A 72,089-nucleotide genomic window follows, 5' to 3' on the forward strand; every position below is an offset into this window, starting at 1 on the left:
GAATGTTTAAACTATTCATTTTTAGATTTTTTTTTTAGTTTTTAGGGCTTCCTCTGTTTTGGGGGTTAACAGTTTTAACTTTGGGAGATATGCTAAGTGATTGTTAATCAGGAAATGAATGTTAGCTTCAATGTAGAGGTCAGCTCAGGCTCGAGGCACAAAATGTTCTGCAACATTTTCAAGGGAAAAAAAATAGTTATTAAAAGGAAAACATTTTATCAGCTCTAGAATGTAATTTGAACGTATCAAAGCAATACTGAACACTGTGTTGTTGTTTGTATCTTTGTTTCAAATCAATACTCCTTTAATTGATTATATATATAGCAATTACAAAAGAACATTCAATAGGTAAACATGGGCAGAATTGAGTGGTTATTCACATAACACATTTAAACAAAGCATTTGGAAATGATGCAGAATTTTACCAGGACTGCTGGTAGACACACAGCCCATTGTCTCACCTCCCAAATGTGCATGTTCCAGCATGTTCCAGCATGTTCAACTCAAGGGACTGCTTTGGATCAGGTAAAAGTACCATGGTGGTTCTAGAAGCATAAATGAGTGACACCAAGGAGGTGAGCTCAGGGCATTTTCCAAGACACTTTTGGTTAGTTTTGGTACATAATAATTTTGCAGTGCTATAGGTAGTGAGATGAATATAATTATAATTTGTTTCTGATGTTGGGAGTAATGGGTGATATAAAGCATATTAATAGGCTATCTTCCACAGGTTATCAACTGATGAGAATGTTCCCCCTATCATATCCCATTGTCATTCACTAGTATTGCTTACTTCTGGGAATTCTGATTTACCCAATAGCCAGGTGGACCCTTCTTTCTTTCCTGGTAAGACACAAGCACAATCTATTTTATGAAGAATACAAAGTGACACTAGAGGGTACTAAGCAATATTTTTATGCAGTTTGCACTTTTTTTGCACACCTTCATAATCTTGCACGAAGTCTCTAGACTGTAACAAAACAGACAGACAACAGTATTCTGGAATTATGATTACTTTAAAATGCATGGTAAAATGTAATGCATTTATGCTGCTCTTTCATGTTTTCCTTTAAAACCTATGTCACGTATATATTCAATGTGCAATCCTCCATGACTGTATCAATATATTGCACCTATTTAAAAGTACATAAATACATACATATGTACAGACATACAAACATACATAAACTATATTTTTCACTGAGACAACAATACACCGGTAATGTCCAATATGTAAAATTTGGATTGCATAGCATTCTATACCTATTCCTTGCAAACAAACAGCAAACTCCAATAAAAGCAATATTTGAACAAAGCCAGATAGCAAATGTTGAACAATACCGTTAGTTTGTTTAGGCAGTGGCAATATTGGCTATCCCAGTCCTGACTACAATGATCAGCACTTGCAGGACAACAAAAAAAGGGGTCCCCTCCTTGGTAATCTTGAGGTAAATGAAAATCAATTGTAGCCCATTATTACTAATGTAAGTATGACTGACGCTTGACTATTTTATGTATATTGAAATAAAATGAAGTACATCAAATAATGATATAATAAACATTCTACTGTGAAAAACTGTTTCTCGGCACTGCTATATTCAATTCGCAACCAAATAAATAAAACATTCTAGACTGCCTTAGGCTGACTAGTTTAAACAGTGGAATTTTATAACTTATCATGCATCTGTTGTAATTCAACACAAATTGGAATTAGGAATCAGTATGTGCTTTCCTGGCCTCCTAATAATTACCTTAGTATAAACCATGTGTGTGCAATGACAAATGACTACATAACGCTCTAAAGACTATATTGTGCTGTTTTTTATAATAAGGCATTTCTTCCTGATGAATGACCTGTAGTGGCCCCAATCTGCCTCTAATAGCGGAGGCTTACATTGATTACAGAGGTATTCTTTAGAGCTCTGAAAGACTTGTACTACTTGCATGTATTTCTTCAATAAAAATTGATTTGTAGTAGAGGAAAGAGAGGCCATTCAGGCCAGATACTGGTAGCTGATTGATTGATCTCAGAACTAGTCAAATCTTAGAAGATCCCAATGATTCGGCAACGACTGCGTGGCTTGGTGACCCATTCTATACACAAGTCACTGTCTAAAAAAGTGTCCTAACTGGTGTACAGTTAAATGTTTAAAAGCATAAAACACTCCCAGGATTAACATTGACAACAGTTTAGAGCAGATCCCATCACATACACATCATCATATGTAGATTAGAAGTTAATACAGGAGGGAGTGTACTGTGACCAGGTGTAACTTATGCCTTAAACACTGAATAAATAACAACAGATGAACTACAAAAAAGGTCTACCTCTATGGATCCCAGCATGGATATCGAGCAGCATTCCTGTCACCTCTCAGTTTACTGTACCACTATGCTATGTTCTGACATAGCGCTTTACAATTTGAAACTTCAGTTGAGAAGGGGGCTTGATGAATTACTTATCCCAGTAGAAGGTGGGCCCCATGTATTAAGGATGGTTCCCTGGAAATTGTATGTCAGCCGACTACTGTATGCTTGTCTATTGGCGGATAAAGGTTACACCCTTCAAGGGCTGTCAACACTTTAGTGCTAAATAAACAAATGGACCATGGAGGTCTGTACATTTAGTCTTCCTGGAATCTATTATTAATTCAGGGATAAATAAAGCACAGCAAGTCATTTTGGAAGGGAAACAGTACTCTCATCTTTCCATTTTGAAACACTCGCAAAGATTAATTATAATCAAGGAAACACAGTCTTTAAACAATATGACTACTGTAGTCATACTTTTTTGGAAGTATTTTATATTTAGTGGACAGTCAAAAGTTAGAGCATTTAATAAATGCAATTTAGATTTTTTTTTTTAAATCATGAGCCTCCATGAAGGATTAGTGTAGTTCGTAAGATTAAACATGGGTAATAAATGCTTACATACACAATGATTCATTATTCAGTTTCCAGTCATTTAAAAGAAGAAAAAAAACAGAGTGATACCAAATATTACACATGAGCTCTCCCATGATCCATCTTACCGTATGTACCATAATGTAACAATTACCTTAAAAGAATAAACATGACATACTTCTATAAAGACTCTGACCTGAACAGAAAGTGATAACACTCAAACTTCAATTTAGGCATCAAACAATAAATAACAAATATAGAGCAGCCCGATAATTGGTTCAAATAAAATATGCCGGAGGAATACTTCCAAGAGCTTTTCTTCGCATTTGATTTTCATGACCTCTGTCTGTCATATAACTGCTTGCATTTTAAGATATTTGACAGAGCCAATGATTTATCCTTCAATGTTAAATCTGGAACACATGTTTTCCTATTATAAACTTGTTGATAGTGTGTAGATGATTATGTAATCTTTTCTTCTTTTTCAGGCATTGAAGTTGGCATTACACTTCCAAACTGAATCTTTGTAAAAGATAACAAAAGGATAACACTTTATTTCAATTTCCATTATTACGAATGTAATTATGACTGACATCTGATTAGTTTATGCATATTGAAGTCATAATAAGTACATTAAATAATTATATAATACCGTAGAACGGGACATTTTGGCTGGTATTAAATTCGGCAGATTTGCTACCTTGGTAGATTTTGACGGTTTTTGAATTGGCGTGTTTCACTTAGCACGTTCACAAAGAAAAAAAAAGACTAATCTCCTCTTAATGTAGTATTCCATGTCTATAATTCTTCCAAATGACTTTAAATTGCTTGACCTCCAGTTAACACACATTCTCTGCCCATTACAGATTCTCTATGTTGTAATTATTTCTTCACCACAGGCATGTGTTATGTGTTTAAAGTTACAAGTAGCTAGAGAATATTAAAATAGACAGTACAGTATAACTGTATCATTGTTTCTTAATTAAAGCTTCGAAAATATCACCAGTCAGTAGCTTCAGTCAAGAAAAATAGCTGTAATCCCCTTTGGTAAACTGTATACATTAAATGTATTTCTAGAATTCAAAGCTCCATGACACATTTAAGAATTTTCTTTCAAGCAATGTTTTAAGATTTTTTTTATATCTGACCACTCTAATATAATATAATTTTGTATGTGTAATCAATGGGTTTTCGATACATTTCTTGACTTTGTAGACCTCTGTCATTTTTTTTTTGCTGGCATATTTCATTAGAATGTTTAAACTACTTGGAGTTAGTGATCACATCATAAATTCCAGATTTTCTAACTCCATTGATGTTGTCATGAATGAATCTAAAACCTGTCTTCCCTTGTACAAAGTGCGGTCACCTTTTTTGAGTGAAAGGTGTATGCGGCAGAGATAGATGTCTCTTTGATAGAAACAGTTTAATTTATGTGAAGTCTTCCCACTGATGATGGGAATGGGAATGTAGAGACAGAAGCTCTGCTAACAAAATTGAAGTTTTTGCAGGTATCAGGCTTTGACAGACTCACTGAGAGCAGAAAATTACCCAGGACTGTGACATCTACTGGAAGCAGGCTGATCTTTGGGATGCAAATTGAACATTTGTGAAACTGCATGTGTGTTAAAATGTTGTAATAACTGTACTGTGTTTTAAAGAATATAAAGCCACCAGAAATACTAAACAAATTGTTAAAAAAACACTGTTCATACAAGAAGTTACAATATGCTCTGTATTAACCTATAGTTATGTGAGAGCATTCTATATTCCTGTTTATTCTGTTATAACACTGACAAATATTATTGTATCTTTGTAAGTCTGAGTAAAAAGGGAGCTAGGTTGGGGTCATGCTGACCAAAAAAGACCTTTGAAATGAGCTAAGCTTGTCTTTGTCTGAGCTACTGGTGCCAAGGTTTATAACCTTGAAGAGAAAAGCAGAAACGAGCTGAGAATCTCATTTAATTAACTCAAATGTTCACAGTCAAGTCTCTTATTTAAAGAAGTAAGCTTAATCTGAAAGTAGTCTTTAAGCTAAACACTTGTATTCTAGAATAATTCAAACAGAATATAAGTGTAAATGTTTTTTTTTTTTAACTGAAGAACTGTTAAGTTTGAAACTAAGAAAATATAGAAATTATCTTAAAGTAAAAACTTCAGTCAAAACATAACGACACCAGTCTGTGTCAAGCATATAACAGGCTTGCCAAAGAGAAGGTAATTAATCTTGGCAACCTTTGCTTGCTTGCAGTACCAGGCGGGGGGTAATTAAAGGAAATAACTTTTTGGCAACTAATGCAAGTTTTAATGTTGGGGGGGTTGAAATCCAAGGTTTCTAAATGAGTGATCTTTTACATCCAAGAAATACCTCCTGGTACAGGAAAGGGGAGTCAGTGGTGAACTATATATGGCTTCATTAAATCATAGAAATTAATGAAGACCTGGTAAAAACAAGTGAGGGAGAGCCATAGCATACAACCATGTTATGCCATACATCTGAGAAAATGCTTACAGAAAAGTCTTCTATTAATGATGGATGACCTGGACAGAAAAGCAGGTGATCTGAAACTTGCCTGAAGAGGATTTTTGTAAAACAAAAAAAACAAAACAGGTCAAGTTTATTTTAAAGCATTGAATAGCTAAAATGGGACTTATATATTTTGACTATGTTCTTGATAGACTGGATTTGAGTGAGAATAATTGGATATATAGTTGCAGGCTTAGAAGTTTGCTACGGACCTACCAGCCCCAATCCAATATGATTTAGTTAATTGTTAAACCACATCTATACATGTAATAAAGCCAACCTACTAAGAAGGATGTATTTTGATGTTTATAGGGAAATATATTTTTAACCCAGGATCGGAATAATTAAACCAAAGTAGGTGTTATATATTAAACACATCTTTCTATGTATTCTTCATATACTGGCACTGTATTCACATGCATGCTGTATTCAGGAACTCCCTGGTACCAAAAAAGAATAACAGCAGTTCAAAAGTTCACCTTACATATTCTGGAGATGTAGGAGAGGTGGACTAGGGGATGATGGCCAATTAATCTTATAGAAGGAGTTACCGGGTGTTTTGAAAATGTTATTCACTTGAAGGACATGAGCTGTCAAGGCATATTAATGTTTAAAATTTATTTATGACTTCTGACGTAAAAAGCGAAGCAAAAACTCCTATAAAAACCAAGGTAAAATCTTAGTCAAGTGTCACTCAACTTGCTAACTACAAGCTGATGTGATCCATGCTATGAAGATCTCTGATCGAGCTGATTGCTGTTGGTGTCGTATTTAGAAGTTTTTGCCTTTGAAGACAGTTTCTGTCCTTACATTATATTCTACACTTCCATATATATTTTGGAAGGTAAGAAATATTTTTTATATTGATGCATTGCTATAAGGTATATGATTTATGTTTTAGACTAAGAGAGCCTGTTAAGGCACTGGACTTCCCAGATTGCCTGTCAGCTGGGATTCGACGTAGTCTGTAACTACTCAATCCATTTTTAAGCTTTTAATAAACTGAAGGAGTACTGATACTATGATTCATTAAAACTTCAAATCGAATGAGTCTGTGTCATCTTCTTGATTATTAAAAGTCATCTGGATACATTGCAAGTCCAGTGCATGAACGATCCACTTACAGGAGTCCGAAACATCTTTATGTCCTCCTGAACGTCTCCCCTGAGTTTAAGAGTGTGCTTAGAGTATATATATAAATAAAAAGAGTATGTACGAATCTGACAATGTGAATGTCCGGTCTGCTTTTAATTTTTTTCAAGCAAATTGGCTTCATCACACTGCCATTCTCATATTCTCATATTCACTTTGACATCCGAACACATTCTTTGCCTTGCCCAGTGTTTCTTTAACCTGTGCTGCATACCAGTCTGTCAGAGGCTGGGATCACTCACTGTATGCCACAATCTGATTGGTGGAAGAATTATTGACGATCCAATCAAAACCTCCAATAAAGCCAAAATAAATTCCCCGCCAAAATTTCCTGTTATACGGTATATATATTTTTTACAATTATCGACCTTGTACCTGTTCTTAATAACTCTCTTCCTATTTGCTATGAATCATGATGGGTTTGGGGTTGTGGAATACATTCACTTTGAGCATGATTTCAGTTTATGTGTTGGAGTTGATCACCACAATTCTTCTTATTTTTGATGCTTAATCTATTTAGATTTCTGATCAAATATATAATATGCCATCTGGATCTCAGTTCTAGTTCTGTTGCCATGCAAAGTATATTGAAAGCATAGACAGCCCGTGGGTAGCAAGCAAAAGGGCAAACAGAATACTTGGCTATATAACCAAAAGAGTAGAATGCAAATCCAAGCAGGTTATGATGAGGTTGTACAATGCACTGGTGAGACCAATTCTGGTCACCGCAATACCAAAGGGACACGTGGCTCTGGACAGAGTCCAATGAAGAACAGCCAGACTAATCTCAGGGCTTAAAGGAATGAGCTGCTGTATGAAGATAGGCTGAAAGAACTGAATCTATTTAGCCCAGAACAAAGAAGAAATAGGGGGGGCATGATTAAATATAACATTTTAAAGAGACACTTCTCCACATAGAGGGTGATGAGCTCTATCAGCTACTAGGAACTAAATGTCCTCCTCTCATTTGTAGATGTTCTTGTTCTTATGTTCATAGTGAAAACACAGTAAAGCAAAGTATTGTAAATTGCAGATAAGTATGGTAACACATGATAAACAACATGGTGAACTATGATAAGGAATTGTAAATGCATGGTATTAGCTTGGAAAAAATGCGAAATTACTATGCAAATTACCAAAATTACCACTTTTAAATGGGTTTAACCACAATCTCAAGTGTGGGAAACCTGTAGTTGCTCATGGTAAGGCTGTTGCAGCAAATTAAGGTGTTTGCTACTACCACATTTTTTCTCAAGGTATTGATAGGTTGACAGATGCTTCTTCTTTGATGTGAATTTACTCCATATATGATGTGTTTTTGTAGCTTTTAATGTTAAGGACACAGTAACAGTGGTGAGAGCTGTGTGTGTATTCGCTGCTTGATAGACAAGAGATCGAGACGGAGGTTGAGGTGGCCCCCGCAGGCACGCAGGTTTTATTTACAATCAGAGATGGAAGCCCACGGAGGGCATACGGCCAGCATACAAAAGGCAAAAATAAAACACTACAAATAACTATCAACAAAAGTTGCAGTGAACACAGCTAGCGCTACTCTGCTAATAAATGGAGGTACTGTGGCCAGTTGGCCATAAGTGACCAGTTGTCTATATAAAGTACTGGATATGACAGAGCCTTCTGACTTTTGTTAATTTTTGTTAATAGAATTTATGTAGGTTATTATAATTGTTTTGTTTGTATTTGCAATTCGGTAGCACTTTAAAATATTGGCCACAAATGCATATGAATTTCAATAAAATGGTATAGGATTTCATAGGAGTAGTATCTTAATAACTCATATTTTGTAGACATTTTGTAATTATTTTTTTAGTTTTGAAGAGAACTTTAAAAATAGCCACAGATTCATAAATAATTCAAGTGAAACACCACAACAACTAATCCTTTGAAGTTCATTTGAATTTACAGCCGTTATTTTAAGGTGTAACCAACAGTTTGGATTTTCTTAAAAGCTAAATCACAAAGAGCATATTGAAAAATTCCTTTATGATGATAACTTCAGTTCAAGGCTGATGGCTTCGCTCTTCCAACACTCAGTGGATTTGATTGGGCCAGTGCAAACGCTGTGAGTATCTTACTTCAACTGTAACCGATTCTAGCTGACCTAATTGGGGAATTACTTTCCAATCCAGATGTTTAGTCAATTAGGGAATAGAAGTATAGAAAAATCCTAATGATTACCAGAACTCATGTACTCCAATACAGCTGGTAACAAGTTTTATCCTGAATTTGCATTCATACTCAGTTTATTACCATACATTTGGTATCTGTCAACACCTGTTTTTGTTTTACACACTGGCTTCACAATACATTTTCATGCTTCTTATCTAATTTTTTCTAAAATGTGTGACACACATTCTAGTGTCAGCAGTTGTTATGAATAAGTAGAAGTGGGCTGCTCTTTTGTGTTGTTCTTTCAGAAATGTTTCAAAGTGAAGAACAAGTATTAGATTAAAAGTTGAACAGTGAAAAGTGTAATAAGGGGCCCTTATTCATAGCACACAGAATATCAATGCATTTTATTTAAAATATACAGTAATTTAAACCATGCCATGAAGAATGTGTGACAAACACATTGTAAAACACACTGCTCAGTTACATTCTCCACAATAATAATTGCTGTGGATGCCCCCTGTGATTACATTTCAATATATGCACAAACTGACAGTTGAACCCACACAGACCCTTTATAGGAAATCTCAGTGACATCATACCTTATCACTCCATTTCCTCCAAGCTGCAAAAAAGTCCCCTGTTGCCAACAGTGAAAACATGTGTTTCAATTCAATTCTTAAAGCAAATAAACTATAATGCTGATGGTTATTTGACCATCATCATGAGTGTAAATCACTACAGTTCTCAATACATGTTTGTAGAGTAACACTATTTATAACAGTTACAGTAGAAAGCTGATATGTTGTTGCGAGTCAGACTCTACCAGACTAGATTTTAATTCACAGCAAAGTCAACTGAGGCTCCATTGAATGTTTGTTAGTGTTATAATATCTTCTAAGTCATCATATATAAATATCATTGCTGTTGTTTATTCAAAACACCCATACTGCAGCCAAAATCTGCATTTTGCACGCGCAAAACTGCGTTTAGCGGCCGTAAAGTTGGACTTTAGTGGCCACAAAAAATGCAGTGTATGAAAACAATGGCTTTCACTTGCCGTTCTCCACCTGCTATCAAATTGGCACTTTACCACCATTAATCCATTTAAATGATATTGGAATGATGGATTGTCCTCTCCGCTTGTCTCGGTGTGAGCTGTGATGTGGATAACAGCCCTCCTCCTGCTCCATATGGCCTCTTTGGTAGCATAACTGATGTTGGCTGAGGATTTGCCAAATAACTACATTTCATGCTGAGTGACCTCAGCCGTAAAATCTCCTCAGAAAACATTTATTTTCTTTTCCATGCGCCAGAGGACTTTACTGCCCTTCCTTTGACATATTTTTTGTTTGGTTTGATTTTCATGCTCCACAAATTGTCATACAGTGCCTACTGCTCTCTGAACTCTTAACTCACCTCACCTCTGGGCTATAAGTGCGGCCACTAAATTATCATGATTGCAGATCATTATTTGTGCGTGTTGAATAATTTGCATTGCACTTAAGCTTACACAGGCTGCAATGTAAAATAATTGCCTGGCCGCTAGGCAATTTGGATTTTGCAGCCGCAATTGTTTGCACTGCGCCTATCCTTAAATCAGTCCCTTAACGTGTTCCTACCCCATCAAAGGTGCAGGATCATCGAAACATTGGTTTGTCTGCAACAAACTGTATTGGTTTATTTTGTTATATGATTGGGGATCATCTACATTTTGCTGTTTTAACCACCAGTCTGTTGCTTTATGGAGATTTATGGTAATAAGCAGTTTTTAGTTATTTTGTCATTTTAATACAGCTCTAGTTCACTAAATGTGTGCTCTGGCTTAGCTTAAATTCAGTGCTTAAATTAAGGTTGAATGCAGGGGGACACTACTGGTCTTGTGAAGCAAAACAGAGCTGCTGATTCCCTTTGTTTTGCTTCACTTTGATTCTTTGTAGTAAAATTCCAAACTTATGACACTACGTCTTCTTTTTCATATTTTTTTTATTTACATATAATAGAAACCTGCAATCCAGTACATTGTAAAAACTTGACTATATTTTCTTTTGCAGTTATACGTGAAACATCTTATATAGTAAATATTTATTACTTACAGTATAAAGTGATTATATGGTAAATACTGTGTAATCAATGTAGTCATGGGTAACTATTTTAGCATGACATAGAAACCAACTTAATAATTGATGTTAACATGTAGCCAAGGTTAAAGTTAGCTTTCAGTCACAGGGCACATACTTACACTTACATATACCTTATAATTAGGGCTTCTGATTTTTAACTTTAACTGATAAAAAACGATTAAACACCCCTGATACCAAAAAATTTAAATCGGTGGTTAGCCAATAAACACCAGAAAAACATGGTCACTGAATTCACGTTGACTTAAAAAGAAAATAAAAATACTACAAAAAACCATAAACAAACTACCTTTACCAGTGCAGTTGGTCATTGTCCCTCCTTCCTGACTTGTATCTATCATTGATTCGTTCTGAATACTTTAAACCCACCCCAACTACTGGCAGCACATTCCTACATTTCTACTGGAGACTCCGCTTGCGAGATTTAAAACGAGATTACAATTAGAAGGCTTTTTTTGTGGGATTTAACGGTATATTAGTTAGTGAGAATTTAAAACAGAATTGCAAATTGTGGCGAAATATAAAAAAAAAATGCCTAGACACACAAAAACCCCAGAATAATGTGCCCATGACCATAATAATTTCGTTATGGAAGACAGCAAAGGAAAGAAGATACAACTTAAGTGTGCAAGTACTGTCCAGTTACTATACATATTGTGACAGAAAAAAAACGGCCAAGCATTTTGGAAAATAACTGAAAACAATAATTTCATACAGTATATAAAAAGCAAAAGCCCTGAAAAAAAATAAAATGAAATTAATAAAAAAAGTTTAACAGGTATTAAAAATAAAAAAAATCCTAAAATATAAATACAGGATCATCACTGTCAGCCTTATTTCTTAGAGTGACCAACCTGACAGCCAATCAGAAGAAGAGGGAATAGTAAGTAAACTAATTACAGCAGGAGTAAGGAGAGCAAGTATAATTCACTGTGATTGGCCCATATAGTACAGTATATCGAATAACAACCTCACGGATGATGTCAATCATCCTGGTTTTAAATAGAGTGGCCATTACCTTATGGTAAATGGCTGGGTGGTACAGGTCCAAATGAAGGTGGAGCCTGGGTCTGCTTGTTTCTGCACATAAATAATAAAGCACAGCACAGCTGAATTGAATAAAAACCATGAAGAAACCAATACACTATTCACACTGCCTAAAACATTTGCTATCAACAAATGCTGAAACCATGTGATTGGCATTCTCAATACATTTGACAAATAACACCTTACCTCAGCTAAAAGGGGGGTTTCAAAAGGCTGTTATCAGGGTTACAAAAATGGTTATATGTAGAGCCCTGTGTTTTTTACAAATATGAAATAGCACAAAATAAAACTAAATGCAACATATAAAACAAAATAAAACTAATCGTTTGGGAATTAAAATTGTGATGGAAGAGAAGAGACGTTTGTTTCTAAAATGCCTAAACTGTGCATAACAATTAAACAACGCTACAAAGAATTTGAGGATGAGGGGATGTATGCAGCCGACGGTGACAAAATAATGATTTTGCAACTGTCGGCTGGAATAGGAGTCGAAAGATACCGTCGTTAAGCATTAGCTGTTTATTCCTTTTGGGGAAAATATGGCTTGTTTGTGCTTGTATCTTGTATTAGTATGCTAATCTTTGTTTTATTTCAAGTGGTGCAAACTTTGCACTGGAGCAAATGCTGTTTTGGTTTTGAATGAATTTGAATGAATGAATCTGCTTTGCTTAGTGTTTAAATACTGAGAAACCCCATGTTTGTTTTGTATACTGGAGCCCTGCTTCAGTGCAATGGGATTGAAAAACAGCTATTGTTTTTTTTCTGATGGGTGGATTGCTGTATGTGCAGTTATTATGACAGCCCCACAGTAGAAGGGCAGTATAAATATATATATATATATATATATATATATATATATATATATTTTATTTTATTGTATTTTTATAGAGGTCATGGGCAGTATTCACTGTAAATAGGCAGTTAATTAAAAAGAGTTGGGGACTGTATGTTACCGTTACTGTCGCTAATGAGAAATTATGGTAACTAAATTATTTTTCTGTGCGAGGTTTGTTTATGTCAAAATGTTAAACTAAAAGTTGATAATGTTTAATAAAAAGTATCTATGTAGTTAAAACATGATGTATACAATACTATTATTGATATACATCTATTTGAGTTGTTTTATTAATGTGTATCTGGAATAAAACAAAATAAAACTAAATTTGTGAGAAATAAAAATAATTTCACGGAACTCTAGTCAAGTGGCATTGATAGTTTAATGATTATATTGTTCTAGTTTATAGTATAGTTTACATGTTTTCAGTTCAGTCACGAATGTAAACTCATGGCTCTAATAAACCAATTATTACATGAATCCCCTGAAACAGCCATTGCAATTTAGTGTTGTTTTTTCTTCAGTCCATCAACACATGCCTCTCAAGTGCTATTTATTTATTTGAATGTATTGCATCAGGAGTATTCTCTTCAGTTGAAACAGCTGGTTCCTAGAGATTCCTATGGGACAACTAGAATAAAATGGAAATTGTATTACGAATCTCACGTACATAAGGTGACCATATGACTTTATGATCAGCGGGACTATTTGGGTCAGTTCAGGCTTTTCAATTCAAAAACCCAATGCATTCTGGTACATTTTACCTGTCTCGGATACCATTTTTTCCTTTAAGAGAAGCAGGACTACGCTTACCAGAATGCATTGGGTTGTGAGTTGAAAAGCCTCAACTGTCCCGCTGCACACAGAGCCATATGGTCACCTTACAAATACGGAACCCTGATACCAACAACTACACTTAATTGTAAAAAATATGAACTGCTAAAAAAAATGGTTTTGTCCTGCAACAAGACAGAAGGAATCTGAACTGCAAATCTACCTGCCGACCTGGAAGGGCGCTAAGTAAAGGTTTGCCTTTTCAGGGTTGGGCTGACTCGATGGTAGAATGGAACTGGAAGTCAGCCATCTTGGTGAAGGGGCAAAGCTGTAAGACTGCTGAACAGCAGCTCTATTGTGATCAGCTATGTTGTGCACAGCGATTGGATACAGCATGACGACATACTGATCAAGGGGGAGAGTTTAGCAGTACAAAAGGGACACAGCTACGTGAGTACGCCCCCTTACGCTGATACAGTAACAAGCGCTGTTATTGTTGTTTTTGTTGGCAGACGAGTAGCAGATCAGGAGCTGTAGCAGTCAACCCAGCACCAGCACCCGGAGCACCTGCACTGCCACACTACCACACTGCCTCTTACAGCACGGAGCACTCTGAACTGTAATTGTTTGTATGTTATAATTTTGAACCTTTTTGTTTAGGACTACAATCTCACCGTTTCGACCCCTACTATCATTGCTGTTAGAGGAGTATACTTGTAAATAAAAACTGACAGTTTATTGGAAATATACCATCATTGTGGACCTTCGCTCTTTCCAACACCACTCACGTACTGACAAATGCGCATAGCTCATCTGGTTGTATTGGCTGAAAAACAAATACATACACAAAGATAATTGTATATAACATATATTTAGGTCACATGCCAATGCTGATATGAACTCAGATTGCCCAGTCAAGCAAAGTCAAGCCTTATGGAACAAACATATGTTTTTAATATATGGTAGAAAAGTATGATCCTTATATTTTTCATATATAGAATTGGCCCCTTTTTATATTTAAAATAAATGGGATTAGTCTGTAATCCATATATTTATTTTATATGGATTACAGACTAAAATATATTTAAAATATATCCCATATATTTTAAATATATATAAAAGGGGCCAATTTCTATATATGAAAAATATAAGGATCATACTTTTCTACCATATATTAAAAATATATGTTTTTCCATAAGGGAAATAACAACATAATGCAATATTTGGTTCTGTTTAGGTTAAAAAAAAAAAAAAAAAATCATACACTGTACTCTTGCCTATTTTTTTGTATTTTGAATCCCACTGTGTGTTACTGTCATGCCACCTCCTCCATCACAAGGACTGGGCTGGAGTGAATTATTTCAGTTTATATTTTAAACTCCTACTACCCCAGTTCAAATCGTGCTGATTTGGCACTGCATAGATTAATTTCAAATTCCTATCTAATGAACAGTGAACAGTGCTGCTCCCAGAACCCGAGTAAATGATTTGCTGCATCGCAGGGGGTTTGATGCTGGTGAAATCTTTTAAAAATGAAAACATAATAAAAAGGAAAAAACTTTTTACTTTAAACATTACAAAAACTTCTGTGTAGTAATAATAATAATAATACAAAAATAGTATTCATATTAGTTTATCTTAGTCGTTGTCATCTGGATGGGTATTGCTAAACTCAGTGACCCGATCTTTAGGGGTGATTTTTATCGTTTTCGACATCTTTAATTAAACAGTTTGTTCATTAGTAACAACACACTAGATACTGAAGTAAAAACAATTATTTTATAGGCATATAAAGCAAAATTGCCTTTGTTGATGATTATATATGATTTGGTTATCAAACAAATAAAAAAAAAGATTTGCATGTTTTTTGCCCCACCCCAAGTGTAAAACTAAAAATTCTCTGGAAGCTCAGACAATCCATGTTTTTCCACATTATTCCACAGCAAACGGATTCCTAGGATCTCTTATGATAACTACATAGACACCGATCATATTTTGCTAGTCCTGTAATCTACTTGACTTGTGCTACATTCCATAGTTAAAGTAGTTAAAGTACAGTATGTATTAGGATTGACTGTGAGCTTTAATTTTAAAATAATTATGTACAGAAGATTATCTAAGAAGTGTGACTGCTTTGAGAAATGGAGTCAGGCAGTCAAGGTGTCAAAGACAAACATATCAAAGCACCCACACGGTATGAGTAGATTTTAACTGCTGCCGGTGCAGGAGTGAAGGATTGGCACAAGATTATTCTTAGATCTATTTCCAAATGCAGACCCTTTGTTTTTCATTTTCAGAGATTAAAGGGGAAGCATCTGCAGTGAAAATTGAGTCTTTTGAACACCATCTTTGAGAGACCTGCAGAATCCAAAACATCCCTTTAGACATCGAAGAACGTATTTAGACCTATTTTTGACAAAACTGTTAGGAGATGTATTGGAGAGTGAAATGGTTTTAACATCTTCAAGTCTTTTTTCCTGTCACTAACCGCTAGCTGCCTCCCTTATTGACTGAATGCTTTGCAGCCAGTAACATGCTTTGACCCCAAATACACTGCTGAGTTGAAATGCCCTAGTATGTGAAACAGTGCAGTTTCAGATCAAGTTTTTGGTTATTAACAGGAGAAAAAAAGCTTGTGAAAGAAAGAAAAATTACAGTGACTGACATATGTATCCTGTTCATGGACAGCTGCAACAAAAATAACCTCCCTCCAAAGATCTATTACAAGCCATTCATGTGAATCATCAAAAAAAACACGATTACAGTATGAGTTACTACAGGCAATGAAAAAAAGAGTGGATGGAGGAGGGACACCTGCAAATAACAGTGAATTAATAGGGAATATTTAAAAAAAAACAGACATTGCTTTACTGTTAAAATTTGGACTTGGTCCCAGTTGCATGTGAAGTTAGTCCAATTTAATTTTCAAGTGAGCAAAGTCAGCTGCAGTATAGGAATCTCATAGGATTTGAATAACAGATCTACATTAGGCCTTTGTGTGTCACTGTGTAACATATTCTGTCAGATACATCTCAGAAGATACCTAATTTAAACTAGTTCAGACAGTTTTATAAACATTTGAATTAAACCAGACTAATCACAGGGCTTAAAGAAATGAGTTAAGAAGATACATTGAGAGAGCTAAATCTATTTGGCCTAGGACTGAGAAAGAATAGGAAAAACTTGTTTGAAGTTTCTAAAATCTAAAAGGAGTTGATAAAGTTACCCCTTGACAATTTTTAAAACTTAGCACAGAAATCAGAGGACACAGTCAGACATTAAGTGGAAACAGACTTAGGACAGACTCAGGATAGATATTTGTTACACAGAAAGCGGTGTATGCATGGAATGGGTTATCAAGTTGTTGCTGCTGAATCAATGGGATGAATCAGCTACTAGGAACTGGACAAGCATTGATGGACCAAATGGGCTGCTTTCATTTGTTCTTATGTGCTGATTCCTTTATATTATGATATGGTGGGCCAAAAAACAAACAAAACAAAAACTGTTGATGTTACCACAAAGCCTCAAAAAATAAATTTAAGAGCACCTACATGTATCTCAGCTGTTTCATTTAGCAAAGTGGTGGTTCAGGCAGGGAATTCAAACCGTAAACATCAAACATACTGTAATAGACTCCCTCATTGTCAGAACGTTCGGCAGTCAAATGGCAAGTATCTCATTGGTCATTTGATAAACAACTCGCCCAATGATCTGCTAGAAAGGGCATTATATCTCAACTCAATCCATTTGTCTCTGCTGTACGTCCAAAGTTCACCTCCTCCTCCCCAGCCTCCACCTGTTTTTTGGCTATTTCTGAAAGGGAGGGCAGCTTCCCCCCTGCCCATGGCTTCCCTACAGTCAGCCTCTCCGCTATCAGCAAACTAAATTAAGGGCAGGAGTACCTCGAAGGGCGAGGCCAAAGGTGTAATGAAAATATGTATAACATAGTATTTGTTGTCTAAGCTTTAATAAATATTATTTTCTATTGCATGAGTTTTCCTGACTGAATGGCTAATTCTTAAGCTTAACACTTGGGGTAAATTATTATGTTTTGATATTTTGAAGGTTTTTGTTTTTAATAGTGAAATTCAGATGCTATATGTTGATCCCAGAGGGGTGCACAGTGTTACAGTAGGGTCATTCTGAGGCTCAGGATCCCACTGTCTGCTAAAAAGATTTTTTAAAAACAGATCTGCTGAATAACCCAGCAGACTGTCTTCAGACATGACAACCTCAGAGGGTTTCTACTGAAAGTTGGGAGTACTCGTCAGGTATATATTATGACCAAAGCTTGTATGTCAAAACAGAGAGAGTAGGTGGGGCTGATAGAGTTGAAAGGTTACTTTGTCACATAATTTGAATGGAATGAGAAGTGCTATTAGTCCAAGCATTTAGGACTCTCCAGATCAGCTTAAAGGTAGATACTGAGAAAAAAATGTATACCTCAATATTAGAGCAAATGAAGAACCACTTAGAATAATAGAAACACCATAAAATATACTCTTCAAAAAAAGAAACACATAGGTGTTTTGACTGTACTTTTTATAGCATTAGTATGGCAGTTTGCATAGTAAAATTGATAGTTCTAAAGAACCTTAACCTGTACAGAAATCATTAAGATATTCAATAAAGTCATTTTCAAAGATCAAACAAAGTTCAAGGTCAATTGAAATCAGTAATGGGTATGCCCACCATTGGCATCGCCCATGGATCAAATCAGAGCCTGGATAACATGCTGGGGAATGGCAACCTACTCTTGCCTGTGGCTTGGGGTGACATCATCACACATGTCGATCAAGCTCGTCCCAGAAATGCTCAACGGTGTGCAGATCTGGTGATCGAGACGGCCAGGGAAGCACTTGAACATTGTTCTGAGTGAGGAAAGCTGTGGTGACCCAGGCTGTGTGCGGTCATGCATTGTCATGCTGGAAAATGACATTACAATGGTTCATGAATGGGATCACATGAGCTCGTATGATCTCACGACAATAGCGCTGAGCTGTCAGGTTGCCTTGAACATGAACAAGATTGGTTCTGCCACTGTCTGAGATTGCCGCCCACACCATGACACTCCCACCACCAAATCTGTCAACCTGTCGCACACAGTTGGCCGCAAAACGTTCATGACGTCGCCTGTATGCCTGGGCTCTTCCATCTGCACGTCGAAGTAGAAATCTGGATTCATCACTGAACACCATGTTTCTCCATCTTTGTATGGGCCATACTCTGTGATTATGACACCACTGAAGTCGTAGTTGACAATGTTGCGGCATAAGAATCACTCCTCCAACTTGCTCGGATACCTGCCTCCCGTAGGCGGTTTCTGACAGTCTGGTTGGAAATTCTATGCATTCCTGGTACTGCAGATGTTGTAGAGGTTGCAGTGGTGAACCTGTCACGTAAATGACGTAGGCATATAAATCTGTCCTGGGCTGCCCTCGTCACACGTGGTCTACCGGATCTTGGGCGGTCAAGTGTTGTTCCATGTTGCTGGTATCGGTGCCATAGTCGTCCTATAGTGTTCTGGGAAACATTCAGATGCTGTGCCACGGTGGACTGAGATTCGCCGGCTTCCAAATGTCCAATAAATAGCATTATACCGTTAAGCCTTGGTAAGTCTAGGCATAACATCAAATGTGTCTACAGTGAACACCAATAAGACATGCAAGATGAGAATCCTCCACTTTTATACCACATCTCGGCATGTTGCATGTGCAGTGAATGCACATGAATATTGCAAGTCTTAAACAAATGGTATTCATTTGGGGAATATTCATTTTGGTGTAGGTCATGCGTTTTCGATTCTGATAATGTGACACTGTGGGAGGGTATGGGAATTCACTGGACACAAGACAGAACTTTAGTTGAGGACGCCGCTTGGCGCACAGATTTATTTCCGCCACAAGGTGGCACTGTATCACTATCTTCAGAGCACAACCCAATACCAGCAATGGTAAAAGGTTGGCCATTCACTCGTGGTGCACACACAGGTGCTCAAAATAATATTACAAACAAAAGGGCGAAAGTAAAACGTTAAATAAAACACAATAACAAAACTATTAATAAAAGGTGCTGCTCTTGCAGCGTTCCCCCACTGTCGCTACCCGCACGGCTCGAGTCTTCAGCCTGCGCTTTGCTATTCCCCTGCTATACTTTATGGGGTTGCCCAGGGTTTCCCTGCTAAATACACGTGTCTGATTCAGGTACGTAAATATAGTTATTCTTTTTTTTCTTCTCCGGTTTGGCTGTCTTCCTCTGCCTTGTTTGCCTTGGTCTCTTTTTGGTTTCTCCAGTCTTTCACAACCAGGGTTGTCACTGTTGTTCTTCCTAGATGGGCGGGGCTGAGGAATAACAAAGCACAGTTTTTATAGGTCAGGCAGCCCCCAAGGCCTGCCTCCCGACCACTCAGAGAAAGGGAGAGAACACACCCTTACCCAACCTCTCTGTGTCATCGCCATGATTGACAGGTGGATCCTACAGAGCTCCCGACCCCTCTGCGACAGGATCATGCATACATCAGATAGCCAGCACAGATCTTGCCCTGTTACAGACACTGTCAGCAAAACGTGTTTAAATAAAATACAATTCTTTTGATCAAGTTTTGTTGCAAATTTTAAGAGACTGAAGAAAAAATATCTGCTATGTATTTCTTTTTGTGAAGGGTATAGTATTGGGACATATAAAAAATAATTAAAATTACATTTGAAGCAACGTACTCTGTAACAGTAGCATTGCTAATCTGTACTGAGTTACTTCTTTGCATCTGCATTGTAAATTTAATATCAAATTACCATCTGTTTCAAATTTTTTGTTTGATTCGGTACTTGGCAGCTAAGTTTTAACATTCCTAATAATTTAATACAAAAACCACTGCCAGAAGAAGTTAATTTAAACAACTGAAATGACACCTTCTGCTTTAAAAAGAAAAAAAAAACATATTTTAAGTAAATTGTTTTTATTTATTTTAAAAAAATCGTATTATTCTAGAAATAATAAATGAAAATATAGCAAAAGCTCAGATATCACCAAGCTACTTGGAGATATTCTTTATTACAATATCGTATTTTACCCTTATAAACATAGCTATACATTAAAGTCTTTTAAAGACAAATAATTTAAAAAAAAATAAAAAACAGAAAACCAGAACATCAAATGTGGCTATTTAAAAGCAAAAGAAAAATCCTATACAGAGTCTGTGTTGTGTTTGTATAACGTTCCTAATTATCACCTCTTGTAATGCACAAAAAAAAAAAAAACCTATGGTTACCATTTTAAAAAAACTGACACATGATCACCATTGCCAGTATTTTAGTAAGATTAGGGTTAGTAAACACATCATTATAATATCTATATTATGAATGGAAGTCCATTGTTTTATAAGCAAATGGTTTAGCCCCTTTTTGTGTTGATTCAAATATCTATTTGAAACATTTTGTGGCTTAATGACATTAAATATTGATGACATATACATTTATATTTGAATGTGGTCTTTACACTTATATTCAAATACTTATATTGCATGTTTTTTTTACAGAGAGAGTACCCTTCACTGATGCCTTTGTGTGTGTATGTTTTTAACTTACATACTTTACAGTACTATTGTCATAAGCATGGTACATGTTGTACTATCCACTTTCAACCAAACCAATTAGTCTGTAGTCATATCTTTATTAACAGTATTTTTTGCACTTGACTTGGGCAGTTCCTTGGGCATACATAAAAAAAAAAAAATCACTGAAAAATTAAAATACATGAACATATGTTGCTTTTGAATCACTTCCTATTAGATTTTTAGCAGTGCATTTGTAAAAACCTGTGTCCATCTGGGATGGCTTCTGGATAATTAGTGAACCTTGAGGGTGAAGGTACTTGTTGCCGAAAAGCCGTGCATGAGATGTCACTGTTAGACGTGTTTTGTCTGGCAGCTCCCATGTTATATCTGCCTTAGGAATTCCTATGGCCATGCAGTTTAACTGGATTGCAGGTCCGGGTCTGGCATACGTCACAGGCGCTGGCCCATTTGTAATCCGCGGTGGGTACGCTATGACTATCACTGGAACACTCATGAGAGAGGTTCCATATTCATTGACTGACTTGCAAGAATAGGTCCCTCTGTCATAGACGGATGCTTGTTGAACAGTAAGAGATCCATTTTGCAGAACTGCATAGCGGCCCACTGTTTGAGGACGGCTAAGAATCATCCCGTTGGGTAATGTCCAGAAAAGTTTAGGTGGAGGATTTCCACCAGCACTACAGTGGAGCAGTAGGTTTTCCCCGTTAATGATGCTTACCAAACCAGTGTATGGGTTATTAATCTCAGTTTTTTTACCAATTTCTAATGAGACCGTTCTTTCTGTCTGCCCTACTTCATTCTTTGCCAAGCAGTGATAAGTGCCTGCTTCTGTGACAGAGGGACTGCTGATGTGCAAGGTACCATCCTGTCCGTGGTACACTCGGTATAACTGACTGCCACTAGTAAGCTTTGATCCATTAGGAAGGATCCAGACAATTTCTGGTGTTGGTCTACCCTCTGCAGAGCAATTCATTCTTACAGAGGTACCAACAGTTAATGTCAAAGTCTCATTTAGTGGGTTCTTAAGTACAGGTTTCTCCAAGTTTTCTGTAACATCTAGGTCTATAATAAGCCTGGCCTCCCCTCCTTCATTGCGTGCGATGCAGACTAACTGCACCGCATCAGTTTTTCTTATGGATTTAATGTCAAGGGTTCCATTACGATGCACTGTGATCCTGCTTCCATAGTACGGTGCAGGAAGAACAACATTTTCTGGCAAAAGCCACATTACACGGGGGAGCGGCATCCCTTCAGCTTTACAGTCCAATAGTTTGCGTTGCTCCTTGATTGCTGTTTGCTTGACTGTGTTCACTGCATTTCTATGGCCATTAATAGATGGCGGAGCAACCTGAACATCCACTCTGATTACTTTTTTATCCTCCCCTGCTGAGTTTTTAGCAAGGCAAGTGTAGTTTCCATTATCAAACCTTTGGGCCTTCTGTATCAGAAGCATACCATCACTGTGTACCTGATACTTATCAGATGAAGTTGGGATGATTCGGTTGGTTGGAGAAAGCCAAATTATCCTGGGGGCAGGTTCTCCTTTTGCATTGCATTTCAATGAAATAGGCTCTCCGTATGGCACGTTTATAACAGAGTATGTTTTATTTTTGATTGTTGGGGAATCAGCCACCACCTTGACATGGACCTTCATTTCATCTTTTCCCATCCGGTTTTCTGCATAGCAGGTATAGTTCCCTTCCTCTCTCATTCCAACTTCATTGAAGTAAAGGGTGCCATTGTTGAAAACCACATATCTTTTGGTGCGTATTCCACTGTCATCTGATTGCATTACACTGTTGATCATAGTACCATCAGGAAGACCCCAAGTGATGTCAGGGTCAGGCAGCCCTGAAGCTATACAGTCAACTTTCAAATCTCCTCCGTACGTCACCTTCTTGTTGGTTTGTTGTTTGTATTCGATCTTTGCAGGCTTCATCATCACATTTACTTTCAGTAGCACATAATCATCGCCCATTTTGTTTCTGGCAACACACAAGTAGTCTCCTTCATCTTTTTCAGTAACCATCTGAACCACTAACGTTCCATTAATATACACTTTTATTCTGGGATCAAAACTGAAAATAAACCAAAAATAAAAATAATTATAATTAATACAGCATGTGATTAATGACATGAGTGTGTGTGCTGATCCTATGAACACTAACCTTTTTAAAGGTTCAAATCCATACTGAAGAACACTGAATGCACTTTAGCCCAACAGACTATGGGCCAGAATGGGGTTGTAATCATTTCCAGATGGTTTTATTAGTAATTACAATCCCTTAAGGATGAACACACATTATCTTTATCAGTGTAGGTTTTCATTTGATTGTTATTTATTTAAAAACATTCCTTAGACAATTAAACCCTTATAAAATGTTACTGTGGCATACCATGATAAAGGCACAGTAAATGCATTGCATAAGCAAGGGAAACTGCCCAATTACCTTGCAAATAAACTAAGGAAAACTTTTATAAGTGCAATTACTTCATTTTAGCCAGTAATGTCACATACGGTAATGTCATTTTAAAAAGATATGTTTTCTGCATTATGTTACTGTACACTCAGTTCAATGAAGAGTATAAACATACTGATAATTGATTTGTCCATTCCATAACATACTTTTCTTATTCTGCATAAAAACTGAGTTAAGATGTCTAAAGCTATATCATTATTATTTTTTTTTGCTTTGAAATGTGTCTGAAGGCACAACGCTATAGAGAAGAGTTCAACGTTGTGTTGGTAAGCACTTATTAGATAAGAATCATGCTATGCCAGTGTGAAACTGTGGGACAGATGAATGATAAAATATGAATGATTACATATTTCCTCAGCAAAGCACACAGAGTGCACTGGGGACTTAAATAACTGCAGACCAACATAGAGCTTTAGAGTTGCACTTTCAGCTAAGAAAATGTCTTAGAAATGTAAAATTGAACTAAACAACAAAATGGATGGCAGTTAAAAAAGGGCAGTAAACTAGCTTTTAAAACTTTACATACTACGTTTAGTTATGGTACATACAAATAAATACTGGCAATTAAAATATGTAGACATGCAATTTAAGTATTTTATTCTGTGCAGTATAGATAAATATAGCTTACCTGTATTGTGTATCAACAAGTTTCTTTGAAGGAACTCTCCATATTATTCTTGGACCTGGATCACCTGAAGCAGAGCAGTCCAGTCTCAGTGCACCACCATAAGTGACATCTGTTCTCTGAGGCGATGTTGCTGTAATTTTTGCAGTGGTCGTTTTCTTCTTTACCGTCACGCTTACTGTCCTTCTGGAAGCCCCTACTGCGTTGCTTGCCATGCATTCATAATTCCCACTGTCTTTTGGGGATAAGTTGCGTATGTACAGGGTTCCATTGGGGAAAACAAACAAGTTGCCATTCACAAACTGAGACGGTCGGACCTGTGTTCCATCGAAGAGGATCCATCGCACGTTAGGCACAGGAGCAGCTTTGGCAGTGCAGTGAATGTAAACAGTCTGTCCTTCCGTAAGGGTAAAGTTCTCACTCCTTTGTTGCTGAATCATAGGAGGCAATGCTGCAACATGAAGCCTGACAGATAGACTGTCGGCCCCAGCTGCGTTACTTGCTATACATTTGTAAATTCCTCTGTCTGGAAAATTAGTGGATGTGACACTTAAAGTTCCATTTTCAAACAGCATTATTCGACTGCCAGTTTGGGTGGCTGCACGCATGATTGTTCTGTCTGGTAATATCCATGATATCTGAGGGGTTGGCAGTCCTTGTGCCCTGCACTCCATGTTTGCAGTGTCTCCAAGATAAACCGTAACATCTTGATAGCGGGATACAAGCATTCTGGGCTGCTGAGCTAAAACAATTAACGTAACTATCATTTTATCCACACCGTATTGGTTTTGTACAGTGCAAAGGTACTGTCCACGGTCCTGAAGTTGAGCATTTTGAATCACAAAAGTCCCATTTTTCAGTACTTCAAATCTTTGGATCTTTCTGTTAATTGCAATCACAGCTCCTACAAAAATAAAGACATTATTAAGTTTATATTGCATATTTTAAGCTCATGTGCTCGAAGCATTCACAAGAGAAATAGCAACCTTCATAATTTGTCACATTTCCTAATCTTAACTATATAATGAACAAGCTGACAACAGCTACATTATGTTGTTAATTCCAACCTGTTAATCCTGGTTGCCTATTCATGTTTCAAGTACAGTGCTACAGAAAAGAATGGTTGACAAGCATGACATTATTTTTTTTTTAAAGGAATATTGTTAACTATCAATTGACATAGAAATTTAATTTCAAGCCAGAAGAAAGAAAAAAAGGAATTGACACTCATCCATTGAAAATAAAACTTGTAAATGTAAATGACATAATACTACTACTACGACTATGACTACGACTACTACTACTACTAATAATAATAATAATAATTGTGCTTACCAGTAGATACTTTAGTCCATGTAAGGAAAGGTTCGGGTTCTCCCACAGTATCGCATGGGAGCACAGCATCCATTTCAGCTTGAACAGACACTGTATGCAGGTTGTTCGTGGTGATTTTAGGTCTTCCTCGATAGACTCTTACATTGGGTGAAGGATGTGGTATGTTTAAGCCATTCTGAATAGGTGTTTCTACTTTTGGAATGAACGGGGCAATTGGGAGCCTGTGATTATAGACACCGTTCCAGTGTGGGCGAGTGGTAGTTGTAATGAGTGATGTTGTTCTTGTTATTGGTGGGGTTCTGGTGCTACTTGCCACTGTTGTAGTGGTTGTTCTTACTGCTAAAAGTGAAGCGCTAGTAGCAGGTCTAGGTGTTGAGAGTGTTGATGATCTGACTGGAACTGTACTTGGTTCTTTATATTGTGTTGTGGCAGTAGTAGCAGGTCTAGGTGTTGAGACTGCTGATGCTCTGACTGTAACTGTACTTGGTTCTTCAGCTTGTGTTGTGGCAATAGTAGCAGGTGGTTTGGTCCTAGTGGGTGTCTTGGACAGGTCTGGTTTCTGTACCATGTAAGGATTTTTTCCATTCTGATAATATGGGTACCTTTGATTTATGCTTGACAGTCTAACACCAGTACCTTGCCTGTCAGGGATGTAATTTGATCCAAAGTTTCTTGAGCCTGCTATAGGTCCAGTTTGTATCCTGTTTGAATGTCTATTCAGGAAAGGTATATGTGGTCGGTATGGTGGAGAAGCTGAAGTTGTTGCTGGTCTTGTTGTTGGCATGGTAATGGAGGCGTAATTTCTCCTTGGTGGTGGGGCCTGTCCTGCAAATGCTATTATTTCTGGTTTGCTGGTGAAAGATGTATTTATTTTATGATTCTGAGGCCAGGATCTGGTAAATGGAATGGGAGGTCTTGTTGTTACTTTAACATCATGTTTCGTAAGAACAAAATCTTGGTTAGAGCTAGTGAATATACTGGGTTTATTAGCTGTTACTAGAAGGCTGTTATTGAATCCTTCTCCTCCATGTGTTTTTCGTATCTCTTTATTTTTCACATGTGCATTAGACGTATTTGGTTTTGTATGGGATTTAGGGGTCTGATCGACCTGTACAGTGGTAATTTTTGAATAATGTTCGCTAGTACTGCTGGGAACTGGTGAGGAGGAAGGTTGGATTGGCAGCACTCCTATAGTATATTTTTGTTTGGTAGGCTCATCTTCTGCAGGTGTGACAGTGTGATTTGTAGTCTGACCAGGATAAACTAATTTTGGAATGTTTTTATGCTGGTTTTCCTTATCTGGCAGCCACCTCTTAGGATTCTGAATAGTTCCCGGGTTAGGTGTTGTAGTGGTAATTAGGTCAAGAACTTTTGTTGTGGTAACACCAAAGTTTATAAAGTCTGTTGGACTGATTGCCAATGAACTTCCTACATATGGTGTAGATGTAGGAACAGCTTCTGTAGCAACTTGGATTTTAATAGTTTTTTCAGGTCCCCTTCCTGAGATGGTTGACCCAAAAGTTCTTGAAACTACAGGTGTAACAAATGTACTACTTGTGGAACTCTGTGTAGCTGGAGAGTTTGATTTGACTGTCACATTGTTAACAGAAGGATTTGTACTTCTGATAAAGCTATTAGAAATGACGCCAGGCCTACCTTCAGAGTCTGTGTTCACTATCTGAACAACAGTATTTGTAGATGTCTGATTTGGTGACATATACACAGTAGAGGTAGTTGTTGGTTTAGTATTATATGATGTCTTTGGAAGTTGTCTTTCTAATTCAGATTCTCTGACCTCTGATTTGACGTTTGTAGACTGCATCATCACTGATGATTGGGAAGTAGTAAGAGCTACAACTGGTAAAGATGTTCTCTCAGTTGCATGTGTTACAGACATTTCTGTTTTCATCGCAATTGTAGGTCTATGTGGAATTATTTGGCCTGGTCTTGGTCTTGGTCTGTATCTTCTTCTGTTACCAAGCCTCCTCCTTGAATATGGTCTCTGACGAGAATGTGGTGTGGCTGAATTAACCTGGGTTGTCTCTGTTGTAGTACTAGCTGCTATGTTTTTGATAGTTTCAGGAGACAAATGCGTGTTTATTGCATTTATCGGGTTTCTTGATTCATGTGTACTATGATGTTTTTGTTCATTCTTTTGCTTTGATATATTTTCTGTAGTGGATGTTCTGCTAAATGGACTGGGTGCTTCTGTAATAATAACATCAGCAAATGATGGTGTAATACTGTCTGCTTTAAATATGTCTTGGATTCCTTCTTCATTTAATGTTGAATCTGTAGTAGAAAGAGTAGTTTGCTTTGATGACCTTTCAGGCTCTGTTGTGCTTACAGAAACTAATGAAGTGCTTGAAACAATAAAAACAGTATTTCTTTCCAATGTGTCAATGTGGTTTTGTTGTATATCCATACTGCGCATACTAGTGGCCATTGATGTTTTTGGATCTTGTTCACTTACATAATTTTCCTGGAAAGATTCCACAAAGTCTTTTGTTTCCTGTGGGACAGAGGTTGACTGTAAAATTTGAGTATTGGTTGTACTCACAATATTCAAGTCTGTGTAAGTTTGGGGAGCAGGGATTTGGTAAGTGTGGTCAATCTCCTTATTTGAATATGTGGGTTCTGCAGCCAAGCGACTGTTATCTTGATTAAATCTACTTTGTGGCGTGGTTACTGGAAAAAGTTCCTCGTCTTCAAAATTGGTCTCATCTGTGGATAATTCTTCTGTGTTATCTGAGGACTCATGTTCCTTTGTATTCAAATGTTTAGATGCTGAGGACTTAATTTTCTTAACATTTTTGGTTGATGATGTTCTAGAAACTACACCATCATCTGATGATGGTGATGTTGTTGTTTTTGCAGCAGTCCTTTCACGTATCTTCGCCAAAATGTCCGCCCACCGTTGTGGATCAATTTTATTATTTGACACGTTAACTCTTCTCCTTGCGTCAAATGTCCGTTGACCTTCTGGCACAGCGCTTCCTTTTGGTTTTAATCTGCTCTTTATCCTCAATCTTCTTCCAGAATTTCTATGTCGATACCCAGGTGTTTTATTTTGATTACCTCCACTTTCACTCCTTGTGTCACTGTTGCTGGATAACCTTTCATCTTGGGGTTGCTGAAAGTTCGAATCTCCAGACGCCTCTTCATCCACATTCACTCTTACTCTAATTTTTGTGGAGACCCCTGAAACAGACTGTGGTTTCATGGAAATCCTTTTGGACGGGTGTGTTGCTCTCTTCCTTATAACAGTTATCTTGGTTGCAAATGTATCTACCCCATGCTGATTTACAGCTACGCACCTGTAATATCCACTGTCACTGATCTGGCTCTGCTGTATGAATAGTGTGCCATTTTGAAACACATAACCTCTAGTCGTGTTTGAATAAACATTTACAATATTATTGTTTGGAAGAATCCAATCAAGTTGTGCATCGGGTATAGCAGAAGCGTTGCATGGCAGAGCAATAGGCTCACCAGTATATTTAGTTAGGGAACTCCCTTCTCCTGCAAAAGACTGAACTGTTGCCCCCAGCACTGACACCCGAAAAGCCATTATATCTAGATCGCCCTTGACTTGTGCAATGCAGTAATACACACCAGAGTCTGAATGGTCCACTGCTTTAATGATCAGTTTACCACTGGTAGAAATAGAAATTCTGTTATCTCCGCTATTGTGTGGAACCTGCACTTTAGTGCCATCTGGTAACATCCACTGTACTGAAGGATCCCCTGAGCTCAGGACATTACAGTTCAGCTGACACAAAGTCCCGGCAACTACACTCACAACTGTTTTTGTCTCTTCTTTCGATTCTATCATGACCCATTTGCTTCTCTGTCGCCTTGTAATTTCTGTATCTAGAGTTTGTGAAAAGCGAGTAATAAAAGCTAGCTTTATATTCTTTGTGGTTGACTGCTTTCTGTTTAACTGTATGTCGACAGACGATTGCATCAGCCAGGAAGGCTGGGCTAAGATATTTGCTTTCACACCTGTAAAATAGTATGCATCCTTTTCAATATCTTGCTTATATCTGAAGCTTAAATGTGGTTCTTTGCTCAGCATAATTTCTTTCTCTAAGTGAACAGGTACTTCGCTGTAGTACGCGATAAGCTTCCATAATTTTTCATACCTTTCACGATCTATCGAGCATTCCACATCAAGTGAAAGAGTCATATTAATAGCGATCTGCTGTGGATTAATGTGGTCCCATTTAATTTTGGTAGAATCGCTTGGGGAGTTGATTCGGCAGTTCAAGTCTATTTTGTTCCCATGCTCATCTGTCATATTCAGTGTAACATTTCCAAATGGCTCCTGATATTCTTCCATAGACATTAGTTCACTTTCATTGTCTTCCCCTGGTGAGCTGGTGCTGTGCTTTAGTGGTGACTGAATAGTTGGTCTAGTGCAAGAAACATCATCTAGTTGCATGATCTCCTTCTTTGTTAGCTGCTTGGGTTTGGAGCACATTGGGCACATTTGCCCCCCTTCATAGGCTTTATCCTTTTTGCACTTTAAAACACCTGTAAAGACAAATGAAAATTAAGTTAAGAATACGATTTTTACCTATTAAAAATCTGCCATAATACTGCTGTACATGCCACAACTCCAGGTGACTGCACTGCCATGCTACACAGAGGGGTGCTTTGTTGACATCGAGGAGGACAGAGTCCGCTCCACAGGATTAACTACTACAAAACACTTCAACTGCAAGATGGTGCCTGTGAAGACTCAGCTCAGCCAGGACCATCGCAACGACCCGGAGTCGCCGGGAGGCCGGGACTTTGGGAGCAACAGCAGTAGGTTAGTTTAGGGGATGTTGATCCCAAACAGTATAGAGAGGGTTTCGTAGTGTAGTAGGTTCCTGGAGCAGAATGTCTCTTTTAATGAGGCTAGTGACCACCTTGGGTAGCAGACTTTTATTTTTAGCTTTGTTTTATATTGTTTTCTTTATTAAATCTGACACTAGGCCTACCATTGCTGGTACCCTAGTGTCACCACTTGTGTTGAATTAAACCTGCGCGCCTGTGCGGCGTGTCAATACCCAATGTTCTGTGTCTGACACACACATAACACTTCCCCCTGTTACAGTACTATAGAATGTAGTTGTAAAAATTTGATTTGGGACCAAATAAATTAATGAAGTCTCCTGAGTCATGTGATTTTTTTAAATGCTCTAGGTTGTTTCAGCCAATCAGAGCACAGATAGCTATTTATGTTTACGCAGCAACAGCACAAATCTAACTCAAACCACGTAAAAATACCCTCAACTAGCCATGCAGCTTAAGGTATGGTTGAGGGTATACTGAATGAAACTTGCATCATACAGTACCTGGACCAGTCGCTGCTGAGCTCACAACAGATTGTAAAGCCACACAGCTAGAAAGGACCGTCAACTTTAATATCTGAAGCATGCTTAAAAAAATAATAAAGCAGCACCTGGTTACAGGAATGATTACACTTGGCTAGCACAAGTTTTCAACTCATGTTAACTAATGCTGGCCGAGTGTAAAAAAAAACATATATCATATATATATATATATATATATATTTATATACCTCCTGTGTTTTTATTCCAGTTCAGAAGCCAGTTCAATCTGCAGTCACATGTCCATGGATTTCCATGAAGATAGACATTCTCCAGAAGGGGCAGAGTTCTGAACATCTCACTGGGTAGTGTCCTAATGGCATTATCAGACAAATAGAGGTGCCTTACTGTCGACATTTTAAAATACTGCAGGAATGAAAAAGTTGCAAAGGTATTGGGGTGAAGCTGCTGGAGGAGGTTCCCTTCAAGGTGGACCAGCCGCAAGGAGGTCATCCCGCTAAATGCATCAGGGTGAATAAATTCAATCTTGTTGTTGTCCACATGCAGTCTCATCAAACTTGATAGTCCCTGAAAGGTTTGTCCAGTTATAACTTTTACTTTGTTATAACTCATCTTGAGCACCTAAAGAGAGAGAGAGAGAGACCTTTGTTACTGCAACACTACAAAAAGATTGCATGATCTACAGCTGTGACATAATACATTAAAATGTTGTCTTTATTGTCAAATTATTCAAAAGCAGATTAAAATGTGTGCCTCAAATTTACAGTACATCATCAAATACTAACACTGTGTATTTATTGCTAAGAAACATTGCCAGAACAATCCACTTTACCATGAGATCAGAATGGTGTGACCACTGTATATGCATATTGTGTAACCTAACTTTGTCATACCTGGAATTATTTTAAAGTATTTTTTTTTGTTGTTAACAGAAGATACATCTTACACGAAAATCATCAAACAATATGCTTGTTTTTCCAGCATAAATCACTAAAATATCACAGAAATTAAGTTTTACCTGTAATGATATCAAATCTTTAAAGACTGCATTAGGTATATTGTGTATGTCATTTCCATGAATCATGAGCAGTTCCAATTTTCTGAGTCCAGCAAGGGAGCTTTCAGTTATTGAATTTATAGTGTTAAACCTTAAAAAGAGAAATAAAGAATGGGTATTCACAGGTATTACATCTCCTGCTAAACGAATGAGGCATGCTGTAAACTGCATTTTCGCATTGTATTATTTCTATTAGGCTTCAACAGCGTACTCAGCACAACCTTTACACATTATTTAAGACTGATATTAACTGTAAAGACTACCAATTTAATAAGGTTTGTTTTTCTAAGTGATTAGATTTTATTCTTGTGTTATTCTTGGGCCTTTTTATCCTGGATACCCCTACACTTTATTGTTGCTGACATATTTTAATGCATCTCTATTGTACCCCAGATAAAACACCAACCACACGTTTGGCTGGAGTTGAACAACCCAAAGAGAATCGGAAAATACTAAGTAAGGCCAGAACTACAAAGAGTGACTTATCTCTGATAACACTGCTGCAAATAATACCATGGAACACAAACCAGTTTATTTAGCGGATGTGCTTGACTGGAAGGGGTTGGCCTGTTTCCCCCTGGGCTTCCTTTGGAAACTAGGTGAATTACATCTGATAGAAGCTATCCTGGAGTGCACAGTTTAAACGCATCATTTAATAAATTCCATTGTATTCTTTAAAATGTTAAGAATCCAGGGACAGAGTGAATTTTTCTTTAGCAAAAAAGAAAAAAGAAAAACTACAAACCCTAAATTGATTCTTTCTACATGTTTGGGAATTCTGGCAGGCACTTGTATCAAAGATCTGAAAGTGCAGTGCACTTCAGTGGGCAGGTAACAGGCACAAGGATGAGGACAGGATACCACTGCTTCTGGCAGCCCTAATGCCACAATCAGCACCAAGGAGAGTGTGTGAAGATATGCCATCTTGAAGATTTCTTGAAGAGATTTTTTTCCTTCCACAAGCTGAAGTCACTGTAAGAAAAAAGTACCTGTGTTAACTCAAAGTTGCAAAAATTGAAAAGTCCTAAAAGTTCAATAAGATAGAATTGGGTCAGCACTGCTTTTTTTCTGAGCACTAGAAGGGAGCAGTCTCAATTGTGTCTTGCTTAAAAATTACATTTTCTAACCCTGACCTGAAAACCCTTTGCCTTTCAATCCTGGCTTCTCCACAGCATATACTGCCAATTGTGCAACACAGTGTGGTGGTTTTGTGATGTGGACTGAACTTAAATTGAACCCAAGGCACTAGAGGTGAAGGCCTGCGGTGTTAACTAGCCCCCTAGGAAACATGGAACTGCAGGCATACTTATTTGAATTGAGCAACTCCATGTCCCAACAGTCATGAAGTTCTTTAAAAAACATGGATGAAAATATTCATTCAAATAATATTTTAAGTGCTACAGAGTTCAAACAAAATTAGAAATCAGAAAGGATCTCTGAATGTCCCTGTGGAATTGATAATGCCAGTCTGGAATATGTTGTTGCATTCTTAGAAGGAGCTGAACAATGAAAATTTGGATTTATTTCAGGAACTGCTTCTCATCTCAGTTTAAGCTTTGCTTTTGTGTTTCGACCAGTGAAACATTCAAAAGATTACATCCCAAAACAAACAATTCCAAAACACTTGTTGGCAGATGGCAACAATTGGCTCAAAAACACTTTTAAAAAAAGTGAATTTTCATTAAAAAGGAAACGTTTCTTACAGTACCCCTCCCCAGCGTTAAGCCATCAATATAAGACCGCAGGGAAGCCGAAGACTTTTTGATGTTCAAACCAGTATATTAGGCTCATACTACAAATAAATCTTGGGCTTCCCTTTATTTGACCTGAATTGATGACTTTTCAGTTTAATGAACAGAACTGAATGGCTCTGTGGAATGTTCATGGTTTCTAAATGTATACCATATTTCTGCTTGCCTGCCAATAAGTGAAAAAACAAAATAGATTTTGTGTTATTTAAAATCCACCATGGAAAAGCGTGACTTCAAGTTTTTACTGCAATGCAGAACACTGATCAAAACATCAGTTACCTATTTGGCAGCACTTTATCACTAATTCTCCAAAACAGAAGTTATGGTGGGACCATGGTGGAAATTGAGACTAAATGCCTCATTCTCTCCAATGCAGACTTTAAGTAAAATGGAAGGGGGGGGGGAGGAAATATCCCTAAACACAAATTCCTAAAAAAAAAAAATTTGTCATCCTTTCCTTAAAACTGTAAAAAGCTGTTAGGCGTCCCCATCTGTGAAAACCATCATATTAGAAAATCAAGCTCAAACAGACAGTGATGATTAATCCTCAGAAATGAACATTGCTTCAATTGCTTCCCCTGCAGTTGCCTCTAAAGTCTATTTGTGTGCTGCAAATGTTTATTTCCTTTGACACTAATGCCGTTATTACCTCCAGCATGTACTATACCAACAAACCCGGTGTCACGCCAGTCCTCATTTCAACCACTGAATCTAAGCAATGCTACCAAGTTACTAAACGCCAGAGGCGAGGCAAGCCAGCCTGGAGTCACCGGTGCTCAATGAGGCGAACCTGTGGGAGCTCAAGGGCCAACGCAGAGTTCCTGTGGGTCGGTACACACATTTTTCTTGCCTATTGCTGATACTGACATACTTGAAACTTTCCTTATAAATAGCAAGACAGATTACTCAGTTGACACTAATATGACATTCATCACCCGTTGAGGTATGCCATTTAAAGTATGAATATGTTTGAGTTCAAATAACTTTAGTTTCCCCAAGCCTTTTTACTTTTTAAAAATATATATTTACACAACTGAACCTAACATATAAAACAGTATATGGATTTTTAAATGTAACTGTCTGAATAGTTTTGGTTCTAGGGGATTTTAAATATACTGTGGAATACTAGTTTAACATAATTATATCTGTTTCTAGTCTTAGAATACATTTCAAATATATATATATATATATATATATATATATATATATATATATATATATATATATATATATATATATACAATTTAATCTTTTAATTACTTAAACCTTTTGTATACATGCAAAAAAAATAATAATAATAATAAAAAAACTTCATTTTTCTCATTTGATATCTATTTCTGAGACGTAAGTTTGACACATGATAACCACATCAACTGGTGTTTGCTTGGATATTAGTCAAGTGAGACAGTATAAACTGCGCTTTCAAGTTCCCGCACCACGCTCACATCACCATTCTTATTCAGACGCTTCTTATTAGGGTAAATACATCTGAAGTCCTGTTGATTTTGCTGCCACTTGAGAATGTGTTTGTGGGTGTGCTTGAGTTACCAGTATGTATAATCTAACACTATTTTAATCATTAACATGCTCGAGTTACAACGTCAACACTACCAAATACGATTAGGTATCAATTCAATTCACCGTCCTTTTTATTTGTTTGTTGTTGTTTTGCTTTACCTGCAAGCTTTTTTTGGACTAATTTAGCACAGTACGTTATGAATTAAGTATGGTTCTACCTGTGTCATCTTCCCAGACGTACTATATACTCTGTTAGGAATGTCATAAATATATGTTAAAAATATAGCCTGCTTTAGCATTAATTAATACTCGTATCGTATTTACCCTAAGCGACTGTGCTCCGGTCATGTGGTAAAAAACAAACAAACAAACAAACAAAAATTCCGGTACCGTACCTTAAAATCTTATTGTAATAAAATGTGATTCTTCATTCTTTAAGTGCTCATTTTAGTCCCAAGTTTTTCTTCTTGACCTTACTCAGACCACAATTAACAAGCTAATTCAATGTCAATAGATTTCACATTACAATCCCAAAGTCCAGCTGGTTACTTAAAATGTACAGTTGCGCTTCATAGATTTCAGCACTATTCCTGTGCAAGTGCCCAGCTTGCAACTCATCAACTCCAAAGTGACCGATATATTTTATTACAGTCGTTGCAGTGTCCTGTGCAACATTTATTCTTGAATTACAAAAAAAAAAAAAAAAAAAAAAAAAAAATACGTGAGGTGCTGATACTGTGTTGAGTAATTTTCTTTTTTATTTTTTAGGAGTTTGTAGTTTCTAGCCTGCACTGCTGAGGCAGTATTGGGGACTCCTCTGTTTTGCGCCACTGTGAGCAGGACTACCAGAGAGTTTGAAGTTCAGTCTGAGGATGCGATTTTGTTGGAAAGAGGAGGGGCCTGACAAACTGCGTAAAATACAACACCCATTTATTTATGTTTTACATTTTATTTAAACAAACAAAAAAACGTTGTACCAGCATTTTTTTTAGAACTATTGACCTGCTTGTAAATAATATATATATATACACTATTGAGAAGTGACTAATAAGGTAATTTAGGGACTCTAAAATATTCATTTTTTCATAAATAATAATAAAAAAAACTTTAAATCTTTGAACAACAAAAGCCTAGGCTACGTATTATTATTATTATTATTATTATTATTATTATTATTATTATTATTATTATTATTATTATTATTATTATTATTAAAGCACCGTACTATGGTATAGTGTCACCATGATTTAACAGGATAAAATAACAAGTAGGTCACAAAATGATTTTGAAAGATGTAGCTGATCACTACTGTAAATCCCTACATGTTTTAAAAAGGGTTAAAAAAAAAAGAGAAACAATGTTAACAAACTTGCAATTATAATATCACTATCTATGATTTTTCTTCCAAAAGCCTTATTTCTAAAGGGGTCGCCACTTTTTAAAAGTAGTCCCTCACTTGCTGATATATCATCCATAAATTTAAATATTCAGTTATAAGTTTCAATTGCTGATATTTATTTAATTTATTTATTTATTAAGGTAGGTCAATTGAGAACAAATTCCCTTTTGCAATGACGACCTGGCCAAGAGGCGAACAATATTACAGCATGACAGAAAGTGCACAAAACATGAAAGAAAACAGACAAATAATTAACCAAATGCATGTACATCACAGGTCAACAGTGAGTCAAGCTGGCCATTAAAAACAACCTCAGAAACAAACCCCGGCAGTTTTAGCTTGAGTTGTAATTCATTCCAGTCATGAGCTGCAGCATACTGAAATGAATTACACCCAGCAACAGTGGACACTCTGGCAACATCCAAATTAATAAAAGCGTTAGATCACAAATTATAAAGAGACCGAGATCTTTAACAACTTTCTCAAATAAAATGGCGATTTCCCAATCAGTGTTTTATATATTAGTCTATACCAATGAATCAGTCGCCTTGTGTGAAGTGAAGGTCAATTGACAAGAGTGTAAAGATCACAGTGATGAGAGCGGTAGGGAGCACCAGTGACGAATCTTATGGCAGAATGGTATAAAGCATCCAGCTTCATAAGAACAGCTTTAGAGGCTGTTTTATAAACAACATCACCATAATCAAAAATAGGAAGTACAGACATCTGCTACTATACATATAATTCACAGCAAAGCAATTAAAACTGATTTACATCCTTGAACTGTGTAAGTACAGTATAACACCAACTACAGTACACTATCAACAGCACTAAAGCTGCATCTGTTATACTGATAATAATGAATTATGTAACTTTTACAACCCTGTCGGAACCTTTCACCTGGGGCAATTGATGTCTGAAGCACCAAAAAAAAAAACACAAAATGAAACACATGTAGAAGCACTTTACATTCCATCAAATCATGCATAAAATTGACTGCCAAAGAAGAAGAAGAAGAAGAAGAAGAAGAAGAAGAAGAAGAAGAAGAAGTTTGACAAAAAAATATTATAAATAACAATTAGACTTGAAAGTACATCTCTGATTACTTTGAGGGGTTTGGTTTTGCCTGTAAACTGCTTCAAGCATGAGTTAGTTAAAATGCCTGATTAGTTGACAGCTTGAAAGGTATAGCCACCAACAGCGATAGAGAGACTATTAGTAACTAATCCCTTGTTAAGTAAACATGTGGGGCTTTGCTTCTGGTGACAGTGGGGAGGTCTTTCAGCCAGCTTCTGGTGCACATACTGATCCACAGGACAAAATTACACAGAAGATAATGACAGCTACAGCATCATTATAGGGGTCTTTTTAGCCGAATGAACGCTTGCCTCATTTAAAAAGCTTATAATTTACAGACAAGATTTAGCCCATTCCAAATTCCAGAAACAAGGTAGGTTGCTGCCATTGCTTCCTCCTGGGTTATCACAGAGTTAACCTTTGACAGAACCTACAGCTGTCCACTGCTGCTAAAACAGTCATACGTATTCATCAGCACAATAAGAGCCCATTAAAGTGGAATGCTAAGTAAAGGGTATACAATTTCAAAGAAGCCCAGATACTATAACCACCACTGTGCAAAGATTTAGTGTTAGATATATGGATCTGAGAAAGGTTAAACAGCAAACAGCTCTTTTTTTGTTGTTGTAAATCACCAGGCTTGTCTTGTGGTAGAGGTTCAAGTGCAATGAACTACAAAAAAGTTTGTTCATAGCTACTAACTGTTTTTCACCTAAACAAGTAATAGTATTGAGACTTGGGGCGTGATTGTTGCCGACATCATTTGTTGTAATGATTTAAAGCTGTCTACTCATTTTAATAAGTATACTGTTCAAAATGTGGTAAAATGACTGAAAATACAATAAATAAATGTCTGTACATTTACAGAAACAAATACAGGTATTTAGTGAGAAAAAACAAAACAAAAGAAAACTTGTTATTTAGGATTCTGCAGCAATTTTCAAGGGACAACATGCTAGAACTTCCCTCTCCCTATAGCACAAAACACACACAAAAAAAGTAGAAAAGAACTTGTAGGATTTTGGTTTTATTTAACAGTGAACACAATCAATCCATTAGTGATTATCAGAGGCATATCTAGCATTGTAGCTTGACTGGTTCAACTAAATTCTTCAAGATACACAAAAGGATTCCTGTTGCCTTACCTCACCTCAGTAAATGTATAATACTAAGAATACAACTATAATAAGCAATACTTGGAGTTATTCAAATTTAAAAATAGCTTCTGCCTATTGTTTTCCATTCTTTCTGTATAAGCTGAATTCAACTCCTGTTTTTTAGTGTTTTAGTTTGTTGCATCACAAATATAAAATCATTGCCAACTATTACTGCTGCTTTGTGGAGTTCTGATTTTTCTTGACGTTCTTTCAGTTTTGTAATTGCCGAACCCCAGATTTTGAAAGGATTTGTGTATAACCTGTCAAGTTTCTCTGCATTTTGATAGAAAAAATGTAAAAAAAAAACAAAAAACCAAAAAACACACACAATGGGCTCTATGTATCATTGATTTATCTTTTGTAGCTTGACTTTTCTTAAGTTTTTGTGACTTCGTAGACCCACCCGCGATGCACTAAAGTCATCTTAAACTTCTTACCGGGCGGGCACTAGGACCTGGGGGAGGCTGCTGCACGCGCTAGTGACTGATAGGCCTACTTGTAGCTAACATTTTGGTTAATGTTAGCTACTTCTGTGGCTTGAGACTGCTAGCTAACAGTAAACGGACAGGAAAAGGCTCTGACAGGACGGATTCATGCAGATAGGCTACGATGTGAATTTGTGGAAAGTTAGAACAGAGAGAGAGAGAGAGAGAGAGAGAGTATTCACTACTATAGACTTTGGTCATAATCAAAACTTTGTTAACCAATACGTTTTTATGTGAGGCTGCCTGTAAGTTACAGTGTGCGTTCCGAGCTAGCGAACGGTAACGTTAACGGTGTCTTTTAAATTTGACATAAGTTATGTGGCGATGATATCTAATTAACGTTGTATTTAATGTAGTTTTGCGATCTGTGCCAGGCTATAAATGAGACAGATGACGTAACATCACGCACATATCTTTTCATACTCAATTGCTTTCATTCAGTAGGCCATTGCAAAACAATTATCAATTATCATGTGCAGAAAATGTGACATAGTGTTGATCACAATGTCATTGTATTATCCTCAATTTCTCAACTGTAGGCTAGCTAACGACTAACGTTAGATGGATATACGGAAATTCTTCAAGAGAGGCAGTGCCAGCAGCTCTGCCAAAGGCCAGTCCGGTGAGAAATGAAGATTTTACCAGTTCAAACAAACAAATTAAAACCTAAACTGATGAATCACCTATTAAGCCTTGAGTTATTGTAAATATGAGTTTAATAACAATACATGTCAAAACACAGCGGACAAGAATGAGGGAAAGAAGCTGGAGGCTGACAGGGCTGATGGAGCATGTCATATTAAGTAAGTCATTTTAGATCAGTGTCTAACACAAACTATGAGACAGGTATACTTTTAGCCAACCTTGACCAAAAATAACCGTATTTTGATAGATTTTACACCCGTTGTTATTAAAAATACATGAAAAGACGTTTTGGGGGCTTTAAAAAAAATCCTGGGGGAGTATGCCCAGACCCCCCTAAAAGAGGCTTAGACCCCCTATCCATGAATCACTAGTGACGTCCCTGATCTTCATCATCGTTGCTGGAGCTGGTTGAAGATACCTCTGTCATTTTTTTTTCTTTCTGGTGTGGTTTTAACGCATCCAATGTGCAATCACCTTGACGGACGAATTTTCTGATGACGCACGTTAAAATCAGATGCATGATCGGATCTAGTGTGCAATGGCCTTAAGTTTAAAAGATTAGCCTTACTAGAGACTCTCTTGGGAACCCTCTCTGGGTTATTATTATTATTATTATTATTATTATTATTATTATTATTATTATTATTAATATTATTATTATTATTATTTATTTCTTAGCAGACGCCCTTATCCAGGGCGACTTACAATCGTAAGCAAATACATTAAGTGTTACAATACAAGTAATACAATAAGAGCAAGAAATACAATAACTTTTGTTCAAGTGTGACAAACCACAATTCAATAATACAGCAGATAATAGTGATAGTTACATCAGGATATGATTAAATAGTTATAGTTACATCAGGATATGATTAAATACAAAATACTACAGGTTAAACACTTGGCAGATTACAGTATTCTGAAGTACAGGATTAAATGCAGTAAAGTAGGGGGCAGATAAGAGCAAAATAAAGCACATTTAAATGAAGGGTGATAGTGTCCCAGGATACAAACAGAGGAGTTCTACAGGTGCTGTTTGAAGAGGTGAGTCTTAAGGAGGCGCCGGAATGTGGTCAGGGATTGGGCCAATCAGAAGTTATAGGGGTGGGATGTAAACACTTTTTAAAATGTTTGTGTGTAGGTGCTAGACTTCTGCAATTCAGTTTTGAGAAACTTGCGTGGCTTGAGTATTTTTATAGCAACAGAACGAACATTGGAAAAATAAATAAATAAAAACTATTTGTCCAACAGGCAACATATAACGGCAAATCTTGTCCCTCACACAAATCATCTTGTCTCGGCACAAGGTGATATGAATTGCACACCCCTGCTGCCGACAAGCTTAAAGCCAGCAAAGGGAGATTTAGAGACAAATATTAATACCTAATTGTTGGACCAACAGAACCCAGAGCCACCCAAAATGATAGGTAAGCCAAAAGTTATGGACATCAAATTAAATTGAAAATCAAATTAAATTGCTATGACATTTGAAGCTACTTACTCTTTAAACATCTGAAAAGGGGCAGATCCTAATTCACCACCCTTAAACTGTACGGTACTCCCTCAATAAATTCAATACAAATATTAGGGGGTAATATAACAGGGTTGCACAATTTATGGTAGTATGGCTAATTAAATTAGAACTCCATAATTCAAAAATTAAATCCCCGTAAGTCCAGTTCATCCATCTCAAAAACACACACACACACACAGATATATATACTGTCAACATTTATTTCAGTAAGTAATTATCTGTTGTGTACCAAGGTTATGAAAAGCATGACCTTGAACACTAGTCAATTCACTGTCAATGCAGCTGAGCTTATTCAGACTGAAATATTTGTTGTTACAGTGCCTTGCGAAAGTATTCGGCCCCCTTGAACTTTGCGACCTTTTGCCACATTTCAGGCTTCAAACATAAAGATATGAAACTGTAATTTTTTGTGAAGAATCAACAACAAGTGGGAAACAATCATGAAGTGGAACGAAATTTATTGGATATTTCAAACTTTTTTAACAAATAAAAAACTGAAAAATTGGGCGTGCAAAATTATTCAGCCCCTTTACTTTCAGTGCAGCAAACTCTCTCCAGAAGTTCAGTGAGGATCTCTGAATGATCCAATGTTGACCTAAATGACTAATGATGATAAATAGAATCCACCTGTGTGTAATCAAGTCTCCGTATAAATGCACCTGCACTGTGATAGTCTCAGAGGTCCGTTTAAAGTGCAGAGAGCATCATGAAGAACAAGGAACACACCAGGCAGGTCCGAGATACTGTTGTGGAGAAGTTTAAAGCCGGATTTGGATACAAAAAGATTTCCCAAGCTTTAAACATCCCAAGGAGCACTGTGCAAGTGATAATATTGAAATGGAAGGAGTATCAGACCACTGCAAATCTACCAAGACCTGGCCGTCCCTCTAAACTTTCAGCTCATACAAGGAGAAGACTGATCAGAGATGCAGCCAAGAGGCCCATGATCACTCTGGATGAACTGCAGAGATCTACAGCTGAGGTGGGAGACTCTGTCCATAGGACAACAATCAGTCGTATACTGCACAAATCTGGCCTTTATGGAAGAGTGGCAAGAAGAAAGCCATTTCTTAAAGATATCCATAAAAAGTGTCGTTTACAGTTTGCCACAAGCCACCTGGGAGACACACCAAACATGTGGAAGAAGGTGCTCTGGTCAGATGAAACCAAAATCGAACTTTTTGGCAACAATGCAAAACGTTATGTTTGGCGTAAAAGCAACACAGCTCATCACCCTGAACACACCATCCCCACTGTCAAACATGGTGGTGGCAGCATCATGGTTTGGGCCTGCTTTTCTTCAGCAGGGACAGGGAAGATGGTTAAAATTGATGGGAAGATGGATGGAGCCAAATACAGGACCATTCTGGAAGAAAACCTGATGGAGTCTGCAAAAGACCTGAGACTGGGACGGAGATTTGTCTTCCAACAAGACAATGATCCAAAACATAAAGCAAAATCTACAATGGAATGGTTCACAAATAAACATATCCAGGTGTTAGAATGGCCAAGTCAAAGTCCAGACCTGAATCCAATCGAGAATCTGTGGAAAGAACTGAAAACTGCTGTTCACAAATGCTCTCCATCCAACCTCACTGAGCTCGAGCTGTTTTGCAAGGAGGAATGGGCAAAAATTTCAGTCTCTCGATGTGCAAAACTGATAGAGACATACCCCAAGCGACTTACAGCTGTAATCGCAGCAAAAGGTGGCGCTACAAAGTATTAACTTAAGGGGGCTGAATAATTTTGCACGCCCAATTTTTCAGTTTTTTATTTGTTAAAAAAGTTAGAAATATCCAATAAATTTCGTTCCACTTCATGATTATGTCCCACTTGTTGTTGATTCTTCACAAAAAATTACAGTTTCATATCTTTATGTTTGAAGCCTGAAATGTGGCAAAAGGTCGCAAAGTTCAAGGGGGCCGAATACTTTCGCAAGGCACTGTATATGTTACATTCTCATTGTAATGTATTCTTGAAGACAATTTGATTTATTTCTTGCCTGTTGCATTCCCTGTTCCCACACACTGAATGTGCCAGCATGTATCACTCACTTCATCATAGGAGAAGGGCCGTGTATGAACTCCTGCTACATGATGATCATATTATAGTATTGAGATTTCAGAGCACTCTTCTTATTGATAACAGCTGATGCTCTGCCTGGATGCAGAGGCTCCTGTACCCTGGGATTTTTGAGAACTCTTCACAAGCTGGACATTCCCATGCTTTATACCCCCTGTGATAAATTAGGTGTCAACTAATTTGTTTGCTTCAGACAAATGGCAGCTAAAAACCAAGCTAAGACCACCAGAGCTCATTTTATCAAGGCCACTGGGTAAAAACTGCTAGTACAAAGATGATTTCTACTGTACAATATATTATCAACCCATTCGAACAAACAATTGTTGTTTACAAACCAACTTCAGAATGTTACATTTATTTCTTTGTGTAAACTGAATGTTAAAGAGTATGGCTTCAAACACAATAGCTGCCGATAAATATCTGCCCATTTTTTTTTCCTATTGCACCAAAATGTGAACCAAAATGCAATTAACCTTATTAAATACAAAACATATATAGTAGCAATAGGTCCATGTTAGAACAGGATTACAACTTAAACTTAAAATAAGATCTGACGCTATTTTAATATTTAAAAAATAGAAACCTCTGAGTTTTATTTATTTTTCCTGTGCACTGTACCTTCCTGTAACTGGTTTTCAGCTCAGCTCAGCGCTGCTGTGGAATCCTAGCTGCTCTGTGGTTGTTGAAGTTATATGAGCCTCAATACTCTACAGTGCTACACTACATGCTGGGATTTAGAGAGAAAACTTTTTGTACAGTAGGTGCGCTTTTATTGGGATTTTGGTGCAGGCTCGTTAAAATAGACTTTTCCTCAAGGGAATTTCTAATTTGGAAGCATTTCCCTGCATAAATGAATGCAGATTACTTTAAGCATTGAAAAATCTATAAGAATATATATATATATATATATATATATATATATATATATATATATATATATATATATATATATATATATATAGTTCAATGCACAATATACTATAACAAAGGACTATATTGTGCAAAACACATTAAAGTGAAGAAATATGTATTATAAAAACACATAATGAAAGCCAGTTGGGGGACATTTCTGAGATTGGTTATTTGACTCAATACAAAATCTTTTTAGCCTTTTTTTTCTTTTACAGCATAGTGATGTATTGCTGTATCCTGCTGACATGTTAGAACAAACCAGCATGTACAATATCAGGCTTGTTGCTCTAGTTATATATTTTCAAGAAAAACATCAAACCCATTTCTCTCTGTGTTGAATAGATTATAAAGTACAGCAAACAAATATGGGTTTGGAATAAAAAAAAATACACATAATAAATCACTCTGAAGCTAGTTTCACACGTATCTGTAACACATTGCGGTATCCCTAATGCATCTGCTTGCAAAATGTGTAGTGATTATCTTATGTTTAGGCAAACCACAAAATACCCCTCTGATTGGCTTTTTAAAACTTTATCACAGCTCCCCCTTTTTTGTTTTCAAATCTATGCTCAGTACAGCACTGTATTTACAGCCACTTCATTTGTTGTCATAGCTTTTCTCAGATTCTAGCAGTGGGATCAGAACTGTCTTCCGCACCTAAGGGTTCCCCACACAGACTGTACCTGCCCTGCCTTGCAAGTGTATGTGTTGACTTAGCGCATGGAGTTTTCCAGCTCTATGGGGGTATCAGCCCTCCCTGCCACTGTAGTACTATATAACAATCCCAAGACAGCATGATTTAAACCTGAGAACTTGCTGTATTCCCACCAAAGACTGACCTTCCTTGCTGGGACCTGAACTCACGGCAACAGGGTGGGGAAGGTCAGCATACTGAGACACAGCACTCTTGTACTGTGAGTCAATGCACTAGCCGTGCAACTGAGCTTTATTCATTCTGCAGTATTTTATGGTATATGTCAATGGTCTGAAATTTGATATGGCAAACAAAATGGTCCACAATTCTTTAAGTGACCACATAGAACCTCATCACCAGAACAAAGGGGAGAACATATGGAGATGCTTTCACTTTACAAAGAAATAGAGGAGTTGGAAATGTTGTATCTGTTGCATATTAAAAAAAAATGACGACATGTTGTACATTCAAATGACAACTCTGATGTATTCTGTGAAATATAAAATCTGCATTTTTCTCTTGAAGTCAGTATCAGTCGCAACGGAATAAAGCAGACCTGATAGTCGGTGCAACAGACCTCTGAAGTGATGACTTTATGGGATTTCTACACCAATCTGACAGAATAATCTTTGATGATAGTTACTTATCCCTCCAGAACAACTGAAGCACCTTGCATATGTACTACTTCGAATCAGTGCTGTCCTGTCTGCTCTGTGTGTGTCAGGTGTTTTACATTGTCTGTAAATGACAATATACAGAAACAGCAGTAGTCCAATTTGGCTGTTGCTGTTCACTTCAATTTGTATTGTAATGTTGTTTTTGGGACGTTAACTCAGAGAGAGGCTGCGGCAAACAGAAGAACTCAATCCGCTTGACTTGGCCAGATACAAACCACATCACCTTGTAACAAATTCCCAGTCACAGTTTAATCCAGTCTGTTTGATAACGTATTCTTATTTATATCTTTATTGTTCAATGAAAGACCTGCCTTCTTGAATGGAAAACATTTGCTGCTGCTGTGTGGTACTGATGATTTTCACACACCTCGGCCTATTCCCTTACTGTACGTATTTCCTGATACATAATTCCTGCACAGTGCCACACACATGTGTTAATGGAATAATAATGACATTACATAAAAAATTGCATCCAACAGTTATTTTCCTTCATTAACAAGATAATACACCACAGGCAATCATGTACAGCATTACATCTAGAAGGCTAAAGGGCTGTCAAGGTCTGTTGCATTTGTATTGGCTTTAATACCTTCTGGCCAAAAAAATAACTTTACTGTAATTGTCCCACTAAAGAATTCCAATTCCACTTTTTTTTGTTTATTGTTGCTGTTCTTAGTAAGATATTTGTAGCCCTAAGGTGTCACTTTGGTGGTGGCAATGTTTATTTAGTTATTAGAAAGTAGAAAAGGGTCATAGGGTTCAAGTCACAGTCTTGCTTTTAGGTGCCTCTTTACACCTAATACCTTGAGATGTTAACCTCTTTTTAATCGTTGGTTTTTTTTTGTGAATTACATTGTTGCTTTGCTTTTCAAACAATAGCACTACAGCTCTTAATGCGCTACATCAGGTGGGAGTTACCTTTCTTAATAACCTTTTCCATGAGAGTCCACAAAGACATGAAACGATTATCAACACCATACCAGTATGTGTTTTTTACACAATCCTGAAGTTCTGGTCAAAAATGGTGTTTTGAATCCAATGTTGCTTTCTTCCTATCTGCCAATCATTCATATTGCAGAAAGACAAAACAATCCATTTGTGTAGATAATCCTATTTTAATTAAATCTTAGTTAAGAAATAGGAAGAAGTGTCTCCAGTTATGAGTATGTGTGTATATAAAAAAAAAAAAATCAGTTCTGGCAAATACATATATGGAAAAACACTACAGAAGGTCATTTCAGCACCTCATTGTTGACTTGTGTCTTTGCGTGAGAGGTGTTTAAAGAAACCTCGTGAATAGCAACACTGTCAGTGGGGTTTTCTCTGTATTTAGAAGAAAAACAAAGCATGACTTTGCATGGTGGTCCCAATTTGGGTAGTTCATTTTTGTGTATTTTTAACTGTTATGTATGGTTTGATAAAGTTACTACATGTTGGACTTCAATTATGCAAAGGGACTCACATTATTGATACATGTCACACTGGCAATATACAAGGTTTTGAGTAGTTGGTTAAGTATCTGCATAAACCAATTTAAAGCAGCTGTATCCCAGGCTGATCATGGTTTTGACATACTTCATCAGTCTATCACTATGCTTTTACTTAGTTGCTTTGTAATGTTTTCTGGAAAAAAAAAACACCCCACAAAAAGTAGCATCTGGTAATGTGTTTTGTGGAAGCAACAGCATAAGCACAAGTAATCAAATCCGTGGAGAAAACCTGGAGCTTCTACAAGCTCTGACTTATTTATTTATTTATTTTCACTCACCTGGAATTACTCTTGCGCTGCAACACCTCATTATCAAGAAGTTAATGACGGGACAGCAGGCACATGTTGACACTTATATGTATGGAAGTTAACTAAAGTAAACACAATATACAATGTTCAACTTCTACTTATGGAAAAAAAAAAACATGTTTTTTATATAATAAAAGATAAATCAGTGAAACAGTGGCAGTTGATGTCAAAGTGAGACATTCAGTATTTTTAACAGCCTTTTGGATTTTTACTTGTTGATTGTCAACATTTTTTATATTATACAATACACCTCAAAAAGAGGCCAATATGAGTGTTTCCATGGATACTGTTTTCTGAGCACCTCGTTTCTCAAGCACAGTAGGCAAGGTACACAACTAGTAAATCACTCACAGTATGCATTGTACTTTATTATTAATATATTTAATGCAAGAATGTCCTGCTGTGTTAGGTAGTACTAAAATTTAACATGGGTCAAAGTGGTGACATGAGGTTCAGAAAAGGTTGCAACTGAGCCACACTCCCTTGTAAATCATACACATTTCAAGCTGTCATTTCTTTCACTTTCTGCACAGCCTACCCTTCATGAGATGCTGAAAACAATCCTTCATAGCATGGGCTACCCACTTCCTCTTTGACAAGATACATTAGAGACATTATTTAAACAAGAAAACTATTTTAATGTTGTAATAATAACCACCATAATCCAGAAGCAAAAGTAGATGCTTTCTATTAAAAACAGCAAATACATGCTGTACTCGCCATTTGTACATGCTAATTAAACAACAATTTTCTCAGCTTTTTAGCATTTTTAAAAAGGAGGTCTCCCAAACAACACCTTTGCAGTAGACCATGCCTGTAACAACCATTAAGTAAACTTTACAATATGGCCAATATTTATTGAAAAAATGAGTTAACAAACCAAAGATATCAGCATATCCTAGGGACAATCAACACCTCTTGACAGATGGTGTCCTTCACTTTAGCTGTGCATGCTGTTTTTGACCCCACAGGAGCAATGGAATGGCGGAATGCCATATAGCTTACTCTGAAAAAGAACCAGCCAAATGGCTATTGTGAATGGTATTTATATATATATAACTACAGGGGAATCATAAGTAACCATATGCAGTACTCTATATTCTAATTACTGTAGGACAGCACTGTGGTCAATTCAGAGCTTCACCATGCTGATGAATCTCAAGTCACAAGAGAAGGGTTCTATTTTTATAACCCAAATTACTCGAGTGGAAGTCCTTTCTTTCTTTCTTTCTTTCTTTCTTTCTTTCTTTCTTTCTAGTACAAACCAATATTTTTGAGCAATACTGTGATCCACAATACAAACTGTTTATGGAAACACTAAGCAAACATTCTAAAAACAGATAATAAAAAGCAGTATTAAAAAAGCAGGCACGATCCATCAGCAAATCAGATCTTTAATAACCATTTACGTCCAACACAATGGATTTCCTCAGGAGAGTCTCTCGTGTAACCTTCTCTACACATGGAAACAATATTTTTGGGAGTTTCCTGCTAAACTGCACGAGAATCAAACTGAGCCTTATGCATGGCTGATTTAAATATCACCCACCTGCCCTCCCCATTCATTTGCATAACATTGGGGAGAAAGTGGGCATTCCCAGGAAAATGAAAAGCTTCACATGGAAACGCAAAAAAGTCCATGTTTATTTCACGAGACAGAAATGTCTTGAGTAAGAGTAAACACACATGTAAATTAAGCCATTGAAGCCTCAGTATTAGTCTCCTCATTGTACATGTTATAAGTAAACAGTTGCAAGTATTGCCAGTTTTTATCAGATCTTTAAAAAGCCAAAGTGAATAATGTGCCTCCAGTCTGAGTGAGCTGTGACAATTGGCTGCGGATGATCAGTATTTTCAATCAGGAAATTCACTGCAAGAATCAGATATCTAATAAAAGATATTAGGAGCCAGCCAATGAAAGCCATCTGTCCCTTACTGTAGGTTCCCAAATTATTACCAGGCTGTGGCCAGGGTTAGGCCTGCCCCTGTAAAGAATATGTTTTTGTTTGATTTGCACATAAGAAGGTCTTTTTGTTTGATTAGATATGGCAGGGCTGGAAGGTTAGACTCCCCTCCCTGTCTAATTGAAAGGAATGTGCAGCAGGTGGCCAGGTGTCAATTGAAGAATTGACAATCAATTAACCCTTGTCACCTGCACCAGTCTTGAGATACATGCCAGGGTGGATAACCAAGGAGAGTGAACCGGATGGACCAACCATGATTATCAATGCATGTTTAAGCAGGATAATTGTTACAACTTTAGGGTAGGGATTCATTTAGGGGATTTTAATCCCACCTAAGTTTATTTAGTTTGTGCAGTGTTTTGTTTTGACATTTTGTAAATATCCTTCCGCACTAGGGATACCATTGCTGGTACCTTAGTGGCAGCCACCAACCCCTTGTAAATAAATGAAACCTGAATGCCTGAGCAGCGTTTCGACTACAAACCCTCTGTGTCTCTCTCGTCTCTCAGCGGATACCCACACAGTAACAGAACGCCCGTTACACAGGCATTTGTCAACTTTATGCTGACCCTGGAGCTCACGCTTTCTTTAGCTCACACATACTGCAGACTAATTCCCAATAAAATGTATTTGGCTTTACTGAGGGCCACTGATTAAGTCAAGTGTCTTGGGAAGGAGAGACATGCATTTGAACAAGACAGCCTTGACAATGGAATCTGCATACTTAAGTACATTATAAGGAGCGTGTAAAGAGTATAAAAAATACTTTCAAATTAGGTCTCAAATATTTATAAGGGGAAAGTAGCAATTACCACAATAATGAGAGGACTACACAATAGACTAAGCATGCCATGTAATAAAATTGACCACAAAATAATGAGCACAATTATACTTGATTATACATTTATAGAGCCATATCAATTGGGATCTTCAGATGCAGAATTTAAATGATGTAATAGACTGACTTTTAACAGAAACTGGCTACTGGTACAAAATAAGTTTAGTTTCCTCTGAAATAATAAGTATGGCCTGTGGGAATATTGCCAGCTACAAAATTATAAAATAGGCATGATTAATGGTATTAACACCTACCGAGGGAATTAAGCCCAGCTTGTTGCTTACGTATATACAATACAATGATGCTTTCAGTAATCACACGCCAGCAGAATGCTAAACACAAGCTGTATAATGACAATTACATTTGGTAATTTGATTTATATAATGGTAATGTTGTACCATCTAAATATAATATTGCATATATGCTTTCCAAACTAAGCAGCACAGAAGAAGCCTTGTTTCTAAAAAGTATTTCTGCTGTTTATTCGACATATTTGGAGACAAATAATATAGTATTTTTTTTAAACGTATACCCTTTGTGACATTGCTCTCTCCATTATCTGCCCAATCAAAATCATTTTTTTACATTGCCTCCAATGGTAATTGCAGTTCCATGCTGGGGATTTGTTTCTGTAAGGTTTTAAAGAAGGTAGAAGGTCAACGCAGGGGTGGTAGCGGTGAGCTGAGCCTAAATATAATTGTCTCTTCTACATTGGGAGAAAATGATTTAAAAAAAAAAAACCCACTACATTTGAATAAAAAAGGGCAACAAGACTGGCATTGGTATGGAGTTGAAACCCGGTAGTGTGTGGTTTTGTATTAAGAGTGGTTTGTGATGTGCATACTTAGAAGGGATTGTGATGGTCCACTGCAGTAGATTGCTGGCTGCCTCAGTATCAGAAAGAAGAGGCAGTTGTGGTAAAGTAATCAAAAAACACCATATGCTAATGGAAATAACTCTTTCTATGTGATAAGGTATATGGCTTAGCTTTAGGGCAGGGGAATTGGAAATAGTCTATCATCTGTAATAAAACAGAGCTTTACATTTTGAAAAAGCTCAACCCCCACTAGAGATACATTTCACAGTGTTTTTGGGGCGGACTAGGTCATAATACATCCTAGGGTGGCTACATCACTGGCATTGTGGTAAAATAAAAAAATAAAATATAAATAGCAAGGCTTTTTTTTCTTATGTTACTTTACTATTGAGGCGGTAATTGATATTTTGTCACTGCAGGGGGTGTTCCTGTAATCAATCCTCACCCTAAAGGCAAAAGCCTCATGGGGTGAGAAACTTCAAACATGGTTAATGAATAAGCACACTGTAAATACATGTTTCCGTTGACTTTTAGAAGAACAAATGAACTAATACGTATTGGTATCTGCATAATACAGTACTATCTTACTACACTCAGTAACAACTACAATATACAGTATATGGGGTTTTCTCAAGGTGCTTGCTTTGACAAAAAGTTTGAACATGGGATGTCACAAATAATGTCTTCTAAAAAATTTAAGGAGCAACGTTTCAACTTGAATTTTTCCAAAACACAACAAGAATCAAATGTGAGTATTTCAAGTAAGCACTACCGAAATGAACAGATACATTCATTTTATTATGTGTGTAACACCAGTGATATGCATCTGAACACAAGACTGGTATTAATAAATACAGACCACTGTGGTCAGATGAGCTTACAGATCTCCCAAAGCAACTGGATTCTAACATTGATCAGTACAAATAAGACATGCCTGATGAAGAGTTGTTATTGAACATATACGTTGGATAATGAAGATAGGTCAAGAGAGCTCTAAAAATGTAACAAACCATAGCACCTTCCAAAGTAAAAGCAAGCTTTTTAGGAATGTGCATTGTAGGACAGCTACCCATCGTGCTCATATAGAATAGAGTTAAAAGCTGGAGTTGAAGGTGACGTGTTTTCATAAACCAAATAATGATTGCATGACCATTCAATTCTCTTAACACCTTTCAGCTACAAATGTAGCTGTTCTGGGTTCTCACAGGGCTTTGGACGCTAAAACCGCTGACTGTAGATCTCCAGAGAAAAAAGTAACCAGTGTCACAGTATAACCTCTCCCAATACTTTTGTGACTCACTTGCCATTTGCTTTTACACCTGTTTCATCTCTTTCATTGTATACCTCCTAAATACACAGCCTCCAGTTTTGTTTTTTTGTTTTTTCCCAACTCTGGAGCTAGGCTATATAATATGACAATAAATCTACTCTCACCTCTGAGGAGGTTCTGGGAGGTGTGTCCACTGCCGCTGAGCAGGACATATAAATTACCTGTGCTTATCAAGCACCGCCCAAGGAGAAGTGTGGAAATAAAACAACCCCACCCACTCCGTGCTGTTATTAGGTTATTCCTATATGTTAGGGGAGTCTGTACGTCTGAATTAACAATGAGTATCCCTATTAAACCCATCATTAATTAACTCTCAACCTGTTGCATTTTGACTTCATATACAGATCTAAAATTATCTGGAAATACCTGAAAATACCTTCTCAATACTCCATTTAAAAAAAAAAAAGATTTTCAGATGACTGAGTATATAGGGATTTATTTGTAAGCTAAAAGCTACCAAATCTTATAATTTAGGAAGAGGGATAGCATTTTTGTTTATAGACCCTATGTACTAACCTTGATTTACAGTAGCTCCCATATATGGTTCATGTTCTCATCTGCTTGTGGATCAGGATTTCGTGCCTTATTTGTTGATGTTGGTAGCTGCATGCCGACCTTTGCCTTGCCATGTTTTAACATAATCTTCAGGTCTGAACAGTGCCATTGGCAGGTCGACTAATCTGGTGAACAGGAGTGACGACAGCGTAGATGTTAAGAATGATAGTATGTTTTTTTACAGTTAATCATTTGTAAACTGTGTAATTCTTGCCTGAGATCTGGTGCGATCTGGCACAAAATAACCAATGGGTATATAGTACATACATAGATATAATGCACTCAAAGATAGAATATGCAGGACTGGTAATACTGGTTTGATGTTTGTTTTTTTTTGTTTTTTAATTTAGTCGTTGCCAATTATTTTTTATTATTTTCTCCCCAATTTGAAATGCTCAATTATTTTTAGCCTCAGCTCACCGCTACCACCCCTGCGCTGACTCGGGAGGGGCGAAGATGAACACATGCTGTCCTCTGAAGTGTGTGCCGTCAGCCGCCCGCTTCTTTACACTCTGCAGACTCACCGTGCAGCCGCCTCAGAGCTACAGCGTCGGAGGACAACGCAGCTCTGGGCAGCTTACAGGCAAGCCCGCAGGCGCCCGGCCAGACTACAGGGGTCGCTGGTGCGCGGTGAGCCGAGGACACCCTGGCCGACCTAACCCTCCCTCCCCCGGGCGACGCTCGGCCAATTGAGCGCCGCCCCCTGGGAGCTCCCGTCCACGGTCGGCTGTGGAATAGCCTGGATTCGAACTCGCTACGTCCAGGCTATAGAGTTGATGTTTATTTTGGTATCGTATACAGTACAGGATATTTGGAAATGGTCTTAAAAGAACCCCTTTCACCTGGATAGTGTTATATTAAAGTTCTATCAACTACTAAAAACAGACCAGAACATAATTTAAAAGTCCCGCACTTGCTATGTCCTTTTTACACTGTTAGTAAGTTTTAACATTTTGGCCCTGGACTTCATCAATTCCTGGTTTTCCTAAATGTTAACAAATAAAATAACACAACAGGTCAGTGGGAATTGACTAAACAGAAAATCAAATTCACATACACATTACATTAGATAAGACCTCACCTTCTTGTGCTGCTCATTTATATTATTATATATTATTCAGCCCACACAGTGAAGGGTTCCCAGCAACCTTTACATGATAGCATTTCCTTCCTAATTCTTTGTGTGTGAGTGGAATATGGTTTCCATCTGAAAATCTGGAAAAGAAAAGGTTAGCTATCAATAAAGTTTCAGTGTAGTCTTTGAAGAAGTTTAGTGTGCAGCGGTGGGTGTTTGCATGTGTGTCTGGGAGGAAGGCGGTTAGCTCACTCTCCATGGTGCCATGCAACTGCAGGGATTGCTTTGAGGGAAACCTAATTGATTGGAATGTTACACTGCTTATGTAACACTATGTTGTATTGTGTCTTGCACATTTAATTAGTTTATAATAAAATACATTACGCACATGTGTAGAAACATTCATATTCATATTGTATTGTTATACACTGTACTATTACAAGTTTATCTTTTAATACATTACCAGTTCATGTTTTTATCTAGTCTACTGTGCACTGGTATAAATGAAAATGTCCCTCAACGTCTTATCACTTACCATTTTTGGAAAGGCGTTTCAGTCTTTATGAGAGGATTTTAACATTTTGGAGTCCAGAAAAAAATTCTACTGTCCAGCAACATGGAAGGAAGTTCCGGGCTCAGGCAGAACAGCAAGCAACAAAGCAGCAGAAATCCACTCTCGGGCAAACAAGACCAATCTCCAGCTAAGGCAGATGACTTCAAACTAGGTGATGTCTGGACATCAAAACATCAGATACAGTGATTTGCTCTTTGCAAAGCCTTTGAAATTAAAAACTCGTTTATAATTTAATTTGTACAGTTAACCCTGTTACTTATAGTAGAAGACTTCTTGTGACCATGGTGAGTGGACAATGTTTTGTTTTATTTGTAAAGAATGTTACTATTCTCCCTTCTTTTCAAAAGGGTTGTACATGCCAGTTGTAAGTTTCTTGCCAATTGATTATTTTCAGTGTGTGAGACAACACTTATGGGATGTTCCATGATAAAGTAACATTTAGGGATCGATATCAAAATATTTGTATGAGCCCAAGACTCCTTGGTGGTCTACTCATCACCACAAAAATGTTGAAATCGCCATTAGTTTAATATTGATGACTCAATCAGTGTAACACATGTTATGTACCACTTTTTCTGGAATGGCAATTAAAAAAAAAAATGCTAATTTGAATTGTCTGAGAAGGACATACTGATGTATACTGTACAAACAAGGGAAAACTATGAGAAAAAATGCAGTCAAGTACACAAATAGTTGATCGAATGCCTTCATCATCAAATGTATTATCCTTACCTTATACAACAATAGAAACATTTTGAACATCAAAAATAATAATTACATTTAGAATTTTTTTTAAATGTATATATAATGCATGTAGAAATAATGATGTTGTCCCAAACAGTATAACTATTTATTTAAAAATGGTAGGTGTACAGGCTTTTGAAATTCAAAGCCCAACAACAGTGAGAAATATACTGTGTGATTTTAGCTTGCGTGGTTTTAAACCCTCTGGTCAAGCCTGTTCCGGTAATTAAGTTTTAAGTGGTGTTTTTCCTCAGATCAGATAAATGCCCGAAGTGGAACCAAACAGGCTGACAGATCAGCTGATTAGTTTGGTCTGGGGACTCTAAGTTGAGCTGTCTTGTTGACAGGAACAGTTAAAAACTTTATTATGAGACTTTGCTTCAGATATTGTCCAGTGCACCTTTTAATAATTTAATTATCAATTATTCAATTGATTATTCTTTTAATCCCCTTCGTCAGGACCACATGCACAGACCAGATTTGTTAGTTCCATGTAATGATGGAAGCTGGGTGGCTCTGCACTACAAATGTGCACATCCTTTTTTTGAACAGAGGTTGCTAAATAAAGAAAATGTCTTCATCTTTCATTTTATATGCTCTTCAGGACTACACATTATGTAAACTGTTCACTGGAGCCAAAGATTCAATAGATACCTTCATTTTTAATAAAGAATGTATACTTCCACAGATGTGGTTTATATTAATAGCATCTGTTATAGGGATGTCCTATTGATATCAGACTTGGCTCAGTAGGTTTAGGATCAGTGATTTAAGCACGAGCTGTGAAGTAAGGCCTGAGAATTTATGAATTTCAGAGATGCATTAAGAATAATTAATGACATACTTTTTTCCTCAAAAGGATTTAAAAAGTTCACATACAAGGTAATCCTGTTTTTTTTTTATTATTCTCCTGCTTTCCATGACTTTCCTTAGCCAATGACCTGCAGCTGTGAACTTTCGCTTGCCTTTTCATTCTTCCAGTAACAGACCTAGTAATCTTTTGATCTATGCATCTGTTTTGCCATCTTAAGGTCCTGACAGAACTGAATAGCATACAGCTCTCTGCTCCTGAGTTCTCTATTGGGAGTATCCACTGTTAATCGTAGTATTTTGAGGAGTGCTTACACAAGAGATCATTGTCAAAGCTGTTTTCCTTGACAAACGCTTATAGGTACAGTAAAGGTTCTTTAACAATTGAGCGGCATATATTTATAAAAGTTCCCTTTTATGTTAAACAGAATTTTCTGATATCACAACCTATTGTCAATCACTAACAAAAGGGCACAAGGAGATAACAGCCACTGGATAGAGTTTTCATACTAGAAAGGGAGACAGTTGCCACCAAAAACAATTGAGTTACACTGTAGCCATTCTACATCGAATGCTGTTGACATTTTAAAAAGAAGTAGCGGGGTTCTGAAAAATATAGCGTTTTACGTCCCCATTTTGAAAAGATCTTTGTAACAGATTTAAAGTTATAAGTGTAAAAAGCTGTCAGGATATTAATAATGAAAAGAAAAATTACAGGTACGTTATTTAAACAATTTTTAAAACTATTACAGTGAGCTGGCACTCTACACAGAAGCGTGTCTTTCTTCCCCAACTGCTGCCCCTTAATGGGGCTTTTAGCTCTCTTTTATATCATGTGGCGGTTCCCAATTAGCACCAATTATCTAATTTTGGAATAGCCACATTCTTACATGTATTTGGCAGGGATAGGAATTTACCCCATCCCTGCCAACCACCACCACCAACACACAAACAAAACACTATTTACAAGCAGGGCTCTGCCCTGCCACACCGCTGCTTACTCTTTAAGGTCCTGTTGCAAGTTGCATAAACATTCCTTGAGCTTAAGGGTGTTTCGGAAAGCTACTAGGGGTGTAAAAAATCAATGAATCATGATACTTTCTTTACATGATACATTTTATTGCAACAGAGGTATGTATTGTTTGTATTGTGATACAAGACCAAAAGCACAATGTAATTAATTGCAGTGCACCAAATGGTTCTTGAATGAACAGTTGGTTTGACTTTAATGTAGTACATATTCTCCCTGTATCATAAAATGTTTGTCTTTTAATAAAATAGTCTATCATTAAATTATCATTTGATCTTATTATACATCATACAAACAGCCCATCAGGACCATACACATCGTATCACAACATGCCTGTTACGAGACGCGTTGTATCGTGACATTAGTGTAGTGTTCCACCTCTAGTCAATGATATCTTTAGATAAAGGAACATGTATCATTAAGTGTAAAACATAATACTTACAGTAAAGTGTTTTATGCAATTGGCCACTGGATTGTAATAAAAAGTAAATTAGGTACTGCTGCCACTGCGAGTATTAGAGAAATACATGATTTGATTTGATTTATGGATGACTGCATAAAAACACATTAAGCACCCAACTCTGAAAATGGTAAATCACAACAAAGGGCACACAGAATCCAATTTTTACATTAATTTAAATTAGGAACATGAAATCTAAAAAACAGTTACAATATATTTTCATACATACCCAGTTTCCAATGAGCTGTCATCCTCTACTTCTATTGGAGATCTGGATCGCTGCTCCTCCGTGGACTCTGCCTTGATTGATTCTGGTTGATGATTAGCGTAGCATTGTGGGATACACAATACTCTTTAGTTTATCATTTGTATATCATTTGTGCACATTAACATTAAGAACTTAATTGTTTCAGATCGTAATTATTATTAATTGTGTTAATCATTTTAATATGTGAATGGTATATTATAACAAAAAAGTTTGGAACAATGGCCCTGGCTTACCCTCTCCAGTCATTCTGTTAAAAAGAACACTCCATTCCGGGTCCAAAAAACTTCGGAGAAGATATCCCTCATCGCTTTCTGCCAACTGCATCCTGCATGTATTTGTCATTACTCAGCTTGTATTTAAATCAGGTTAGCATTTACATGTTGTCATTCTATATACTGAAGATACTGAAAAAAATGAAAAATAAACTTGCAAGCTGAAGCTGTTTTATTTATTGAGGGTAATATAGGTCTGTACTGTTGAAGTCATATTGAGGGTTTAGTGTGATAATAAGTATATATTGGTCTCTAGTAGAGGTGTGAAATTTTACCCTCTCTTTAAATCTAATTTTCTACTTCTGATGGAAATGGCTGAATATTCAGATCAAAGTTGATTGGCCATCATACAAGATCAAAAATAGAACAAGCATCAATTCTCTTAATTTCTTACTCAGCCCAACAAGTGAGAACTTCAGTGCATACACTCAGATGTTTGGTTTTTTTAACTCATACACATACAAATCTAAGTTAAAAAAAAAAAATTGTGGTACATGGGTAAAAAGATAAATAATTCCATACGTTGTTGTGTTTATATTAAAAATCTATTTTTGACTGGCAATAATACATTTCGATTCAAAGAAGTGTTACAATTTTGCAACTTTCTCTCTAACAGACTTTAATATTGCAGTTTATCTATAGATTTCAACCACTGCAGGACTAATACAAGCCACCCTTCAAAGGAAAGCATTAAAAATACCATATTATTAGTGACAGGGGTGCAAATTTGGTGCTACGGCCCTAGATTCTTGCGCCAGGGTACCTCATATAGTGCCAGCAACATTCAATTCTGGAGCCAGTAAACATGTTTAATTAAATATTCTTTTTTTTTTTATTCCTTAGCAACCATAGATGTTGATAGTTTCTCATTGAGACTGGACCACTCACATGACCCACCCACAGTCATTCACATACACAAGAAGAGATGGTTCATGTCGTGTTGGGTTGTGAGTGGGGCTTGATTAAGACGGGGTTTGATAATTTAGCACCAGTAGGCTATCTGATACTACAGTTTTAAAACAGTTTAGTACCAATTTTCAAAACGATTTGAGTGACCCTCGTCCATTTTTTGATCTTTGCATAACATTTTTAAAACTAGCTACAATTTGCTCAGCATGTTTGTATGGGACTAATTTAATAAACCTTTGTCGTATGAGAACAAAATGTCGCTGGTATGTCCATAATGTAATTCAACACACATTTTACACAGTTCTCTTTAAGTTCTCTTTTGTTCAGTATGTCTGCTTTCAATTTATGACAGAAAGAGAAGAAAAACTTCTCAGTTAATCAATTAGATATGCAATGACTGAAGTGTGTATCCTAAATGGTTGTTACCGATGAGAATCAGTACAAAACTGACCCCTGAGGAGGTAAAGCAAACAATCCTATTTCTTTCATAGAGTACTTAAAATTCTGCGCTAGGTCTTGAATTTGCATTCAGTATCCAGCTGTGCATCTGATTGCCTTGCCCTGCGATCTACCACATCTGTGGATGGCAGGAAGCTAGCCCAGAAGGGGAAGTTCCTGGGTAAAGAGACGCAAGGTAAACGGTGGGACCCCTGCAGTGAAAAGTAGGTAGTGCATGTAAGGCAATACTTCATCTCTAAACTTCAAGTGAAAATGAGTCTGATTCTTCTGTACGGTTGTCAGGTTTTTTTGTATTAATAATGACCCAATGAATCCAATTTCTCTTAACATAGCCACTAATTTGCTATGGAAATCCAGTAATACAATAAAATGTCATTAGTACATAGAAATGGGAATGGGATGAATATCAGAAATTAAATGGAAGCCTGTTTTTTTCTATATGTACCACAGTGGAGGCTGGATGTGAGCCAGCAACCCCACACACCACTACGCAAAAGAGCCAGACTCCTCTACATTTGTCATTATAGAGCTTTTAACCCCATCTCACTGACAGGAGTCATAACCTGTAACAGCACTGCATCATCTAACACTGCCTATTAGATAAACATAATGCAGAGTCTCAGTGTGTATTTCATGCTGCAAACAAAATGTAGTGTCTGCGAAAAAAAAGTCATAATAAACACCTATTTAGTCTACTTTCTGATCTCTAATTTTCTTGGTTTCTTTCTTCAAACAACATATTTAAAATGTGTGCTCTTGTTTGTGCAATAAATACAAGAGCAGTGTGTCTGACTGTTTTACTGACTCACACAGACAATTACCCCTGTAATCTGTAGGAAATTATACGTGTGAATTGTGTTAGCTGGGTTAAAGGATACGCTCTTTGAATTCTATTAAATTGTTATTTTTCTGCACCTGAGATTACTCTCACGTCATTCTTCTCTTTCAATAGGTAATCTGTACAATTTATTTAACATTCTTTTAATGGACTAAACAAATCATTTATATATCTATATAATCTATATATATATAACTTCGCTTCCCGCAGGTAGGGGCTTCTCACGGAGGTCGGACGCGAACCCGGGACCTCCCGCTTTGAAGCATAGCGCAGATACCGCTGTACAAAAGAGCCAGACTCCCTTGCAGAAGCAGATATCGGGCTTATGTCTTCATGTTTAGATTGCGTCACCTACCAGCCCTGACCCCTACCCCTGTGTACTCTACAATACAATTGCTACTTTATATTTACAATTGTGATGTAGCTTACAGTATATTGTTGTAACAATGCTTTGGTTTAGTGGATATCAGTTTGGAAACAGGTAAACACAAATACTGAAATACATATCAAAAAGTGATTTTGTTACTTTGGTGTAAGTAGTTCTGTAAGGCCCAATTGCATGCTCAGTTGTGCATATGAGAAATCCATTATGAAGCCTAATTCAAAAAGATAGAGCTGAAGAACAGTACTACATAAAAAAAACTGTGGAAAACCTACTACAATGCCAGTAATTACAACCACTGTAAATCGATGCTTATTATTTCCCTTTGATGCAGCTTGTTAATACATCATCGCTGGCAATTACAGAGAGAACAGTAAAGACATGTAAAGTACATGGCCCAAGACTTACCGCTTAGAAACAGTATATTTATGTGGCTTCAGAGCCATAAAAAACAATAAATGCCTCCCAGACTTGTGCCACTCAGAAGGTCAGTTAGTTTATATGTCATTCTAAGAATTTCTCTTGTGTCCTGTAATTGGCTCTTAAAATTAATAAGGTGTTGAATCTTCCCCTTACTTTATCCAAACCATGCAAAAATATAATACAGGCAAAATGTGCTTATACTGCAGTATGCAGCTGACTGTGCTCTCATCACACATGCTTGTGAAAACGTGTCAGGAGATTTTTTAGTGTCCCATGGTGATGAGCAACAAGAGCAAAGTTTTGCCAGAGCATGTTCGATGGCCTATTCTTGAAAATAAGCCTACTTATCATGGAGGAGCAAGAGTGAAGTCACTATATGAAGGTCCGGCATGGGATAAGTACCAAACAACTTCCCAATCACAGCAGCAACATGCAAACTGTTTTACCAGAAAAAAAACCTCATTCTCCTCATTCTCAAATTTAACACAAAATTACTTTCTAAAAAGCTGTCTTTGTGTTCTCATCGCACCTGCTGATGAAAACCTTGCTTGTGCTAACTCAGTGTCCCTTAGTGATGAGCAACACAATTAGATTAAGCCAAGAAACATTGCATGTCCTATGTCCAAAATGTGCCTTCTCATCTTCCGTTATAGCAAAAGTGTTAACTGTTGCAGATGCAGCCAGTTCAAACAGATATCTTGTAAACTTGTCTGGGGCTACCCTGTTACTGTATGTACATATTTAAAATAGACAGATGTTATTTTTCCTAGTTTTGTGTGTAGGGCTTTAGTTTAATCCATCACCTGTTAAAATCAAATGTTTAATCCATCATCAGATCCTATTTCATTGCCTTTTGTCATTTGCTGTTGAATTTGTAATACCTTTTCTTCCCTTTCTAAATTCTCTGGAGACTCAGGTTTTAATAGCACTGTTTTGAAATATATATAAACCTGAAACACTGTACCTGAATTCACTGTGTTTTTATTGTATGTAGTTGTGTTAACAATTGTGTTTTAAAACCTAAATTACTACACCTGGCTTTGCAAAATAATGTCATGTGTGATTTGGCGAGTTGTCCAGTTAGTAGACAGCAGACCATCCTTTCCATGTTCATCTATGGATATTACTTTACCACATTCCTTGAACTTCTAGACTTTTATTACTATACTTAAGAATGCAAGTTCAGTTGCAGTTTATAACTTCAAAAAAAGCACTGATGGTATACTGTAGCACAACTGGTTTATTAGGCTTCCAGGCCATAGGCTGGGAAGCCTATTGTTATTGCTGGGATTCTTCTTCTTATTATTATTTTTCTTTCTGCCAGAGTTGCTCAAAAACTCACCAGATTCGGTAGGTTGGTAGATGCTTATGGGATGATGGAAAATGCTAAAGAACTTATGTTGTAAGTCACATGATTTGGCCGCCATAATGGATTGAAAAAAACATTTAACCTTAATACAAAAATTTGTCGTTTGAAAACAACTTACTGTAGAGTGCTGAAAGTTGGTATAGATGTTGAGGGATAGTCCAAGATTAACTGGCGTTCGTAAGAAGCTGATAGGGTGTGTGGTATGGCGGCCATGCTGCATAAAGTCAAAATCGCACAGTACAGACGTCATAATCACAAACTACAAAGATCTTCTCCCAAACCGCTAGCCCAATTGAAACAAACCCAATGGCACATATGATCATAGTGTGGTTGTCTTTAAAGGGTGTTAAAGGGAAGTTGCTACAATAAAAAAAACATGGCGGCCATGTTGGATGACATCATCAACATACAAAACTGGCTACAAAAACCTTCGTCTCTGAAATCATTAGTCCGATTGAACCAAAAATTGGCATACATGATCCTAGTGTGGTTGTCTTTAAAGGTTGTTCAAGGGAAGTTGCTGCAATGAAAAACATGGCAGCCACGTTGGATGACATCATCAACATACAAAATTAGCTAATAACTCCTTACAGAGTGCAGATAGAGCTATGGTTACTATGGAAGACATATAGTAACTCATGTATGCTCTATCAAACAATATCATTGCCTGTGACCTTTGACCGCTCCTAAAGGTCAAATGTAAAATTGGCTTATAACTCATAATAGAGTGCATGGTTACTATGTAAAAATGCCACCAAATGCACTATTTGCTAAAGTGTTTGGTACTGGTAATGTATTCTGCACTATTTGCTAAAGAGTTTAGTACTGGTACTGGCATTTTGCACTATTTGCTAAAAAAATTGGTACTGATACTATTACTGGCATTGTGCACTATTTGCTAAAGTGTTTGGTACAGGTACTTTTACTGGTACTGGTTGTGGAAGCCGTAAAGTTGCTGGCAACTCTAGTTGAACTTGTTCCTGTTAACACACCATTTTGTTAATTGATCAGTTAGAAAAAGCATGTGTATTTATATGCTGGTAAAATGATGTTAATAAAGTCAATAAATGCTCTGTTTCACTTTTTACAGCATTGCAGTCTGCACCACCTGAGGTCTGGAATGTCTTTCCACATAAAAAAGTAATTAGTGTAATATTTATTATATATTTCTGGCCATGTGAAATAACTCATAGAGACACATATGATATATGTAAGAAAAAAAAAAACTGTATGTAACATTTCCATCCTTGACTAATCACATTTTCCAGTTGCAGAGGCCAAGTTGGTAATAAATAAAAATTATGCAAACTGAAACTTACTATACATAAAACATACCAGCAGTTTATGTAGAGTATGATTATATTCAGCAACCACAAAAACATCATAAAAGCACCTTTTAATACTTTACAAGCATACCACTACTATTACAGTTGCAGGCCATTTGCATAAATAGGTGTCATGGAAACGGCTAAAGGTAGGATTCAATCAAAATATACAGGGCCACTTTATGACCTTTTTTGTTTTTCATCTCTATGGCCTTTCAATCAAACTTACAGGTCAAAGATGACACACACCCCAATAAGATGACACACACAGACACCAATAACATAACACACACCAATAAGCACATCTGTATGTGACAATGGAAAATGTGATTGAATCTTGCTTAAATAATATGGTGATAAACTACCAGACACAGGAAGAAAGCATGCACACCATTGATTTATTAATGCTATTAATTATTAATAAACTAAGACAGGCAGGTGTGAACATTTGCTAGTTGTTCTTTCTTGACCTTTCCTATTAAATTGATTATGAACACACCTGAAGCAACCTTATAATAATAGCAGTACTTGCATAACAATTAGTGGTGTGGATGTATTTGTTGTTCAACCACTGAAGAATTTCTGAAGCTTTTTAAGTAAAACAAGCTTTGAAAAGGATCTTTACAACCCACAAACCACAAACCACAGAATGCTAAATGTAACACTGTTAAGTCAAAACCTGGGTGCTTAGTTATGCTTTATAAACTTGGCCACCCTGAACAAGGGCAAATTACTCTGAGTTATCATAATGGTGTTTGCACTATAAAACAGCGGGTACTATTATGCAACAATACTATACAAACTAATACACTAACCCTAGAATTACATTTTAGTTATGACACTGTTATCCTTACAGCATATTTTAAAAAGCACTAAGTAACAGGAATGATAACAGTGTGCAATTATTTAATGCTAAAGCTCCATATAATGCAGGGCTGTAGCCAGGCATGAAAAATGACTGAGGCACTTGCCTGTGCTCCCGGAGCCCCAGAAAAGGGAGCCACCAGCTACTGAGTATTAGGGAGAAGTGGAGCTCCTGCTGCCTCCATATTGGCCAGAGGCTCCCTGCCCGAGTTCACCACCCAAGAGTCCGGAACTTTTGCTGTCGGAGGGTCCAGAGCTATCGCAGGTTGGGGGTCCGGGACCGTAGTTGCCTGGGGTCGCCGGCTCTGCTTCACCTGTGGTCGCAGGCTCTGTTTTGCCTGGGGTCAGCAGCTCTGCCTCGCCTGGGGTCACCTGCTCCACTTGTCACTGGTGGCGAGTGTGACGGAGTGCCCGCCCCCTTTTATGTATTAATATTATTTTCATTTGTATTATCATAAGTATTATTATTGATGTTTATATGCGGGCAGACGAAAACCATCCAACCACTATTATTTATTATTTGAGACCAGCGAAAAAGTCGGTCTTATAATGTTTAGTTGGCATGGATGGGGTTCAAGCCCCGTCCCTATAAACCTTGTGGAAATGTGGCTGGAGCCTTAATAAGGTAATTGTTTGATTAATAGGTAATTAAGGCTCCAGCCACAGAATATAAAAGGACCCACTCCGGCTCATTGAGGAGGCTTAGAAGTGTGAATGCAATACTGAGAAAGAGAGTGAATGCTACCAAGACGGCTAGGTAAAGGTTACTTGTTTTTGCAACGTGTAGATATTGTGTGTATGTGTTTGTTTTGGTTTGGCCAATGTGCCCTTCTCTTTGTGGTTTTTGTAGAAGAGTTTAATTTAATATTTAATAAATAGACTGCTGCGGCAGTTTCAACCCTGTACCTCTGTTTGTTTGTGTGCTGCTTCCTGGACGATGACGTCACCACCCACACCACTCAAGCCATCTTAACCACATATATAATTAAACCATAGATATGCGTGTGTGTATGTTTACATATTTACGTGTAAAGTTATTATTTGTAATATATTGAAATACCCGAACCTAATTTGAATACATTTTAACTCATTTTGTATCATACAGACACACATAGTGCTGGTTGTTTTGTTGTTTTGACTTGCATTAATAACGTTTGTTAATATACTTTTTGGGGGGGAATTTGCCATGACACCGCCACGCTTTGTTTGTTGTTTAAAATGATATTCTGATTGACATGCAATACCGTATGTTACTATTGATCATTTAAAAAATGCCTTATGTACCCCGATCAAGCAAAGGATGGGCTGTGAATGATTTTTTTTTTTTAAAGAAAACCGGAATTTAAAAAAAAATCCATGAATCTAAAATCGAAATAGGGCCAAATTTAAACCCAAAAACGCACAGCACAGCCCTGCACATGAGCTTAAATCTAATTTTCAAATCTATGGTACCTTTTCTTTAGAGTATGTATAAATAATGTTACCTGGGCAAACAAAATATTATTAGTTTCTTCCACAAGTAAACCCCCCCCCTTGTTGTCTGTTGTTGTCTTTAATTTCTTTAATTTCTTTAACCTGCTGTGGCAAACATATCCAACATTTCCAACATATCCAACAGCCCTCCCTGCCCCATAACAAATGATACACCTGCTTTTAAATATCATATCCTCTTACCATCCAAAAGATGTATGCTCATTGCATTCAATTCCCCTTTCAACTGTTGATACCTGAGCCCAAATCAAATCAACTATTAAACTTTAAGAAATTTACCGTATACAGGGACGCAAGAGGATACCATTTATTGTAAAGGATGGAATCTCTACTGTCAGAGTTGTACCACTGGAAAACCTGACTATATATTCTGTATTTTAAAACTTATTTGGTACAATTAATATTGTGCATAGTTTATGCCAATGGAGCGACTCTAAAGCATCACCTCATTAATTAGAATTAAGAATGTACATTTTGGAAATTATTGTATGGATAACATTTCTGGACAAAGCAAGCAGTATATCTATCTACATTATCTACTATGTAATATATTCCAAGCTAAGGGGTTAGTAATATAATAATACAAAAAACAACTATGTTTGTTTTATTAAGTGTCCCTGACAAGCTTGTCTCCATACAGTAGTTGTTTTGAATTATAATAAAAAGCATGCATTAAAGAAAATGTGTAAGTTGATGCACATTGTATACACAAGTGGCTTATTCTAACATTAGCTGATTTGTTGTGTTTGTTAAATTCCTGCTACACTCCCATTTGTCTCTATCTACTGTATACACCTCTTACTGTGAGCACTATATGGTTTTGCTCTAAGATTTCTCATCAGGTTTCTTTTTACTGTATGGTCTTTCTATGTGGTGTATAAGTAAGAAGAAAACAAAATAGTGAAGTATGTGGGTGTCCAGATGTTTTCCCTTGTTGTTTTGGCTTACACTGAGTAAACTCAAAAGAGTTAAACTATCACATTCTTTAGATAAGAACCTGAAAAGCTTTAAAAGGCATAGACCAAAACTGTGAGACATGTGAAAACCTAAAACACCTAAGAAATGATGCCTACATAAAACTTAGCATATGCATTTCCAGACAGGTAAATGGAAAATCTATAAAAGTGGATGAGTGGCACAGTTGTGTTTGCTGTGAAATGCTCTATAAAAATAAAATAATAATAAAAAAAAACTTATGAGGTAGGGCCAGATGGCCACTAAAGCCAGATTCGGTTACTTTTAGCATCTTAAAATGACATAAAATATTTATTGGATTGGGAGTCTGTTTAACTAAAATCAGTATGAGAAATGCAAGGGGGTCTTAATAAGCAAGAAACTTTAAACAATCAAACGTCAGCATCAAAACTGCAAACTAAATAACATTTCATTAAATACTTCAGTTCTTGACTACTCCACAGCTAGTGTTTTTTGACGAGGCTCAGTTTTTCTCTGCAGAAGATCTGCAAGTTCCTTCTGTTTAGTTTCTTCCGAGCCTGGTGTATGATGAGCTAGGAACATAATCCATTTTATTTATTTAACTTTCTGATCTGGATACAAGCCCACATGCACATTACTACAAATGTGAAATATCCCAGGGATGGACCCCGAGGCTGTTCGGATGTGTTTTCAGTTGTCCCCTACTGGAAAGCCCTGTAAATGGAATTGAGCCAAGTTCAAGTGCCTTAGTTTTTATTACACTTGAATTTCGGCAGGCGTAGCTCCACTAAGCTTCATGCTAAGGCCATGAGGAATGGATGTTTCTCTGTGCTAGTTCCTACTATCACTTGATAATTTTGAAAAACAACTAAACAAAACCAAAACTTATAACGTCAATTACTTGTCCTAATGACAATTATTTCCATGACTTTATTGCAGACCAGCCTCTTCTGAATTTGTCAGAACACATTGGGGGTTATTTTGAGATCCGCTGGACGATAGTGTTATTCATCATTATTTCAACAGTTTTTTCTGCACCTCTGTTTTTGCCACTAATTTTGTATTTTCTAAAGCTGCAGAAAAAACGTTGGCAATCTAGTTATTCTGATGCTTTCTTTTTGGCGGAATATATAATGATCTAAGAATCCGTGCCTATTTTCCAAAGTGGTAGATAATTTAAACTTCCACCAATTTGTTTTCCGCCTGCTTCAGAATGGTTAATATTTGCACACACACATTTGTATTGGTAAATGTCAGTACATTTGCCAGTATATTATATATGTAACACTTTACATTTACTACAAACAATCTGTTACTATTACACAGTTGCATTGTCCTGAAATTCTACAGATTTTCTTAATAGTGTAGCCTACATACAAAAATAATAAGAACAATATTACAAAAATAAAATAATACAATATTATTAATAATACCGGAACGGAGATTACACCGTTTAAATGCTCATTCCTTATTTATTTAAAGAGTAAGTAGTAGGGTTCCGAAAAATATAGCATTATATGTTCCCAACTGTTTAAATAAGGTACCTGTAAGTTTTCGTTTCATTATTAACATCCTGACAACTTTTTACACATAACTTTAAAGTGTGTTTCAAAGCTTTTACGACTGTAAGTCGCCCTGGATAAAGGCGTCTGCAAAGAAATAAATAATAATAAAAAAATAAAAAGCTCTTTTCAAAATGTCTGCTCTGGTGCACTGATAGTGTAAGAATTATTGCCCACATTGTCAAACGGGTAACACAGCAATAACGATCCATGATGTGGTATGTAACAGAAAAGCCAGAGTGCTTGCAGTGATTTAGAGGACAGATCTCAAATCCCAGTGCACTAGAGCAGCCATTTTGAAAAGAGCTTTGACACAGACTTTAAAGTTATAAGTGTAAAAAGTTGTCAGGATGTTAACAATGCGCTAGTTTACTGTTTTTTTCATGTGAAGAGGCCATGTGCATGCATGTTGGGAAGAAAATCTACAGCTGCAGTGTTTTAACGGGAAAGTCTCATTTACCTGTGAGAATCAAGGAAATTCTAGTGAAATCAATGCCCGCTTACACATGGAAATACGAGTTTCTCATGAAAATATTTATTAGCTTGTTCAAGTGCCTTACCTAAAGCCACTATAAAAGTCACATGGGAATACATAAGTTACCATGGTCCAAAGATGGCAGCAGGGAAATAAATTTTTTGTTTGCAGTACTTCCCTTATTAGATTGATGTAGCAGATAACCTCACTTTTTTCTGTCTTCCCTAAAACTTTGCATAATGCAAATCATGCATGTATCTAAATGTGTTTGTAAAGTATCATACCGATTGTATTTACCAAGTTTCTGTTCAAAACTATTACTTAAAATAAATTGCATCGTGGGCTTGTGAATTCAGGTGGTTACAACTACTGTACAGTTCTTCAGAATACACTTGCAAATAGCTTTCCAAACAACTGTCAAAAACGACTTTATTGTAAAGTACTATGTTTAAATGTGTATAACTATACTCCCATGCAATTTCTCCTAGTTATGTCTGAGCAAAACCTGTGTCCACCCTCCACTCCACTGGAGCAATGAAGAGACTCAGGTGTTAATATCCATAATAGTGGAAGAGGATATGATGAGGCAGCTTGATACAATGCACACCATGAAAATTGTTGTGGAATTTTTGCAACTTATTTTATACTTCTTAATATTCCAATACTTTACTTAGCAGAAGCAGTCATACAAGTACAGCACAAATGAGGATGCTATATTTGGTATAAAGAGATTCAAAATAAGCTAATAAAAATAAAGATCGCAGTGCATCTCTAATAGCAGGACCCTCTTCATATCGCTGTTGTGCAATTCTTGATGACGGCTGAGGTAACTGTTCCTCCACTTCGCTCACTGTCAGCAGCCGCTGATGCCTGAACACCTCCTTCCGGTCCTGGCACAGATTGAGCAGGATACAGCAGGCAGTAATAATTTGGGAAACAAACTTGTGGTTCACGTCAGTACGCTTCAGTAGTATCTTCCACTTTCCTTTCAATAGCCCAGAAACCTGTTCAACCACCACTTGGATTTGGCCCAGTTATTATTAATAAAGATATAATCTCCCCCCACCCCACAGATGATGTGTGAAAAGTAGTGTGGGTGACAACATTAAAAACAAAATATTAAAAAAGCAGGCACGATCCATCAGCAAATCAACCATTTACGTCAAACACGTAACCTTCTATACATGGAAACAATATTTTGGGAGTTTCCTGCTAAACTGTACGAGAATCAAACTGGGCCTTACGCGTGGCTAATTTAAATATCACCCACCTGCCCTCCCTATTCATTTGCATAACGTTGGGAGGGGGGGGGGGGCAGGACAATGAAAGAAATGCATGGAAATGCAAAAAGGTACCAAGTCCATGTTTATTTCACGAGCCAGACATGTCTCGAGTAAGAGTACACATATGTAAACTAAGCCAATGAAAAGAGAAATTACAGGTACATTATTTAAACAGTTGTGAGCACGTGGGGACATATAATGCTGTATTTTTCTTTAAAGCGCTTAAGAACCGCAGAAAATTATGCATGAAATGCGATCTGCCAACAGGTCAAATGGAGGTCCACTTTAGAAAATAGGAAGATGTTTTTTTAACTGATTAAAAGGTGGAAAAATTCAGCGGATTTTGCCGTTTTCACCGAAAATGAAACCCCTTTCCAAAACCGACACTGAAGGTACAAGTATATGTAATTAGTCTTCAGGACTTCCTCTTTAAATTGCAAAAAAATGACATTTTATCTGGAGAGTTGCGAGTTCAGAAGCAGGAGGATCACCTGAGCACCTGGTTTCCTTTGAACGGCGTTAAACCAAACACAACTACTTTAAAAGATATACACTGGCTAATGGAATGTAAGCCAAAGAAGAAATATAAGCTTCACTCAATCATGGGAAATTCATTATCTTGTTGCAAAACCAAATCTCCTGAGATCCTTGTGAGAAGTAACATGTTGGAACCGCTGCACTTCTTTAACCTTGAGCATCAAGAAAATTAATGTTGAAACATATATATATATAATTTATCCTAGTTCTCCCCTTTTGTATACTACCTGCTGTTAAGACATTCCACTTTATTCCAACAGGTTTTAAAATCTGTTTTCTTACCTCTTATAAGCACCAGCAATATTATCACGAGATCCTGAAATAACATAAAACAATTATTTTTTTTTTAAACTGAAGAACTAAAAGATTCCCAGCGATTTATCTATAGCTATTTAAAATATTTGCTTATCCTGAATTAACATTAAAAAACAACAAGTTTCAGTCATATCAGATTTCATCCAACTAGAAGGAGCATAAGTCAACTCCTACATCCAAATCCCTCTGCCAGGGGTGGCGTCAAAAAACAGAGCACTTGATAAACCTGAGGTAAGCAGAGCGGAATGCAACTTTCCACTGTCTAGTAGACACACAATACTGTAGCAATTACGAACTAGAACGTGGGTGTTTGGCACTAGATACAACCAAATTCACAAAAAACCTTTTTGAGAATACTGAGGAGTTCATGCCAGGGAGACCATTATACTGTGCTACTAGTCACATTATTTTATCAAGATATTTCACACACCTATTTTAATTTGACTGAGTACTTTACATCTTTGAACTTGTGGAGGTTTATAATGTCTCTCTGCAAATAAGTCTTTTTTACAATCTGCGCCATCAACTGC

At 36.9% G+C, this 72,089-nt stretch overlaps 1 protein-coding gene across 2 annotated transcripts; it reads right to left on the minus strand.

Moving 5' to 3' along the window:
- Positions 1 to 19,369: 19,369 nt before the first annotated feature.
- Positions 19,370 to 35,895, minus strand: mxra5a (matrix-remodelling associated 5a). 2 transcript variants are annotated; one of them, XR_009329510.1, is made up of 8 exons: positions 35,587 to 35,895; positions 32,668 to 32,894; positions 31,884 to 32,013; positions 31,096 to 31,486; positions 25,524 to 30,059; positions 24,192 to 25,092; positions 19,945 to 23,161; positions 19,370 to 19,851 (listed from the first exon to the last, which is right to left on the minus strand). XR_009329510.1 is itself a non-coding variant. In XM_059030027.1 (7 exons), exons 2-7 carry the CDS (start codon positions 32,844 to 32,846, stop codon positions 21,253 to 21,255), a joined length of 8,046 nt encoding a protein of 2,681 aa, XP_058886010.1. In that variant the 5' UTR covers positions 32,847 to 32,894; positions 35,587 to 35,895; the 3' UTR covers positions 19,370 to 21,252. The 2 variants fall into 2 exon arrangements, 1 of the variants encoding a protein (XP_058886010.1); XM_059030027.1 differs by having other exon boundaries at positions 19,370 to 23,161.
- Between the last annotated feature and the right edge of the window lie 36,194 nt (positions 35,896 to 72,089).

Source organism: Acipenser ruthenus, chromosome 9, assembly GCF_902713425.1.
Source record: "Acipenser ruthenus chromosome 9, fAciRut3.2 maternal haplotype, whole genome shotgun sequence".
Classification (NCBI taxonomy): Eukaryota; Metazoa; Chordata; class Actinopteri; order Acipenseriformes; family Acipenseridae; genus Acipenser; species Acipenser ruthenus.

Bases quoted from the DNA above. Each gene is read 5' to 3' on its own strand.
- mxra5a (XM_059030027.1), bottom strand. From the start codon at position 32,846: ATGGCATATCTTCACACACTCTCCTTGGTGCTGATTGTGGCATTAGGG. The intron at 32,014-32,667 runs GTTTGTAGTTTT...TCTCTTTTTAAG, and splicing joins GTAGAAAGAATCAATTTAGG to GTTTAACACTATAAATTCAA. The intron at 23,162-24,191 runs GTAAGCTATATT...GTTTATTTTCAG, and splicing joins CTTGTTGATACACAATACAG to TTTTGATCCCAGAATAAAAG.